The sequence below is a fragment of the Rutidosis leptorrhynchoides genome, chromosome 3 (assembly GCF_046630445.1).
Source record: "Rutidosis leptorrhynchoides isolate AG116_Rl617_1_P2 chromosome 3, CSIRO_AGI_Rlap_v1, whole genome shotgun sequence".
In the NCBI taxonomy this organism is placed as follows: Eukaryota; Viridiplantae; Streptophyta; class Magnoliopsida; order Asterales; family Asteraceae; genus Rutidosis; species Rutidosis leptorrhynchoides.
Genome location: NC_092335.1, coordinates 63,659,802 through 63,731,890, shown reverse-complemented (window position 1 = coordinate 63,731,890; position 72,089 = coordinate 63,659,802). Strand labels below are relative to the sequence as shown.

The 72,089-nt window shown below is 32.5% G+C and overlaps 1 protein-coding gene across 1 annotated transcript; it reads left to right on the top strand.

Moving 5' to 3' along the window:
- Positions 1 to 43,369: 43,369 nt before the first annotated feature.
- LOC139896216 (probable nucleolar protein 5-2) lies at positions 43,370 to 47,075 on the top strand. Its single transcript, XM_071878811.1, has 9 exons — positions 43,370 to 43,490; positions 43,586 to 43,690; positions 43,779 to 43,820; positions 44,144 to 44,323; positions 44,408 to 44,572; positions 44,667 to 44,867; positions 44,950 to 45,447; positions 45,543 to 45,677; positions 46,483 to 47,075. The coding sequence occupies exons 2-9, from the start codon at positions 43,613 to 43,615 to the stop codon at positions 46,843 to 46,845; spliced, it is 1,662 nt and encodes a 553-aa protein (XP_071734912.1). The 5' UTR covers positions 43,370 to 43,490; positions 43,586 to 43,612; the 3' UTR covers positions 46,846 to 47,075.
- Positions 47,076 to 72,089: the final 25,014 nt, after the last annotated feature.

Sequence of the window (72,089 nt, the reverse complement as noted above, 5' to 3'; positions counted from 1 at the left end):
CGGGAGGATTGCAGTTTGTGAAGTCCTTGTATGAATAGGGTTTCGGTTGAGGATTAACATTATTAGCTTGAGCGTTGCCTTGTGCGGCAGTGAGTAGTTGTTGGAATTGCTCGGTAGTCAATACGATATTGTTAACAGTATGTGCAGCTGGACGAACCATGATGTTGCTACATAAGTGAACATGAGTCGGATAAGTTAACAAGTTATAGGGTTGAGCAATTTCAAGTATGAATAAGATAAAGTATTGATATCACATGATATAAATAAAACACTTTATATTATTAAGGAACGAGGCGTTAAATAAGTCTTTTAATACACGATTCAGAAATAGAAATAGTTTAAGACATAGCCTTTACATATTTAGGAAATTAAAGAATCAAAACAAAACAAGAACAAATGGCGGTTTATTTCCTTTTCTCCGCCTCCTTCATAAACTTCTCATATCTCTCGTTCTTTTCTTTTTGCTTTTTGTAGAGATACTCGAGGTTGTCGTAGAGATTAGTGACACGGCTGTCGATGGTATTGGTGTCGTATTCCCTTAGAGCAAGCTGTTTGTCGACTCGACTTCTCTCCATTTTCATTCGGAAGTCAACATCCTCTTTGAGATAAGCAAGGGACTGCTTCCCCCAACGGGTGTTGCGTTCTTCCTCGCACCTTAGCATCATTAACTCCTTTCTTAGCTTGACGTTCTCTTCCATAAGTTTCTCCATTCGAAGTTCCTCTCTCGCCACGTGGCGAAGCAAACCTCCAATGTTCCTCTCGGTATCATTTCGCAGGCTCATGATTTCATACTTAGTACCATCATAAAAAGGAGATCGGGCTCTCTTCCTTGATGGAACAACTTCTTCATGACGTTTTCCCTTATCTTGGGTTCTTGGAGTTGGGTAGTATTGAGGAGACCCATGTGAATCAAGATTAGTATTTGGGCTGAAATTCAGCGGTGGTGAGGCAGGGCTATAGAGAGCGCTTCGAACAGGTCTCGAAGTTGAAAAGTATCTAACACCTACTTCGGTGGTAGGGAGGAAACGAGCCATTTATTTTGAGGGCTTGTAGAGAGTTGCTTTGTTCGGTTTGTTAAAGCTTGAGCTTTGACATCCTAACATTAGGAAAGAGACTTTGATTAGAATCTTTAAGTCAAGTTTATTAAAGCATAATTGTTAAGATTATAGGACAATCCTAAGTGCTTTAAGTCTAAGGCAGGAAAGGTTATAGTTTCCTAGATTGCTAAGGCACCCTAGCTAGCAAGTAAGGCACACATAAAGATGCAATACTGTTTCTTTATAACAGCCTGGTTTGCTCTGACACCAATCTAACACACCCCCAGTTAGGGCCTGGGCGAAATGTGACTTAATACCAAACAAACCAACATATTATAATAAACGAGAATAATACTAAATGCTAAAATTATCTTTATTGAGAGTACGAAGCAGAAAATGAAATGTCGTTATAATGATGGAAGTAACAATAATGTAAGTGTTCAAATGCAGAAGTAAATAATGTGATATCTCTTGATCCTATGTCCAAGTAGCATCACATAAGCAGTAAGAAAGAAAGCTTGAATCAAACAGTACCTGAGACAAAACATGCTAAAGTGTCAACCAAAAAGGTTGAGTGAAATCATAGGTTTAACAAATAAGTTTGACCGTTGCTTTAGACCACAAGATTTAGTTATAAAGTTGATCTTCCAGATCAAAAAGTTATGCCAATGCGTGATATTTAGACTAAACGTTCAAGTTTATCCAAAGACAAGTTGTAGTTTATACTTGTCGGTTTAATTTCATTATTAAGTAATACAAAGACTTAGTCAAATGTATCGGGGACGTTACTCCCGATAGGCCTACCCCCAATAATTAAGCATGCATTCAATGAGCAATTAAAAATATCACTGTAGGGACTTAGTCGGACATAGCCGGGTATAGCATAGTTTAGTAGTTTGGTACTTGTGTCTAAGTTGTAAAATGTAAAAACAGCATGTGTCTCACCCCAATAAAAGTAAGTAAGTTTGCTAGCAATAAAGAGTGGGGCTATGAATTCACCTTAGTAAGTAGAGAGAGAGAGTTATTCCTCGGAATAGAAAGTTGGATGAGTGAGCAAAAAAGTCAACCTATTGACATTTAAGAGTAGTAAGTGTTTTTGCCCAAGTTTAAGTAGATGTTTAAGTCTAATAGTGTTGTAAGTATAGTTCATTTTACTAATTTCCTTTCCTAGTAAGTTTCTATTTTTAGAAAGTTTCCACTTTTAGTAGATTTCTTATCTTAGTAAGTTTCTATAACTAGAAAGTTTCTACTTTAAGAGTGTTTTCCATTTTAGGATACTTGTCGTATTAGATAAGCTTCCAATCACCCCTTTCCCTTCGAATGGCCATTTCAGGTCTAGGGGCTTGAGCTATAGGATCCTTTAAATCGGAAATCCAAACCCTTCCACCTAGAGTTTCGTAGAAACCATTCGTCAAGAAAGTTCGAAGATCTATACATCTCTAATACATATCCCAAAATGTTTTTATGTGTTATAATATAAGTAGTAGGTTATAGGTGTTAGTAATAGTAATAGTGTATACATGTTAATTAATAGTATAAGTAGTATTAGGGTTTCATTAATTAGGGTTAGTTAATTAAAGTAGTATTTTAATGATTAGGGTTTAGGGTTTTGAGGATCTAAATAATATGAATGTTAAGATCATGCACGAATATGATTATGAATATAAACATGAATTGAAAGAAATATTTAAAAGTTTTAAGATTTTGGATCATACCTTGTTAATGATGATGAAGATTAACAAGAAACAAGAAGAAAACTTGGTGATGAAGATCAAATAACCCAAATAATGAAGAACACGCTTGAAAATCTTGATGAACACGAAGAACAAGCTTGAAGATCCGAATACCACAAGAGAGGGAGAGGGAGAGATTGTTTTTGAGAGAGGATTTTGGTGTGATTTGTGAATGAGAAACTAGGAGTCTAGGGGTGTTTATATAGTGCAAGTATTAGAGTGTTAGTCAACATAAGGATGTTCTAATTAATGATTTTATTTTATTTTATAATTTTTAGTCAACAATAGGTGGTACTAGTTTATATATATATATATATATATATATATATATATATATATATATATATATATATATATATATATATATATATATATATATATATATATATATATATATATATATATATTATATATTATATATATATATATATATATATATATATATATATATATATTATATATTATATATTATATATTATATATTATATATTTTATTTTATTTTATTTTTTAGTCAACATAAGGATGTAATTGTTTAAGATTCTTTAGTCTCATTATTATTATTATTATTATTATTATTATTATTATTATTATTATTATTATTATTATTATTATTTTTGCATTTACTACATGATAAGTATTATTTTCTTTTTACTAATTCCTGACTTGTATATATATATATATTTTTTTTTTATTTAGTTCCCAATTGTTTTATTATTTATATAAATGTCACTTTTTATTTATTACTTATAGGTTATTAGTTATAATATTACATAAATGCATAAATTTTAATTAGCAGTGAGTGTCGACTAACAGTTTATTATTTTCATCTTTTATCAACTTGTCAATTATTGCACAAAGTTAATTAATATGTTTTATAACTCTTAACACTTAACAATTGTTGATTAAAGTTTAATCATTAAGTTTTAATTATATTGTTTGGGCATTTAATATTGGAAAAATATAGAATAGAAAAATGAGGGTCGTTATAATAAACATGTCTAAAGGATAAAATCTATTGTTTGAGAAAGGTACTAAAATGGATTAGGACGAGAGTGTTTAATGTTAACAATCCCGGACCCAACAAACATTGGGTACCAAGCCTTGTATCAACAAGTTGTAGGTTTTCTAACAAGTGTGGTGGAAGACGAAATAATCACAAGTGCAAAAAGCTCATGTCCTTGATAAATATGTCACACGAAGTACAAAGAACATGATGACGGTGACGTAATATTGGATGGACATATTTAATGAATATTCACCGGTCGAGGTAACTTTAATTACAAATGAATTACTCTTAAAATATGCTACATGAGTTTCAACATGCTAAGTATTTAACATGCAAATATATTAATATGCTAAGTTAGGTCAAAATTCATTTGAAAGTAGAAATCATGTTATGCTTACAATTAGGTGGAATGTCTTTTATGCTTGCAAATGAAATTAGTAAAATGATAAAAACATGTCAATATATGAATTGCGTCAATACATGTTTCAAGTTGATGGCATAAAAGATTAAATCACACGAACATGAGACTAATTGATAGAAATCCACCTAAAAGTAAAATACGATGGTCACCAAGTGAATACATAAATGAGTTAAAAGTGTTAACAAGATTAATCTCATTATTTAATTCAACAATGTAATTACTTAAGAAACGGTGCTAGCATTAAGAGAGGATAAATGACAAGATCACAAAAAGAATCAGAACAAACAAATCTTAGGAGACATCAATAGGAGATAAATTAGATCTTAAGTGTGTAGTCTAAGTTCTCCGTTTCCTAAGTGTAGCGTAGATTTCCAAAGTTCTACTTTGTAGTCTTACTAAAGGGGTTGTATATGATTCTTATCATCTATGCTTAATAAGATACATTTGTGATGATAGAACTTATGCTAGGCTTATACTTAAATGATATTATTTTTGTCTAAAATTGCTAGAGTAATAGTCATTAGAAGTTTACGTAATTTATGCTAAATATCAAAATAATTCAAAAGAATGTAAAAAAGTAAACTCTTAAAGAAAAAGCCTAGGATACTCTAACAAATTGGTGTAAGAACTAGATTATCACTAAAAGAGGTCATTGCTAGTTAAACGCATAAGCGTTTGTTAAGTTGCTGAAATGTCTGATAATGCTAAAAACGAACATATATTTCATAGCATTATCCCTCAAGAAAGACAAGCTTTTAGTTGCAATTGTTCTATTTACAAGTGATATTCGTTTAAATAATAAAAGGTGAAGACAAAAGACAGATTCGACGAATTGAAGACGCAAACGACCAAAAAGCTCAAAAGTACAAAGTACAATCAAAGTGGTTCAAATTATTGATGAGAAACATCTCAAAATTACAAGAGTACAAGACGCAAAACGCAAAATACAAGATATTAAATTATACGCAAGGACGTTCGAAAATCCGGAACTGGAACCAGAGTCAACTCTCAACGCTCGACACAACGGACTAAAAATTACAAGTCAACTATGCACATAAATATAATATAATATTTAAATAATTCTTAAAATTATTTATATATTATATTTATTTATTAATCCGTCGGCAAGCTAGGAAACAAAGTCACATGAGCTGGAAAAAGTGGCCATGCGATCCCATGGCCTGGAAGAGTAAATTCCATGCGATCGCATGGCAGTAGGTACCAGGCCACATCTATAAATTTCGCAGTTTTTGGTCGAACATTATCATCTTTTTCTTTCCTTTCTCTCAACGTAAACATATATATATATATATATATATATATATATATATATATATATATATATATATATATATATATATATATATATTATAATTTTAATTTTAATTTTAAATTCTAATAATAAGGGTATGTTAGCGAATGTTGTAAGGGTGTAAGTCGAAATTAAGTCCGTGTAACGCTACGCTATTTTTAATCATTGTAAGTTATGTTCAACCTTTTTAAATTAATGTCTCGTAGCTAAGTTATTATTATGCTTATTTAATACCGAAGTAATCGTGATGTTGGGCTAAATATTAAAATTGGGTAATTGGGCTTTGTACCATAATTGGGGTTTGGATAAAAGAACGACACTTGTAGAAATTAGACTATGGGCTATTAATGGGTTTTATATTAACTAAATGATACCTCGTTGATTTAATATATAGACTTATAATTTCACGTATTTATATATAACCACATACGCTTGACTGGTACGGTGGGCGGGATATCTATAAATACCAATAATTGTTCATTTTACTGGACACGGAACTGGATTAATAGTTAATAGACTTGTTGAAACAAGGGTGGATTACATTCAAGGGTAATTGGTGTAATTGTTAACAAAGTAGTAAAACCTTGGTTTACACGCAGTCGATAACCTGGTGTATTCATTAAATAAAGTGTTAAGACCTTGTTACAATTCGAATCCCCAATTAGTTGGAATATTTGACTTCGAGAATAAGAATAATTTGACGAAGACTCTCGCACTTTATGATTAAGACTGATGGACTATTATGGACAAATTTGTATGGACATATTGAATAATCCAGGACAAAGGACAATTAACCCATGGGAATAAACTAAAGTCAACACGTCAAACATCATGATTACGGAAGTTTAAATAAGCATAATTCCTTTATTTCATATTTAATTTCCTTTATTTCATATTTAATTGCACTTTTAATTATCGCACTTTTATTTATTGTCATTTTATTTATCGCAATTTTATTTATCGCAATTTCATTATTGTTATTTACTTTACGCTTTAAATTAAGTCTTTTATATATTTAATATTTTACATTAGGTTTTAACTGCGACTAAAGTTTTAAAATCGACAAACCGGTCATTAAACGGTAAAAACCCCTCTTTATAATAATAATATTACTTATATATTTTTGTATTTTTACAAATATAGTTTTTAAAAATATAGCATTAAGCTTGTTTAAAAGATCCCTGTGGAACGAACCGGACTTACTAAAAACTACACTACTGTACGATTAGGTACATGCCTATAAGTGTTGTAGCAAGGTTTAGGTATATCCACTCTATAAATAAATAAATCACTTGTGTAAAATTGTATCGTATTTAATAGTATTTCCTTGTAAAAATTAATAGTATTTTATACCCCTTCGCTTTAACATCAAATATTTTTGGCGCCGCTGCCGGGGAACTTCTTGCTTAAACGTCGGAAGCGCAACGCTATATTAAAAAAAAAGATTTTATTAGAACTTTATTAAGTTTTTATTAAAAATATACGTTTTTAAAAAAATAAAAAATAAAAATACAAAAATATAAAAATAAAATATAAAAAAATCTATATATTTGTTTTTAAGAGTTATTAAATATATATAAAGTTAAAAAGTATTTTTATTTTAGTTTTTAAAATTAAATTTGTATTTAAGTTATATATATATTTTATATAATCTAAAACAGAAAATTTAAAAAAAATATAAAAACACTCGGGCTGGTTACTGTAGCAGCCCAGCATTTGGCCCGAAACCCTAGCCCATGCGATCGCATGAGCCCGAAGGCAAAAATCCATGCGACCGCATGAACCCATCTGACACTTCACAGTTTGACATCCAACTGCAATAATTACGTAATTATTATTATTATTAAAACCCTAATTAGGGTTTAGTTATTTATTATTTAGTTTTAGTTTTTATTATTATTAATTTGTATTTTTGGTTTAATTAGTTTTATTAATATATAAAATTAATAGTTTTATAAAATAAATAATATAAAAATAATATTTTTATAAAAATTGTACTTTTTACAACTTTAAGTATATTTTTATATTTTGTATCTTTTTATTTATTTTAGCGTAATTTTTGTATTTTTCGCTCGTAATTAGTTTTAAGTCATAGTTTTTGCCATAGTTATTTTTATTTCTAGATTTTTAGGCTTTACCGTAAAATCCTTTAAGTGCTTTTTCTTTAGACTAAGATTTAAGTGCTTTAGAATTTTGCGACGCCGTTTTAAATTTTTAGTACCTTTTTAAGTTATTGCCATTTGGGATATAGTTTTTCTTTTAAGCTTTAATATCTTTAGACGCAACTTTTAATTCTTAGTTTTTAGTTCCTTTCTAAGTTCGATGCGCTACTTTCTTATTTTTATTTTTCGACGCTTATTATTTTTTTTCGACCTTTTATTTTTCGACGTTTTTCGACGCGCTATTTTTCTTTCTTATTTTTTTCCGCTCTAGTTTTTAGGACATAGAATTTTCTATTTCTTCTCTCTAAATTTCTTTAAATTTCAACGAAAAATTATTTTAAGCGGTTAAATTGATAGACATCCAAATTTTCTGGTTCGTAGTAATAGTTAGATTTGTTAGTGGCGAGTTGTGGGCTTCCGATTTAAAGGGTCCTGGCTACCTGCTGCATCTATTGGCTATTCGAAATGTGGGCAAAAGCAGAAAAGTCTATTAATTTGATAACTTTAATAATTTTTATCTTTTATATCTAATAGGATATTCAGTGAATGCACCGAGCAAAACGTTCACCACCTTTCGTACGTTCACCACCTGTAACTCGATCAAGACATCTAGCAAATATTGTCGCCGTTGATTTTTCTTTAGAATCGTCATCTAGTCGGCCAAGTACTCCAATTCAAATTTTCGATAATCCATTTTTTGAACCCGACCTCACAATTGAGAATCCGGAGGATACTCAGGGACAATTCAGAGATCCTGAACCACTAATCTTTCCTCCGGATCCACAAATCATTCAAACAGAGATTGTTGAGGAACCTACCATTTAATCAGAATCCTCTAGTGATTCAGATTCAACAAATTTAATCATGGAGAATCTGGAACCTCTAAGTATGGAAGACCGAATGAGGGCTAAACGCACTGGCCAAGGTCACGCAATTACTCAACCAGACATTAATACGCCAGATTATGAAATCAAAGGACAAATCCTACACATGGTAACTAATCAATATCAATTTAGTGGTGCGCCGAAGGAAGATCCAAATGAACATCTTCGTACTTTTAATAGGATCTGTACTTTATTTAAAATTCGAGAAGTTGGGGATGAACAGATATATCTCATGTTATTTCCCTGGACTTTAAAGGGAGAAGCCAAAGATTGGTTAGAATCGTTACCTGAAGGGGCGATTGATACATGGGATGTTTTAGTTGACAAATTTCTTAAACAATTCTTTCCGGCATCTAAAGCCGTGAGACTTCAAGGAGAAATTGTTACGTTCACACAAAAGCCAAATGAAACTTTATATAAAGCATGGACCAGATTTGGAAAGTTATTGAGAAGATGTCCGCAACATGGTTTAAATACTTATCAAATAGTACAAATATTCTACCAAGGATGCGACATCACTACAAGGAAAGACATAGATATAGCAGCTGGTGGTTCCATTATGAAGAAAACCGCAACTAACGCTTACAAAATTATTGATAACACTGCTTTCCACTCACATGAGTGGCACCAAGAAAAAGATATCATTAGATCATCTAAAGTAGCTAGAGCCGATTCTAGCCATGACTTCGATTCCATTTCTGCAAAGATAGATGCTGTCGAGAGACGAATGGAAAAGATGACTAAGGATATACACTCAATACGAATTAGTTGTGAGCAGTGTGGAGGACCACATTTGACAAAAGATTGTCTCAGTATTGAACTAACAATGGAACAAAGAGAGAATGTTTCATACATAAACCAAAGGCCTGGAAATAATTATTAGAATAATTATCAACCGCCAAGACCAATCTACAATCAAAACTAGAATTATAACCGAAATGTTCCATACAACAACCAACAAGGTCCTAGGAATCAACAAGTATCCAATAATACTTATAATCAGCAAAGACCTATTTTTCAAAATAAACAACCACAAACCAATGATAAAAAGCCAAATTTAGAAGATATGATGTCGAAGCTAGTTGAATCTCAAACTCAATTTTTCACATCTCAGAAACAAACCAATGAACAAAATACTCAAGCATTTAGAAATCAACAAGCTTCTATTCAAAATCTGGAACAAAAAGTAAGTAACCTAGCAAGGTTGATAGGTGAAAGAAAACCGGGAAGTCTACCTAGTGATACAAATGCGAACCCCCGGAATGAAACAGCTAAAGCCATTACCACAAGAAGTGGTATTACACTTAAACCACCTGAAATGCCTGTAATTTCCGATGAAGGTATTCCTACTCCACAAGAACCACAACCTGAACAACATAAGGAAAAAGAACCGGTAGTTGAAAAGGTTAATGAAGATAACACAATTAAGGCTAAACCTTATGTTAAACCATACCAACCACCACTTCCTTACCCGAGTAAAATGAGAAAAGAGAGACTTGAAGCCGAGCAATCCAAATTCTTGGATATGTTTAAACAGATAAATGTTAATCTTTCTTTTATTGATGTAATTTCAGGAATGCCTAGATATGCCAAATTCTTGAAAGATCTAATCACAAATATAAAGAAAATGGAAGAACTCTCGACTGTTACTATGAATGCTAATTGTTCTGCAGTGCTTTTGAATAAGATACCAGAAAAATTATCAGATACAGGAAGTTTCACAATTCCATATTTTTTGGGTAGTCTTAGTTCAATAGAAGCATTAGCAGACTTAGGTGCTAGTATAAATCTAATGCCATATTCGCTATACGCTAAACTAGACCTTAGAGAATTGAAACCAACATGAATAAGTATAGAACTATCCGATCGATCAGTAAAATATCCTAGAGGGATAACGGAGAACATGCTAGTTAAAGTTGGTACCTTAGTATTTCCAGTAGATTTTGTTATTCTGGACATGGAAGAAGATTCTCGAGTTCCTCTCATATTAGGAAGACCATTCTTAAACACGGCTAAAGCAATAATAGACGTGTTTGGTAAGAAACTGACCCTAAGTATAGAGGAAGAGAGTGTCACCTTTTCAGTTGATAGAGCCATGCAACAACCGCAATCTGCAGATGATACATGTTATTATATTCAAACTATAGATTCACATGCAGAATTGTTAGAAGAATTTCCAGAATTACAAGGAACAGGAGAATGTTCTTTAGGAGAAGGAACTGAACCAATTGATGAAACTGAAATGTTAGCTACACTTATGGCTAATGGATATGAACCAACAACAGAAGAAATTCGAATGCTAAAAGAGGAAGACAGATACCGATATAAATCATCGATAGAAGAACCACCGATATTAGAATTAAAGCCACTTCAAAACCATTTGGAATATGCTTATTTACATGGTGAATCTGAATTACCTGTAATAATATCGTCTTCTATTAATGAAAATAAAAAATCTCAACTCATTTCTGTGCTAAAAGCTCATAAACCAGCTATTGCATGGAAAATTCATGATATTAAAGGAATAAGTCCTTCATATTGCACATATAAAATCCTTATGGAAGAAGGGCATAAAACGTATGTACAACGCCAACGAAGACTAAATCCTAATATGCAAGATGTTGTTAAGAAATAAATTATTAAACTGCTAGATGCAGGTTTAATTTATCCAATCTCTGATAGTCCATGGGTAAGCCCAGTTCAATGCGTACCTAAGAAGGGTGGCATGACTGTCATCACAAATGAGAAAAATGAGCTTATTCCTACTAGGACTGTAACGGGATGGCGTGTTTGTATTGATTATAGAAAATTAAATGACGCCACCAGAAAAGATCACTTTCCCTTACATTTCATTGATCAAATGTTGGAAAGATTAGCCGAAAATAGTTACTATTGTTTTCTTGATGGTTTTTCCGGATACTTTCAAATTCCAATAGCACCCTAGGATCAAGAGAAAACCACGTTCACATGCCCTTATGGTACTTTTGCTTATAAACGCATGTCATTTAGACTTTGCAACGCCCCTACAACCTTTCAAAGGTGCATGATGGCGATTTTTCACGACATGATAGAAGAATGCATGGAAGTTTTCATGGATGACTTTTCAGTCTTCGGTGATACATTTGAATCATGTCTAGTTAATCTTGAACGGATGCTTATTAGATGCGAACAATCAAATCTAGTTCTTAATTGGGAGAAATGCCATTTCATGGTTAAAGAAGGCATCGTTCTTGGACATAAAATTTCAAAGGAAGGAATTGAAGTAGATAGAGCTAAAGTAGATTTAATTACTAAACTTCCACATCCCACCAATGTTAGAGGAGTTAGGAGTTTTCTAGGGCATGCCGGTTTTTACCGACGTTTCATAAAAGATTTTTCTAAAATCGCCACTCCTATGAATAAACTCCTAGAAAAGGATGCTCCATTCATCTTTTCAGATGAATGCATCAAATCTTTTAATATTCTTAAAGAGAAACTCACTAATGCGCCGATCATGATAACTCCAAATTGGAATCTACCATTTGAACTTATGTGCGATGCAAGTGATTTTGCAATGGGAGCCGTTTTAGGACAAAGGATTGAAAAACGATTTCAACCTATTTATTATGCTAGTAAGACATTGCAAGGAGCACAAATGAACTACATAACTACTGAAAAAGAACTCCTTGCCATTGTCTTTGCTTTTGACAAATTTCGTTCATATCTCGTTCTAGCTAAAACGGTGGTCTATACCGACCATTCTGCTCTTAGATACCTATTTTCGAAACAAGATGCCAAACCACGATTAATCCGTTGGATCTTACTCTTACAAGAGTTCGATATTGAAATCCGAGATAAAAAGGGAGCAGAAAATCTCGCCGCTGATCATCTTTCTCGTCTTGAAAATCCCGAATTAGAAGTTCTGAATGAATCGGCCATACAAGACAACTTTCCTGATGAATATCTATTGAAGATAGATTATAATGAAATTCCATGGTTTGCAGACTATGCAAACTACTTAGTATGTGGATTCCTTGAAAAAGGATTATCGTACCAAAAACGAAAGAAATTCTTTAGTGATATAAAACACTATTTCTGGGAAGATCCACATTTGTTTAAAAGTTGTCCCGATGGAATAATACGCCGATGTGTATTCGGAGATGAAGCCAGTCAAATCTTAAACCATTGTCACACAGGACCAACAGGAGGGCATTATGGGCCTCAACTCATAGCAAGAAAAGTTTACGATGCTGGATTCTATTGACCTACAATTTTCAAAGACGCACACCTTTTTTGCAAATCCTGTGATGCTTGTCAAAGGGCCGGAAAAATAAGTCAACGTGATGAAATGCCACAAAATGTCATTCAAGTATGTGAAGTATTTGACATTTGGGGTATTGACTTTATGGGTCCATTTCCAAAATCTCATTATAATCTCTACATTCTCGTTGCCATTGATTATGTATCTAAATGGGCGGAAGCACAAGCTCTCCCAACTAACGATGCACGAGTTGTAGTCAACTTCTTAAAACGTCTTTTTGCTAGGTTTGGAACACCGAAAGCTTTAATAAGTGATCGGGGAACTCATTTTTGTAATAATCAACTTGAGAAAGTTCTCAAAAGATATGGAGTAACTCATAAAATCTCCACTGCTTATCATCCACAAACAAGTGGACAAGTTGAAAATACCAACCGAGCTTTAAAACGTATTCTAGAAAAAATCGTAGGATCAAATCCGAAGGAATGGTCCATGAAATTGGAGGATGCACTCTGGGCTTTTAGAACAGCCTACAAAACTCCAATTGGAACCACACCTTTTAGACTCGTTTACGGAAAAGCATGTCATCTTTCAGTAGAAATTGAACATAAAGCATTTTGGGCTTTGAAGACATGTAATCTTGATTTACATGAAGCCGGACGTCTACGGTTAAGTCAATTAAACGAATTAGAAGAATTAGGACATGAAGCATACGAAAATTCGTTAATCTATAAAGAAAGAACGAAGAAATGGCATGATAAAAGCATCAGAAGTTCAAAAGAATTTAAGGAAGGAGACAGAGTTCTTCTTTTCAATTCACGATTCAAACTATTTCCTGGAAAATTGAAATCAAGATGGTCTGGACCATTCATAGTCAAAAGAGTTTTCCCATATGGAACAATAGAGTTAATAAATTCAAATGGGATTGAATTTAAAGTTAATGGTCACAGAGTTAAACATTACGTACATGATCCGGTGGAAGTTGACAACAATGTTAATCACAATTTCAACACCACATCTAACTAAGTGTGGGGAGGTTCGAATCTTTTTAGGGTAATATGTATTTCTGTTAGAGTTAAATTTTCTGTTTTCGTGTAGTTCTCGAGAATGGAATCTGAATGGTCTTTCCCTAGCAGACCCTAAAGAACTAGTCTTCTCCCCCATTCTAAATTTTTATTTTTTTTAGGTTTTACGTGATGAAGAATTCCTTTGATCTGAACCATGGTCTAATGCTACACGCTTTGATCACTAAATGTAATAATGACACACTCCCGAGTGACCTGGTATCAGTAATAAGAGCCAAATTGGACGGAGTAAGAAAAGAACTCAGGAACGATCATAATAAGATACATTTTGGTAAAGGAAAATCAAAATCCGCAGCGAAAAGAAGAGCACGACACCTTGAAAGATGTCGCAAATGCGAAAAATGGTCACACGAAGGAAAATGCTCGACGAATCAGACATATTCCAATACCGAGTTCGTTACTTTATACAGAGAAGGGCCATTCATATGTTTCAAAGAAAAATCGTTGAATGCTCGAGGTTATGAGTGGGCTAAAGCAGGTCACTGAGAATTCTATCTCACAGGTAAGTATGTACAGTTTTTATTTTTATTTTATTGCTTTTAACCTTTTGATAATAAACGCTAAATCGTTCGCTATAAAGTATTAAATTGGTACTCAATAAAATTAGGTTTTGCGGCCGAAATTATTGATATCATACAAAAATTTATTACATCACTGCGAAATTTACCGTTTATTCTTAAGGTATAAATATCTTTAATCAATCAACCCAAAATATTTCAGAAATTCGTCAGGAGTAAAACTAGGTAATATAGCCGAAATTACTTTACCGAAAAGAGGGGCGTATATTTATGATAATATTTGATTGATTAAAGTGGGATAAAAGACCAAAAATATTTTTAATTTTATTTTTACTTTGTTTTTAAAATTAATATTAAAATAATATTGTAAACTTTTTAAAATCAATATATTTAAGTTTGTAAATATTTAAAAAAATTTATGTTTTTAATATAAGTTTGTATGTATAAAAACAAAATTATAATATAAATTTGGTGTGAATTTTTAAAATTTTAATAATATGAATTTTTTATTTTATGCATTTTAAATTTAAGTTTGGTGTGAATTTAAAAAACAAAAATTTACTTTATTTCGCTAAGTTAAAAATATGAATTTTAAAATTCGTCGTGAGTTGAAAACTAGGTCGTTGAACCGAAATTGCTCTACCCAAGGGAGGGACGAGAACTTTTATTATCATTATTTTTAATCTTATTAAATTAAAGTATGCAAAAAACATTAAAAAACCCAAAAAACTTTACTTTTAAAACCGCGCTTTAAATTGACAAATTTTAAAATTTTGTCGAGGGCCGGACTAGGACATCGTTCCGAAACGCCCTCATTCTAAAAAGAAACAAAATTTTAATTTTTTTTTTAATTATATGTTTTATTAAGTATAAGGTTTTTATTAAAAAAAAAAAAAAAAAAAACTAAAAGTACTGTACCCGGACTCCATGCGATCGCATGGAGTTTGGCCTATGAATCCATGCGATCGCATGGAGCTGAAAATCATGCCAGGATAAAAAGATCCAGCGAGCTGCTTCTGTCCACTCCAACACACACATAAACACACGAACATACACCCCAAAACCTCTCAAATTTCATCATTTTTTTTACCAAAATTCACCAAATTTCTTGCTACAATCCGCTCTAAACATGAATTTGATAAGGAGTTTATCAAAAAGGGTAACAATTTCATCCCTAAACCTCTTTAAATTTGATTTTTAGTATTCTTGAGCTATATTTCAACTAATTTGATTTTGTTAGTTTCTAGTGTAATTAGAGTTAAATTGTTAGTATTTTATGCATGTATAACCTAGATTGATGCTATTTAACATGATTTGAAGCCAAAAACTTCAAAAATTTTAGGAATCTAGGGTTTGTGTTCTTGAGCAATTTGGGGCTTTTTGATATAAACAGGTTATGGCCGATTTTTGTTATGAATTGTTGCTAAATTAAGTAGTGTAACATGTTTAGGTAGCTAGATGATCCAAACTTTGATCCTAAACATGATTTTTGAAGATTAAAGTGGACTTTTTAAGTCTAAAATTCATGAACTTGATTAAATTGATGTAAATGCCATTTGAGACTTGTTTAATTGCTAGTAATGACTAGTTTGACATGTTATTTGAGTTAAATGCTTATGAACTTTGTATACATTTTCATATATGCTTATTTGAAAAAGTGTAGAATTGATAAAATTGTGAAAATGAGCATAAGTTTAATTTTGATTAAACATGTCATTGTGATTGTTTTAAGTTGTTATTTTGCTAACACTAATGCATATTTGGATGCATAAATTTTGTGTTTAATGTGTTTTGCAGAGATTTACTAATACTGAAACTGGAGGTTCATCATCATCATCTAGACGACCTGCTCTAGAACCTGAACCAGAAATGCAATATGAACCTGAACTGGAGCAACAACAGGAACCACAACAACAACCTGATCAACACGTACCTTATTATGATTCGCTACAATTTATTGATGCCTTTATAGTATTTCCAATACATCCACCAGTAGAATACCCAACGATTCCTGAACACACGTTGCATCCTAATCTGAGATTCGATAGAAGCTGGAGAGATTACCCATCATATCAAAGTAACAAATTCAAACTGCTACCGAAAAATGTAGAAGTGCCAAGGGTAATCGATTGGGATCCTTTGGAAAGGGTCCAACTAGCTAACTCAGTTAGGGAGCATCTGATCCAAAGGTATGGCAGTTCTTCTTTTACCGATTGGGAATGTCTATTCACCATTCGTAGACCTGTATATAAGGAATGGTGTGTTGAGCTGATGAGTACTATAGCATTAAATGTAGATGTAGATAGATTAGATGATAGAAGTTTTCTTAGATTTATACTTGGCCGTAGGATGTACAGAATGCCCATGCTGGACATGGCCAGGGCTTTACAGATATATACTCCCGGTGAATTACTACTACCCGATTGTATGAATTTGATTTATCGTGGTGAAAGGGTAGATAGGAATTTTGACCCGAACGCCGTCTGGAGGCGTATATCAAACTATAATGTTTTTACTCTGGGAGGAAAACACTCCTGCTTACATATTAACAAAGCTGAACTTCGTATAATTCATAGATTTATGGCTAACTCGATTGCACAGAGAGGTCACAATAAAGAGAAAATGACCTTACATGATTTATTTTACCTAAAGTGTATTCGAGACCCAAGAAGCTTTGTTAATATCCACTACTGTGTTGGTTTTTATTTATCAAAAATGGTGGAAGGAATACACGAAGGGGGGATAATAGGAGGATGTATTTTTGTTACTCTCATTGGAGAGTATTTGGGTGTAGATAGGGACCAAAGGGGTCCACTATTGGAATGTAGGGAACAGGTTGAGCCTTTAGGATTGAAGGTCTATCAGGGTGCTAAGGTATTAAAGAGCAGACGCAACCAGCCAGTACCCTATGAAGGTAGTCATCCTCAGGTAGAGAGAGTTTCAGATGAGGAAATGGAGGAAGCATATGACATTAGGGATGTCATTAGGGAGGCTATGACTGACGTCTACCAGTGTGTAGACGAGGTAGATATGACAAACGGGGAGAGATTTTGTCGGATGGAGCAGTGGCAAGCCCGGAATGATTACGAGCATTCCAGGCAATGACAACATGATAGATGGGACTATCATCAGCGTCAGATTATGAGCCGACTGTCACCTCAGGATCACTACGTCCCAACCCGACCCGCTTACTATCCTCCACACCAGCCCGAGATGAGACCACCATATACTCTCTACAACCCTAACCAGGCCTACCAATACACCTATCACCAACCATGGAACCCGGACGATGATATGAACTGGAACCCCTATCCAGATTGATATAGTTTCGTTGGTGATTTCTATGATTTTTATTATTTATTATTTTTATTTATTTATGTTTAAACATATGATATTGTGATACATTAATGTATTGTTTAATATTTTTATTATTTTGTACTAATATTTCATATTTGATTTGAAAGTGGGATTTTAAGTCCCATTTCAAATTACCATGCATGTTTATATTTGTATGTATGTATATTGTCAATTGTACACAACAGGGTACAACAGCGCATTTTCAAAGACTGACATTAAGTTCAGCAAAAGCTAGTACTTTTGACGACAAAACGAAAAACAAATGTGATGTAACAACAAGACGGAATGAACAAATGATGTGCATCATTTATCATTCAACAAACAAACGCCAATATGTTTGGAAACTTTGGTAAAATTTAATCATTTTTCTACGCTAATCACCCTCAATAATTTAAATTGTTACTAATTTCTTGCAAATGAGGGCATTGCAAGATCTTAAGTGTGGGAAAGGGTTAAATTCTTTCGGATTTTTAATTTCAAATTTAAACACTTGATTACCATTAAAAATACTAGTAAAGTAGTAGTTGTATTAGAATCTAGTGCTCTCTGATAATAAAGAACAGCCCTAGTCTTATATACTGACTACCCAATTCTAGTAAAATTTTCAAAAATTTCAATTAAATGAACTCAAAATCATGTTTATACATATTTATGAACGATAAAACTAGGTGTTAATACCGAAATTATTGTTACCTCGGAAAGGACATAAATTGAGAAACAACCCAAAATGTTAGAATTCATTTAAAATAGAATAGAGGATAATAAAAAGGCAAAGAAAGGAAAATAAAAGCCAAGTGTGGGAAAAATTTACCAAGTTATTTAAAACATATATCATATATTTTTGTACAAATAACTGAAGAAACTTTTGTTTTGGACAATTTTATCAGTTTTACCCAATTTCTTGTAATATATTTTAAAGAAAGATGGATCTACACGATGAATCAATTCCATCATTAAAAGGAAGTAAAGTCTTCCAAAAAAGACACGCGCTTCTTGATTTAGGTCAGGAAGTTGTCGTCCAGACCAGCTGTAGGTTGACAAAAAATCTAGAAAAGTCATCTCTAAAATCAGCAGGAAATCCACGGACCTCGGATCAAACAGGGTTGCCAAGTGGTCAGACTTATCCTAACCATGAGAGGATCTGTCTCGTAAAATGGGGAGGACGCCGTGCAAATTAGCTTGATAAGACTAATGAATCAGACCCCCAGAAAAGGATAATCTCCTTAAAGATTAAAAATCAGCTTTTAAGCCTGATATTACTCAATCCTAGAGATTGACCTTAAAGAATGAGAATTACAAACTCATGGAATTCGATGATATCTAAACTCGAGCTTGAACGAGAAAATATTTTGATCAAAATTACAAACCTATTTGTTTTCTGAAAACCCATTTTCAATGCGTTCATTACCATTGAACGTAAAATCCTAGGAATTCAACTAGAATTCATTAGGTCACCTGAACCAAATCGGGTGTCAACCGTAAGAACGGTGGTTGCATAGCATGGTCGAAGACAGGACCTTGTGCCAGACCGAAAAAACATAAGGGTGAGCTTTACTATTGCTCCTACAAAGGATAGTAATTGCATCCGACACGTTATAGACCATAATTAAAAGCATGTCAGGAGACATTGCCTTAACAGTTGCTTGTTCAACGCTTTCCTTTACAACCGGACGGTAGTTTATCGAGAGGTAATATACGGAGCAAGTATACTGGACGTGTTGCTTTCCTAATACAAGGTTAGCAAGTGGGTGACACAAAGCCGCAAGTTTTGAGCTAAAATTTTAAAATCTGAAACCCACAAAAATAATTTGCAAACACCAGTGAAGGGTTATTCCGGAAAACTTATCTAGGGTAAAAGCTAGATCGTATTTTCAAAAGATCAAATGTTTTCATAAAGATATAATTTCCTTAAGGATCTAAATTTTTATAGTCATGTGGAACTGTAAACCACATCGTTACTACCATTGTTCATACCGCCGTATAGAAATCACTGATGTACAAAGTGTGAAGAATAAAGAAATGATTCTAGTATGTTTTTATTTCAAGACTATATTGCTTGAGGACAAGCAACGCTCAAGTGTGGGAATATTTGATAATGCTAAAAACGAACATATATTTCATAGCATTATCCCTCAAGAAAGACAAGCTTTTAGTTGCAATTGTTCTATTTACAAGTGATATTCGTTTAAATAATAAAAGGTGAAGACAAAAGACAGATTCGACGAATTGAAGACACAAACGACCAAAAAGCTCAAAAGTACAAAGTACAATCAAAGTGGTTCAAATTATTGATGAGAAACGTCTCAAAATTATAAGAGTACAAGACGCAAAACGCAAAATATAATATATTAAATTATACGCAAGGACGTTCGAAAATTCGGAACCGGGACCAGAGTCAACTCTCAACGCTCGACGCAACGGACTAAAAATTACAAGTCAACTATGCACATAAATATAATATAATATTTAAATAATTCTTAAAATTATTTATATATTATATTTATTTATTAATCCGTCGGCAAGCTAGGAAACAAAGTCACATGAGCTGGAAAAAGTGGCCATGCGATCGCATGGCCTGGAAGAGCAAATTCCATGCGTTCGCATGGCAGTAGCTACCAGGCCACATCTATAAATTTCGCAGTTTTTGGTCGAATATTATCATCTTTTTCTTTCCTTTCTCTCAACATAAACATATATATATATATATATATATATATATATATATATATATATATATATTATAATTTTAATTTTAATTTTAAATTCTAATAATAAGGGTATGTTAGCGAATGTTGTAAGGGTGTAAGTCGAAATTCTGTCCGTGTAACGCTACGCTATTTTTAATCATTGTAAGTTATGTTCAACCTTTTTAAATTAATGTCTCGTAGCTAAGTTATTATTATGCTTATTTAATGCCGAAGTAATCGTGATGTTGGGCTAAATATTAAAATTGGGTAATTGGGCTTTGTACCATAATTGGGGTTTGGATAAAAGAACGACACTTGTAGAAATTAGACTATGGGCTATTAATGGGTTTTATATTAACTAAATGATACCTCGTTGATTTAATATATAGACTTATAATTTGACGTATTTATATATAACCACATACGCTTGACTGGGTACGGTGGGTGGGATATCTATAAATACCAATAATTGTTCATTTTACCGGACACAGAACTGGATTAATAGTTAATAGACTTTTTGAAACAAGGGTGGATTACATTCAAGGGTAATTGGTGTAATTGTTAACAAAGTAGTAAAACCTTGGTTTACACGCAGTCGATAACCTGGTGTATTCATTAAATAAAGTATTAAGACCTTGTTACAATTCGAATCCCTAATTAGTTGAAATATTTGACTTCGGGAATAAGAATAATTTGATGAAGACTCTCGCACTTTATGATTATGACTGATGGACTATTATGGACAAATCCGTATGGACATATTGAATAATCCAGGACAAAGGACAATTAACCTATGGGAATAAACTAAAGTCAACACGTCAAACATCATGATTACGGAAGTTTAAATAAGCATAATTCCTTTATTTCATATTTAATTTCCTTTATTTCATATTTAATTGCACTTTTAATTATCGCACTTTTATTTATTGTCATTTTATTTATCGCAATTTTATTTATCACAATTTCATTATCGTTATTTACTTTACGCTTTAAATTAAGTCTTTTATATATTTAATATTTTACATTAGGTTTTAACTGCGACTAAAGTTTTAAAATCGACAAACCAGTCATTAAACGGTAAAAACCTCCTTTTTATAATAATAATATTACTTATATATTTTTGTATTTTTACAAATATAGTTTTTAAAAATATAGCGTTAAGCTTGTTTAAAAGATCCCTGTGGAACGAACCGGAATTACTAAAAACTACACTACTGTACGATTAGGTACACTGCCTATAAGTGTTGTAGCAAGGTTTAGGTATATCCACTCTATAAATAAATAAATCACTTGTGTAAAATTGTATCGTATTTAATAGTATTTCCTTGTAAAAATTAATAGTATTTTATACCCCTTCGCTTTAACATCAATGTCTAAAACACACTTGGACATATTAGAACAAACAATTATTAATCTTTGAATAATTCATGCTCTTAATTTCCAAACTAGGATTAGGTTTACGTCAAACGAACACCTAGAACAAACGAATGAAATGAAAAGTTTCACTAATCCATTATACGTCAAAGAGTTAGATAATTTTAAACCACACAAATGTTTATTCAAACTCTTTGTCTTGAGTCCTATACTTACACGTAATGAGATTAACGAGTGTTCTCAAAATCTTACTTAACTCATGAATCAAAGTGACTCTAAGATAGTACTCTTAAATCAACCTAAAAGATTACACTTGATACTTTGGTATGATAAGTGCTGGACATACCTATGGAAATTAATGATAAATAATCACTTAAAGGTGAATGTGTTACTCTAAGATGTAGGTACGTCTCTAGGACACTAATTAGAAAACAAAACCTAACTAGGTTTAATTAGACATCCAAGTAGCCTTAAGGAATAATCGAACATACATAAAAAGGCTATGTCTTTGTACCTTGAATGTCTTGATAGAATTAGGACATACTTTCTTAATCATGCATGATAAATGGCAAAAGTTGGCAATACATTATTAGAATAAAATGGTTGTTGATAGAATTAACCATTTTCCTTGTAATGGGTTATTTGAACTCATGAATGATAAGTTTGAAATATACATGATAGAAAACTAGAATGGTTGCTTGATAAAATGCCTTATTGTATGCTTTACACTCTAGGATTCACTCTAGGCTTCCGCTCATTATGTAAATTGCATAAACTTTGTTTTATCTCTCACATATGCCATATATATTTTCATTGCTTGCATGAATATGTGTGAAATATCTACTTGTCATACTTGTATGATTAATATGTGCAAATATACTTGTCATACTCTCGCATGCTCATATGATCTTCATACTTGACAACTTGAGTTCGCTCTTCATAACCAATGTTGGTTGTAATCACCTTGCTAAATGATATACTTCACACCTAAGGATTATTAACTTGCTAATTGAATCTTATTTGTGAGAGCATTGTGCTTAATATTTTTTACATCCAACATGCCATATATTTTTCATCATGCTTATGTGCTTACATGCTTATGATCTATTAACATGTTGAAAAATTAAGTTTAGATGTTTCTATGTTCATGATATTTTAGAACACTCCAAATGCTTACTATGATACATGAAAATTGTTAACTAGTTAACATTACACGTTGTCAAGTTAATATATGTTAACATGATAATAATTGTCCTAGATCATAATTGTTGAGTTCCTAATAAGTAATTTGATATTAGCTTGCTTGCCATGATTTATGTGATTGCTTGTTGCGCTATATCTTTTAAGTACATTACTTGGGCTATATTTGAAAAGATAAATAAATAAGTAGTGGTTCAATATATATCATGTTGATCGTAATTTATGAGTCAATCGCCTACTTGTTCGAGTTACTTAGGTTATGCATTTGCTGATCAATATTCATACTATAGAACATGCCTTTATTTGACTACCATGATTACGTGCTTACTATGCATGATTGTTACTTGTAGTGTGAGTTCTAATTGAGCTTATTATGCATGATTGCTTGTTTTGATGTGATATATGCTTACTATAATTATTCTTGAGTTCTATGTATGCATATATTTCTAACAATGTTTGTGAGACTTCAAACGCACTATTATGCTCATCACCCAAGCAAAGGAAAGTCCAAATATGTCACACTTTCGAGCCATTAAAAGGATCTTTAGAAAAATCTAAAGGGTTATATGCATCATGAATATCATGTGCCATGGAGATTCGGATAATGATGGTGGATCGCTACTGTTGAGAAAAGTGGTGTATGTGCATTAGTTGGTTTATGCATAACATTTTGGTTCTTAAAGGAACAAACACATGTAGCTCTCTCTACTACCAAAGCCGAGTATATAGCAATTGAAAGATCATGTGCTCAAGGCTTATGGATGAAACAAATTTTCCTCGATTAAGGTACCACTTCTTCTGAGATCGTATATGTGTACATCATCTTGCTTAGATTGGACTAGTCAACCTAATAAGTGATTATTTGAACACTGATTTAGCTTTGATCATTACATGATAAGTGAAATATTAACATGCTCTATATGTTTAGGTTATACATATGTTCATCACTAAGTATACAAAGAGATGTGCTCTTAGTTGAATAACCTGAAACTTAGCAAATGATTTCTCAATGATAACTTATCATGTGGATAACGTTTTGCCTTTTCATATCGACCTTATTAATCACTATTACTTGACATGCTTCGACTGATGTGCTCATAATGTTGAATAGATGTGCCTCATGCGTGTTTTAAGCTTATACAAAAATTAGATCGTTATGCATAATTACGTATATTAGCTTTAGCATGCTACTTGTGCTCTTACAATATGTATTCAACATGCTATGCTAATGATACGTGCCATATGTATGCCATGCTTGTCTCTTTACATGATTATTGAAACTACTATGATAGTATCTATAGTGTTGCATGATATGATTACGTGTGATGCTCTTACTTGTTTGCCATGCTATGTTATGCTTGTGTTTTAACATGCTTGTTTGAACTTACTTTCATGCTCTAGCATCTAAGCTTATAAATATGATTGTTATGCATGATTGTTTGCTTGACAATTGATCTAATGTATATTAGCTTTTGCATGCTACTCTCACTTATGTTTTCACATTGTGCTATGTGCAAAATGTATACCATGCTATGCTATATGGTTCTACATTCTTGCTTAAACCTACTTGCTTTTATACATGCCTGAAATTGGTAGAACTAGTGGAGTAATGTTGGTACTTAATGATAATGTTGCATGATATACTAAGGCTTCTGCTCACTACATGTTATATCACACATTCATACTATACTATTCATTAACTCTTATATGTGGTGGTTCATACGCATCTTTGATCTTACATGCTCTCTAACGATCACATATATTGGTCAAAGTGCTCACTCCACTATCTTAGTTATGCATGATGCACAATGATTCTTATGCTTGCTATATACTATTATGTGTGTGCACTAACCCTTGATTGAAGGTTTATCCAGCTCGTTGAGTTCATATCACTCCTTACTTGACATTATGTCTTATGTGCGGACTAATCCTCTTTTCTATGAGTCTTATATTGCACATTTCAAGGGGAGCTATATCATCTACCGCTATGTAAGATTTAAGGGGGAGCATTACTCTAAGGCGCGCTTAGTTTTAGGGGGAGCTAACCTTTTTGCTTCGACAAAAGGGGGAGAAAGTGTATGGTAAGTGATGTTAACACTTATGTCGGCTTACATAACTAAACACTTAATCATATGTTTGTCATCATAAAAAAAGGGGAGAATGTTGGTTAAGATTCCAATCATAATATTCATAAGTTAATCACTTTGTTTTGATGATGACACAAAAGAGATAAATGCTTAATCATATGTAAGACGACATGAGTTTATAAGCCTACACTATCTCTAGCAAAAGACCAATGCATAAATAATTAACTTGGTAAAAGTGGCATGCGGCTGCACCACGGTCGACCGTGAACCTGACCGTGAGTGTCCTGTACCAACGAATTTAAATTTTTCCAAAACTGTCAATCTACGGCTAACTTCACGGTCAACCGCAGTTTTCTCTGTAACAAAATTCATCCACTTTAAGTTAGACCACTTTGAGGCATCTATAATTTACAAAACCTTTTTAAACATACTTATAATAGTTGCCTTCTTTTATTTCAAAAGAGTTTTGAACCAAAAGATGGTAATCTTGATTAATCACACATAATGACACCTTAATGACAATTTAACTTGAAATAAGATTAAACACACAAGTGTTATATCTTATTATCCTATTACATAATGTCATTTAAACATACTAATAATGGTCATTAAAGTCCCAATTAAAGAGGTGCTCTCCAATTACTTTTAAGTACCATTTGTATGTATGTAAGTGTAATTAATGCAAGCTAGTCAAGGTTGTAACAAGAATCAATTAAGTTTCAACTAGATTCAAACTAGTTCATTTGAGATGTAACAATGTTCCAAAGAGCAAGATACTCCCATCAAAGAAAAGACAAGTTGGTGAAGACATGGGTATGAGGTTTGGAATATAGTGATGTATCTTTGTGATTAGTGCAACTAGTCAAAGTGTTCTCAAACTAGTTCAATGAAGTTGTAACAAGGTTCCAATGGGCAAGATACTTCCATCAAAGATGAAGATAAGAGTTTAAAGATTTGGGTAATGAAGTTTGGATGCTAGTGGTTTGTCAAGTGACAAAAATCTGCATTTACCTTATTAGGAAATCAATGACAATGGTCAAGGACATTGGACTTTCCTCTTTGGCTAGCGTATGTCAACCTCCATACATATGTCCAAGATCAAAGGGGTAATGGAGTTAACTTCTAGGTGTATTAAGCATATTTTGAAGGCTCTATATTGGGTAAAGAAGCCAAAAATTCAAAGAAAAAGGAGCTCCAATGGATATGTTGAAATGCTGACAGAAGATGTAAGGCTGAGTACACGGACGACCGTACTTCGACCGCAGTTTTGTCTGTCAATATTTTCTTGGAATATAAATACACCACTTTGCCAAACTAGAAGACCACCTCTTTCCAACATTCTTTCAAAGTCATATCTACTGATCTCCCAAGCCTTAAGCACATATCAATGGATAGATTATAAGAAAGAAAGATAGATTCTACTTACACTAAGTAGAATTGAAATGTAAACTTTGTACTTATCATTTGTATCTTTAAGTTTACTTTGTAAGACACTTCCTTAGGGGGTCAAGGAAGCTAGATAGTTTTTATGATAGGAAACACCATCTTGCTTAGTGATTCAACTTCCTTAAAGGGATCTAGGAAGTTGATCAATTCCATTGGGAATTAAGTTGGTGTGACCTATTGAAGAACTATGAGTGATTGTAAGCTTAGCTATAAGTTTACTTGTGAGCTATCTTCTTAAAGGGATCTAGAAGGTAGTTGTGATTTCACTAGGCTAGAGCATTAAGATCTTGTGGTAAGAGCATTTGGTGTTTGTGAATTCTTCAAAGGGACGTAAGGGTTCATAAGTAGCGGCTTATCGAGGAGCTAGTGTTGTATCCGGACACTCCACCGGGTTTGGGGTATCATAGTGAAGAAAAGTCTCAATTCGTATAATTGGGGAGTGGATTAAGGTGGATTAGTTAACATCCACCTGAACCACTATAAATCCTTGTGTTTGTGCACTTACATACTTTACATACTTTCATTAACAAACACAAACGCTTCCACACTTAAAACTTATGTTTTGATCGTTAAAGATTTCAAAAAAGTTTTAAGAAACCACAAAGTAACTATTCACCCCCCTCTAGTTACTTACAATTGGTATCAGAGTGGTTGCTCGAATCTTTGCTAAAAAAAACATTTTTGTGACTAAAACTACTTTGTGCAAAAACCCGAGTCAAAGATCTTGGAACTAAGCTCTACTTGGTTGAAGAACGCAAAAGAGTTTGGAAGAGTTAGTCTTAAATCACGATGAAAGTTTTCATATAAGAAGCAACTTCAAGACACTCAAGGGATGTGGAAGTCAAGGATCGAACTCGAATGCTCAAACTTACATCCACTATACTGAGGAAAAATACCACCATTTATATGGTGAGGTAAGTTTGCTTCCTTCTAACAAAAATATATAAATTAATAGGTTTATTTAATATTATAAAACTTGTGTACTCTAAATGTTGTGATAATTAACAAAACCTTGGTTAAAATGAAAAACTTAAACAAAGAAACATTCTTTGAATAAACAAAGTTAATTTTTGAAAAATAAAAGGATGTAAAGAAAAATGTGGGGTTGGGTCAAAATCACAACTATAGTGTACATAATAGGAGCACCTTGAAACTTGCCATGAAACTTAGGAAAATCCTTGCATGAAAAATGACACGAGTTATTGTTTAATGAGTGCTTGATTAATTGATCTTACATGCTAGAATACATAAGTTGTCACACATCTTAGAGCCTTAAATGATAGACATAATATCTAAGAGTAGACTCTAAGCATCTTATTAAATATTCTTGAAAATCAAACAAAAGATTACTTAGTGGTAATAATAATTTGTAAATAAGGTCACTAACTTGTGATTATTTTTAGACAAGAAAAAGAAGTATTTTTAAAAGTCAAAGATATCAAATGATAAAGTAAACACTTGGCTTTAAAATACACATTGAGTAGACCTACAACTAGATTTTCAAGAAACACACTTTATAAGACTCAATATAATGCCAAATCGGACGGCGATCGAGTCTACAGTTGACCGTGGATCGACCGCATAGGCCCTGATCAAAAATTGCTTTCGCAATTTTAAGATCGGCCATGGTGTGACACTTTTAGACGTTAAATCTTTTTAAAAATGGTTAAAACAATAGTTTTACATCGTTTATTGGAAATAATTAAACATTTACCATAAAACGGACCACCAAAATTAATTATTTAATACAATGTACTACTTTTAATGGGTAATGTACAACAAAAAAATGCCAAATGCTCCGTCTTTGAATATGCCCAACAATGACATGTTGAAGCACGATCTTTAAATGGCGCTACACACGCTTGGTATTATTGGCTCCATTTAATGGCGATGGCAACCACGCTAGCAACGGCGCACCATTGCTAGCAGCCTTAAAACATTCCAATTAAATAAAACAACTGACAACTTCTAACAAAAAATTTCAAAGAAAAATTAACAATACTACAATAGTAAAAAACATGGCGTAGAAACATAAAACCCGACACACACCTTCGAGCTGAGCTACACCAGGAAATTTACACAACGGGGTGTATGACAGCAGCAAGATGCAGGGACTACCACTGACTTTCCAGGTGATTCATAAGTTTCCATGTCGAAACTTGTTGCTTGTTCATAACAAATGTTGAACCATAAACTGCGAATACAACCACATATAGTATTTAACCATTGGATTTAAGATGTTGATTTACCTTTAATAGTAATGAAAGGACCCGTTCATATACATTATAAACGATTCACAATAGTTGATTACATTGCGAGGTATTTGACCTCTATATGATACATTTTACAAACATTGCATTCGTTTTTAAAAGACAAACTTTCTTTACATCGAAAATTGACAGGCATGCATACCATTTCATAATATCCACTATCCAACTATAAATTGATTTAATAATAATCTTTGATGAACTCAATGACTCGAATGCAACGTTCTTCGAAATATGCTATGAAAGACTCCAAGTAATATCTTTAAAATGAGCAAATGCACAGCGGAAGATTTCTTTAACACCTGAGAATAAACATGCTTTAAAGTGTCAACCAAAAAGTTGGTGAGTTCATTAGTTTATCATAATCATTTATTTCCATCATTTTAATAGACCACAAGAATTTCATTTCCAGTTCTCATAAATATACGTCCCATGCATAGAGACAAAAATAATCATTCATATGGTGAACACCTGGTAACCGACATTAACTAGATACATATAAGAATATCCCCTATCATTCCGGGATCCTCCTTCGGACATGATATAAATTTTGAAGTACTAAAGCATCCGGTACTTTGGATGGGGTTTGTTAGGCCCAATAGATCTATCTTTAAGATTCGCGTCAATTAGGGTGTCTGTTCCCTAATTCTTAGATTACCAGACTTTAATAAAAAGGGGCATATTCGATTTCGATAATTCAACCATAGAATGTAGTTTCAATTACTTGTGTCTATTTCGTCAAACACTTATAAAAGCGCATGTATTCTCAGTCCCAAAAATATAAAGGGTAAAAATGCAAATGAAACTCACCATACTGTATTTTGTAGTAAAAATACATATAACGTCATTGAACAAGTGCAAGGTTGGCCTCGGATTCACGAACCTAAATTAATTATATATATTTATGTGTTGGTCAATATTTGTCTAACAAATTAGGTCAAGTCATAGTGTACCACAATCCTAATGCTCGAGACTAATATGCAAAAGTCAACAAAAGTAAATTTGACTCAAAATAATTTCCAAAAATCTATACATGATTAATATATAGTTTAAATATCGTCATTTTATATTTTTAAATATTTTTAAAAGATTTATTAGAGTAAATAATATAATTTATTTATTAATAAATAAAATTTTATATTAAATTTATATAATAAAATATACTTTTATATATATTAAGTAATAAAATTTATAGAGTTCATTTAATATCATAAAGATAATATGATAGGTATTATTAAAGTAAGTTATTACACGTAGTAAAATAAGTTTGTATCACATATTTATTTGATAAAATAATATCTATAATGATAGTAAGTAAAAGTTGTATTATTTTGTAATAATAATTATTATTATAAAAATATCAATATTTATAATTACTAAGATGACATTATGATAAAACGATAATTCTAATTATGATAACTTTAATATTTACGATAATTTTTAATATTATCTTTAAAATAATAATTCTATTTAAAATAATAATAATAATGATATTTTATAGTAACAATGACATTTCTATTAAAATGATAATTTTTGTTAAAATGATAGTTTTAATACTAACGATACTTTTAATAATAATAGTAATGATAAAAATAATAAGAACGATAATTTTATCTAAATCAATATCTTATAATATTTTAATTTCATCATGATACTCTTATTCATTATTTCCTAATCGTTTCATTTAATAGCTTTTAATCGTCTGTTATATCGTGTTCATAATAATGATAATAATAGTAATCAAAATAATTAGGTGTTACAAATATTTGTTTTAATTATACTAATATTAATAATGATAGTTACTATAACATTATTAACGATAATACTAATAATTATCTTAATGATAATATAGTAATAATAATAACAATAACAATAACAATAACCATTTTTAAATAATGATATATATATTAATAATGATAATGATAATAATACTAATAATAATAATAATAATAATTGGATAATAATAATAATAATAATAATAATAATTATAACTTTAACGATAATAACGATAGTAATAATAAAAAAAAATTAACAATTTTTAATGATAAATCCCTTTTATTGATAAAGATAATAATAATGATAATAATAAGATAAAACTAGAACGACGATAAAAACGACGATAATAATAATCATTTTTAATAAAAATATCGAAAATTCAATTGATTATAATTTCTAATCCGTTCATCGAAACCATTCAATATCTAAAGGAAAAGTTCTTCATTTTTCGCTAGCTTTCCAAGGACATGCATATCTTATACCTTATCTCAACCGCAAGTGTAACTAATTCAAGATTCAACCTAACCTGTATAAGGGCAATATCAAAAGTACAAGCATGCATAATCCTAAATACTCGAGCACTAGTCAGGGATACACTATTAGTATGTAAAAGTTAAATTATGAGTACTCACGTATCAATATTGAGATTCAATATTGCAGGAAAGGTACGTAGACGCAACGGAAATGATAAACACTATATTGACCTCACGAGCATACCCATGAACCATACTCAATCACCTCCATAGTTATAACCCATAATTTCCTTAATCCTATCCTACTCGAAAAACAATTTCGAAATCACTCGGACAGCACTCCGTCGTAATATTTTATGTATACTAATAATATCTTGAAATAATAAGGAGTAAATATATATATGTAAATCGATTGAGAGAGTTTAGAGAAAAATATTTTCAAGTTTCTATGAAATTATGAAACCTATTGAATTCTATTTATAATAGATTTTTGAATTATTAAAGTGAATTATTAAAGTATGAATTATTAAAGTGAATTATTAAAGTGAATTATTAAAGTATGAATTATTAAAGTGAATTATTAAAGTATGAATTATTAAAGTGAATTATTAAAGTTAAAGTAAAGTAAAAATAAATTAAAGGTAAAGTTTAAGTATAGTAAAAGTATAAAATTATGTACGTATAATATGCGTATAAATATATATAATATTAATTTAAATCGTTATATATATTTAATAAAATAAAATATATATATCGTTATCTTTATCATACTAGTTAAGTAATGAGTTGTCAAAAGTGGTTCTAGATATTTATAAAAGTTATATACGTTTTAATAATAAAGTTCTTTTTAAACTGAAAACGTTTTTGTACGTTAGAAACTAAATAGATCAATCGAGTCTTTATGAGATTCAATCTTCCACTATCCTTTGTCTAGTTCTCAATGATTGATAATTTGTTCTTATTTATAAATCACTTTACCATTTTCCGAATATTGTTAAAATGGAAAGATTTATTAAATCAACGTGGGCCTTTCAACAGAGACTTGTAATCATAATTCAATATATCTGATAATTCAATCATTTGATCTTATCTTCTAATTCTATTGATAAACATTTTGAAACAGATACAATCATATAAAGTATTTAATCTAATATTTTGTTTACGTTTCAAGTTGTAATATATATACACATATACATATATAATCATATTCATTTAATGGTTCGTGAATCGTTGGAACTTGGTCGAGGAAGAATGAATGTATGAACATAGTTTAAAATTCTTGAAATTTAACTTAACAAATATTGCTTATCGTGTCGGAAACATATAAAGATTAAAGTTTAAATTTGGTTGGAAATTTCCGGGTTGTCACAGTACCTACCCGTTAAAGAAATTTCGTCCCGAAATTTGAGTGGAAAGGTCGTAAATGATAATAAGTATGTTTTCATGATGCATACGGGCTGAAAATTAGAGTTTTATCATCAGCGAATAATTTGGATAAACAATCCATTTATATGAAGAGTACGAATGAAGCTAACATAGAAGAATGAAATGAGTAAGTGTAGATTCATTTTATCATTTGACGTAGATATGATTGATTCCCAGATTTCAAGGGATTTGAAGAAAATCTTCTTAATAAGATTTGAATCTCCAGTAATCAAGGGAATTAGGATCCGCTTTAAATGCGATCGTCCATTTTAATTGTTCTGTCGGAGATTTTCTTATAAATTCACCTCCTTCGTTTCCTTACAACTCACACCTTCTGTTGATGCATTTTATGCAAGTCCCTAGACATCTACCCACGTCCATTGCAGGTACAACAGTTTACAGGCCACCATGATTGCTCGTTATTATCCTATCCGTGTTTGTATGTGGTTACAGGAACTGCAGGAACGAGATTTAGATGTTTGACTATGTTAGACTTAGTCAGATGTACGAGTGAAGCCTCACTAGTACGGCTGACAGGCTCATACGCACGGTTGATGCTGAGCTAAGTCATAATTACAACCTAAATGAGAAGACACGAGTGAGTGATCACCTGTACGGCTGATGAAGCCAACTCGTACGTGTGATGAATGAATTGTATGGGTGAGTCAACAGTAGGGGTATATAAAGTCTTATGTTCTTCATTTTAGGTTAAGCCTCTCATTTGTTACACACACTCAGATCTAGTGAGCTCCTCCGATTCTCTCTCAGTCCAAATCACCCAGGTGGTGAATAATAGCTCTAGGTGTTGATCTAATCACACTTGATTTAGTTGTGGTTTGACTAAATTAATCAAAAAAAAAAAACTTAACCTATTCACTAGAGGGTTTGATTCACTTATTCCGCCATTGTGTGAGTTAAATCTATTGATTTCTAAGTTCCTAGTCATGTTTCATCACCTTCTATTCTTTCCCCCTCAACTCATATTTTAAAGTATTTATCAATATGCTCCATCCAGTTTTGATTCTCGATATACTTCTAACTTTCATATCGGTCATTCTTCTTTTTCATCTACCGCCGGAAGAATCTATTTACTTCTACTATACTCTTGGGTTTATAGTGTTTCTAGTTCTCCCGTGTCTTTATATTGCTATATGCATCGATATATATGGTTTATAATTTCTGGTTTGTCGTTGGGCTTTATATGTTCCCTTATATTTCAAAGTCTCTGCTTCTATCTTCTATAATCATTATCATTCACAGTTAATGCTCTCTTTTATTTGCTGCAATTTATACCCCAATTTCTATTTCGGAGTTTTGTCCTTTCGTTTTTTCTTCTTGCGATTAAGCACCGCTTGTAATGGTCCAGAATTCACAGATATGAATTTCGGAATGAACATTGTTAATGTTCTAGGAAGGAAATTGTGATGGCACGATCTTGACTTTTCAAATTACTAAAATACCTTGGAAAAGGCCGAATCATCAAGAAATATTTTCTTGATATTTTAGAGGTTAAATAGAATACAAGAGTCGTATAACATGGCACATGATGATGATGTTATGATCTGTGAATCATCACATTCCATTTAGAAACTCAGCATAACTTACTGTAATATAATCACATTGATCAAGTGTCATTATATTATACTAATTCATGTTTCAGTTCCCAACACTACTTCAAAATATTCCTATTTTAAACTTGAATGTTTCAGAATTTAGAAACTAAAATAGTTTCTTTTATGATGTAATACAGATAGCGCGAAGAGGTAAATGATTTTAAATAAGAAAAATTAAGAAAATATCTTCAGAAATATGGAGGATATTTATAATGAAAGATATGATGATATTTTAGAATTTCTAATATCAGAGGATGATGAAGAATATTGTCCGCAGGGGTTTAGAGTCAGGAGCAAGGTATTCGTTAATGACTTCAGCACGTACTGAATCATTTGGATCCTTTGAAGTCAGGTTCAGTCTTTGTAATTTGTCCACAGCCTCCTTCCTACTTTGCTCAATCCGTTTTCCAGTTCCAAAACTTCTCTTTTTCTGCGCTTGACCAGCACACTTCATCATTATCATCCAGCTTTTACCGTTTAAAGTCGTTTATAGTTTTTGCTGCTTCATCAGCATTTTTTCCATTTTCGGAGAATCAATTCGTAGTTCGGAGTGTTTTTCAGAAACTTTCATTCAAATTAAGTCCAGAAGATAGACGTTATATATACACATATAACTGTTGGCGTAGACATGCTGCGAGATTTCAAAATACTGATTGCTAATTCCAAATGATTCGTATGGCAATTCTCATTACAAGATGCGAATGAGTAAATGATGGGGTTTCAATGAATAATTATAATGACTTTTTTTGAGAGGCTAAAGTCAAAGGGTAATGAAGTTATTGGTACATCTGCTAATAATGTGGTGGAATGTAAAAGGTTCCCTGGTAACGATGGTGTATATCTCAAGGTTATAATAAGGTTAGTCTGACTGAAAAGTCGAAGTTGACTTGCTGGAGCTGTGACAAAACTGGCTACTTTAAATAGGAGTCGCAAAGTTATTTTTGCTAATAAATGCCAAAGAATCTGACGCGGATACGTTGTTTAAACATTTACTTTGGTTTCAAGAGTTTTTCGGGTACATAATTGTGGGTAACATGTGGTTGGATCATCATCTCGATTGCTCATCATTCGAAGTGTCTTCAGAAATTTTCGAAGGGTTTGAACACAGATTGTAATCGTTAACATACATTTGATATTCTAACACAGTTTTGAAGTCAAAATATAGCTTGTGAAAGATGTAAGGATCTAAGAGTGATGATTTTGGTCATATCTCAAGTTGAATTTTGAGATTTCAAAATCAGAATATGTAATTAAATTTTGAACGAGTATGGTTGTTTTGATTTCTATAAAAGAATGTATATTGTTGTGAAAGTAGGGAGTATAATGGATGATTTGCTAAATCAGATTCGAAGAATGTAACATATTAATTGTGAATTTATATATCTCTCGGGTATTACCTACCCGTTAAAAAAATTTCACAATTAATATTTTGTACAAAAGAATTTTATTACAGTCTTTATGAAAATATATATATGTATATTTTCTTCAGATGTAACATAGATTTAATGAGTTAATGCTAAATTAAACTCATTTGATTTACGGTTGAAACTAGAATTGAATATTCCCTAAAGGCTTTAAAAAGTACATAACTTTTAAGCAGTATTTCTTTAATGACATTGAAATTATGAATCAATACTTCGTTATTTGTTGATGTATGATGTTCCGTTCGTGGAATTCTTGTGAATTTCGCAAAGTACGAATGATGTTATCTGAAAAGTTTCGGGTACATCGATGATGAAAGTGTAAAATCAAATATATACTTGATTTATTATGAATTGGAATTTGTTGAATTGCGACAGAGATTGTAGTTAACGCTGGTTAAGTTGCGGCCGAAGGACGTACATTATTGCATATTTGTAATATGAATTAACCGAGTAGTTAAGATTCACACACAATAGCTTAGCACGGAAAGATTTATTTCAATATATATATATATATATATATATATATATATATATATATATATATATATATATATATATATATATATATATATATATATATATATATATATATATGTATATGTATATATATATAATATACATATAATTTCTTCAGAGGGAATGAGTTAATTCTTCATAACTCGTTGATACAATATACACGTTATTGATTCGTAATGATGTCCACAGTGATTCTTGAACTGACGGAGTTTGTGATGTTATCGGTGTTGTTGATTCGGATGTTGACTGTACTGACGATGCTGGTAACGCTGACGGTACTGTTGATGTTGTTGGTAAAGCAAGTTTAGCTTGTTAATCATACACCATTTTTGTCAGGGTTTCTACTCTTCCTTCTATCATTTTGGTTCGCTTAACTGATTTATGGTTAGGGCTAGATTAGATAATCTCTAAGACTTTAGAGATTACATAATCGCCGCGGAATGTTTCTCCAATGAAGTTATGAATTAATACTTCGTCAGTTATTGTTGTTGGTACTCCTTGGTATCTATGATGTGTATGACGTTGATGCTCGTGGGACAGATTGTGAAGTTGAGGTTTACGACGCGATTGTGGTTGGAGGTGGTAATGGTACTGTTGGCGTTGATGATGGTGGTACTGGTTATGCTGCTGATGCTGTTGCTGGTGTTTGTAATCTCTGCACCATATTCTCCAAAGCCACTACCCAAGCGTGAAGCTCGTTGACTTCTTCTATTACACCGGGGTGATTGTCGGTTCAGACGAGCGGATAAATAAAATCTAAAATTTGATGTAATATATAATCGTGACGAGATACTCTGGAAATGAGCGAGAAAATGGTGTTTCGGACAGGTTCGCCGGTAAGTGCTTCAGGTTCTTCGTCAAGAGGGTAATGTGGTGGATAGAAGGGATCACCTTCTTCTTGTCTCCAATGATTGAGGAGGCTACGAACCCATCCCCAATTCATCCAGAATAGGTGATGACTGATTGGTTGATCTATTCCGGTTACACTGCTTTTGGAGTTTGAATGGGATTCCATTTCGGAATCTGAGTGACTTGAACTGATGACGAATTCCATTTCGTACGATTGGATATGGGATTTTTTTTTTCGATATGAAATTATTTTGGCTAACGGAGGGTATTCTAATTACATAGAATATATATATATATATATATATATATATATATATATATATATATATATATATATATATATATATATATATATATATATATATATATATATAGATCAAAAGATTTCGTAGATTATGGAGGACTTTGCGGGATATGTCAGGCAAAGTTTAAAGTAACAGATACGATAAGATATGATTTAGCAGATATGCTAAGATATGAATTTTTGTCTATACACTATTCATGCAATCAATGCAGCAAGACGTGTCTTAGACTAAAAATGATAAGCAGGTAATTTCCTGAGGATGATAAGTAGTTAATTTTCGACACAAAATGATAAGCAAAACTTTTGACATGCAGACACGGTCGAAGTCCAGACTCACTAATGCATCCTATCGACTTATCAGTTAGACACACTAATGCAGACCTGGTTCGCTAAGACCACCGCTCTGATACCAATTGAAAGGACCCGTTCATATACATTATAAACGATTCACAATAGTTGATTACATTGCGAGGTATTTGACCTCTATATGATACATTTTACAAACATTGCATTCGTTTTTAAAAGACAAACTTTCTTTACATCGAAAATTGACAGGCATGCATACCATTTCATAATATCCACTATCCAACTATAAATTGATTTAATAATAATCTTTGATGAACTCAATGACTCGAATGCAACGTTCTTCGAAATATGCTATGAAAGACTCCAAGTAATATCTTTAAAATGAGCAAATGCACAGCGGAAGATTTCTTTAACACATGAGAATAAACATGCTTTAAAGTGTCAACTAAAAAGTTGGTGAGTTCATTAGTTTATCATAATCATTTATTTCCATCATTTTAATAGACCACAAGAATTTCATTTACAGTTCTCATAAATATACGTCCACAAAAATAATCATTCATATGGTGAACACCTGGTAACCGACATTAACTAGATACATATAAGAATATCCCCTATCATTTCGGGATCCTCCTTCGGACATGATATAAATTTCGAAGTACTAAAGCATCCGGTACTTTGGATGGGGTTTGTTAGGCCCAATAGATCTATCTTTAGGATTCACGTCAATTAGGGTGTCTGTTCCCTAATTCTTAGATTACCAGACTTTAATAAAAAGGGGCATATTCGATTTCGATAATTCAACCATAGAATGTAGTTTCAATTACTTGTGTCTATTTCGTCAAACATTTATAAAAGCGCATGTATTCTCAGTCCCAAAAATATAAAGGGTAAAAAGGCAAATGAAACTCACCATACTGTATTTTGTAGTAAAAATACATATAACGTCATTGAACAAGTGCAAGGTTGGCCTCGGATTCACGAACCTAAATTAATTATATATATTTTTGTGTTGGTCAATATTTGTCTAACAAATTAGGTCAAGTCATAGTCTACCACAATCCTAATGCTCGAGACTAATATGTAAAAGTCAACAAAAGTAAATTTGACTCAAAATAATTTCCAAAAATCTATACATGATTAATATATAGTTTAAATATCGTCGTTTTATATTTTTAAATATTTTTAAAAGATTTATTAGAGTAAATAATATAATTTATTTATTAATAAATAAAATTTTATATTAAATTTATATAATAAAATATACTTTTATATATATTAATTAATAAAATTTATAGGGTTCATTTAATATCATAAAGATAATATGAAAGGTATTATTAAAGTAAGTTATTACACGTAGTAAAATATGTGTGTATCACATATTTATTTGATAAAATAATATCTATAATGATAGTAAGTAAAAGTTGTATTATTTTGTAATAATAATTATTATTATAAAAATATCAATATTTATAATTACTAAGATGACATTGTGATAAAACGATAATTCTAATTATGATAACTTTAATATTTACGATAATTTTTAATATTATCTTTAAAATAATAATTCTATTTAAAATAATAATAATAATGATATTTTATAGTAACAATGACATTTCTATTAAAATGATAATTTTTGTTAAAATGATAGTTTTAATACTAACGTTACTTTTAATAATAATAGTAATGATAAAAATAATAAGAACGATAATTTTATCTAAATCAATATCTTATAATATTTTAATTTCATCATGATACTCTTACTCATTATTTCCTAATCGTTTCATTTAATAGCTTTTAATCGTCTTTTATATCGTGTTCATAATAATGATAATAATAGTAATCAAAATAATTAGGTGTGACAAATATTTATTTTAATTATACTAATATTAATAATGATAGTTACTATAACATTATTAACGATAATACTAATAATTATCTTAATGATAATATAGTAATAATAATAACAATAACAATAACCATTTTTAAATAATGATATATATATTAATAATGATAATAACTAGAAAAAATCCGACCGCGCGTTGCTGGGGTTGTATTCGACGTGCGGTCCAATTTGGATATACGATGTCCGTTTCGCGTATAGTTAGTCGTGTTGTATATGTATATATATGTATGTAATATAACCCGAAATATTTACTTTTTTAACGATGTCCGTTTCGCGTATAGTTAGTCGCGTTGTGTTCGTAAAATTATTTCGAGTTGAACGGTGGTATCGGAAAAATTTAACTCGCACCGAGCGTGAATATAGGGCTCGTTATTTAGTGTTTTTTTTAACGATGTCCGTTTTGCATATAGTTAGTCCCGTTGGGTTCGTGAGATTTTTTCGAGTTGAACGGTGGCCTCGGAAAAATTTAACTCGCACCGAGCGAGAAGATAGGACCCGTTATAAATTCGGGTGGAGTAAGGTTTTTTTATTTTAATTAAATTATAAATTTACGTTTTTTACCCCTGAAAAAGTGTAAAGTTGAGGGGTTGTTGTGTAATTTGTGCGAAAGTTGGAGGACCATTTGTAGTGTGAACGCAAACTCAAAACGACAACTCGTTAAAACTGAAACGACCAAATTTGGGAGGAGGTTTAGTATATAAGTATAATATAATATAATAATAATAATACTAATAATAATAATAATAATAATAATTGGATAATAATAATAATAATAATAATAATTATAACTTTAACGATAATAACGATAGTAATAATAAAAAAAATAACAATTTTTAATGATAAATCCCTTTTATTGATAAAGATAATAATAATGATAATAATAAGATAAAACTAGAACGACGATAAAAACGACGATAATAATAATCATTTTTAATAAAAATATCGAAAATTCAATTGATTATAACTTCTAATCCGTTCATCGAAACCATTCAATATCTAAAGGAAAAGTTCTTAATTTTTCGCTAGCTTTCCAAGGACATGCATATCTTATACCTTATCTCAACCGCAAGTGTAACTAATTCAAGATTCAACCTAACCTGTATAAGGGCAATATCAAAAGTACAAGCATGCATAATCCTAAATACTCGAGCACTAGTCAGGGATACACTATTAGTATGTAAAAGTTAAATTATGAGTATTCACGTATCAATATTGAGATTTAATATTGCAGGAAAGGTACGTAGACGCAACGGAAATGATAAACACTATATTGACCTCACGAGCATACCCATGAACCATACTCAATCACCTCCATAGTTATAACCCATAATTTCCTTAATCCTATCCTACTCGAAAAACAATTTCGAAATCACTCGGACAGCACTCCGTCGTAATATTTTATGTATACTAATAATATCTTGAAATAATAAGGAGTAAATATATATATGTAAATCGATTGAGAGAGTTTAGAGAAAAATATTTTCAAGTTTCTATGAAATAATAAAACCTATTGAATTCTATTTATAATAGATTTTTGAATTATTAAAGTGAATTATTAAAGTATGAATTATTAAAGTGAATTATTAAAGTATGAATTATTAAAGTGAATTATTAAAGTATGAATTATTAAAGTGAATTATTAAAGTATGAATTATTAAAGTGAATTATTAAAGTTAAAGTAAAGTAAAAATAAAGTAAAGGTAAAGTTTAAGTATAGTAAAAGTATAAAACTATGTACGTATAATACGCGTATAAATATATATAATATTAATTTAAATCGTTATATATATTTAATAAAATAAAATATATATATCGTTATCTTTATCATACTAGTTAAGTAATGAGTTGTCAAAAGTGGTTCTAGATATTTATAAAAGTTATATACGTTTTAATAATAAAGTTCTTTTTAAACTGAAAACGTTTTTGTACGTTTGAAACTAAATAGATCAATCGAGTCTTTATGAGATTCAATCTTCCACTATCCCTTGTCTAGTTCTCAATGATTGACAATTTGTTCTTATTTATAAATCACTTTACCATTTTCCGAATATTGTTAAAATGGAAAGATTTATCAAATCAACGTGGGCCTTTCAACAGAGACTTGTAATCATAATTCAATATATATGATAATTCAATCATTTGATCTTATCTTCTAATTCCATTGATAAACATTTTGAAATAGATACAATCATATAAAGTATTTAATCTAATATTTTGTTTACGTTTCAAGTTGTAATATATATACACATATACATATATAATCATATTCGTTTAATGGTTCGTGAATCGTTGGAACTTGGTCGAGGATGAATGAATGTATGAACATAGTTTAAAATTCTTGAAATTTAACTTAACAAATATTGCTTATCGTGTCGGAAACATATAAAGATTAAAGTTTAAATTTGGTTGGAAATTTTCGGGTTGTCACAAGTAACGGCTAAAGTAAGAAACGATACATGAGAACAATGAACACGAAAAAAATTGCAGTAACATACATGCGCATAACAATCTTTAAAATTAAAAAAGGTAAGCAATAAAAAGTAAAACTATGTAAAAAATGATGAAAGTAAGAGAAGGTAGTAGAAACCTGCATATGGCAGGGATTGCGGTGCGAAGAAGATGGGGATGGCGAGCCTTCGAACCTCATAATCGATCTATGAAGTCAACCGATTAAAGCTGTTAAACGATGATATGAACCAATTAAAATCAAAAATATCATAATCGTTCGACAAAATCAACCGATTAAAGCTGTTAAGCGATGATATCAACCGATTAAAATCAAAAACCTCATAAACCCCAAAAACAAAAACAAAAACAAAAAATCAAAAACCCTAGCCTGAAATCGCGATGACATAAATCGAATAAAACCTAAGTTTACAGTCGAAAAGAATTCTAGCAGATGGAAGACGATGGAACTAACTTATTAAGTTGGTGGTTTCGCCAACGCCGATGGCGGCGTGGGTGACGTCGTGGGTTAGTTGTTGATGGCGACGAGGGTGGTGTTGGTGGTTACGCCGGCAACGATGGTTGCGAGAGTGAGGGTGAGAAGAAGATGGGATGCAGGGTAGAATGGGATGGGGAGTAAGACATATGCAGGGTAGAATGGGATGGGGAAAACTCTGAAAGCAACATCTAGCATGGTAAAAGACGAAAATACCCTTTTAAATAAAATATTGTTGTGAATAGTAAAAATACATATTCTATTGATATAATTGTAATGTAATGTAATGTAATTGTTATTACATGATCCGAGTGGATTCATCAAAAATCTAAGTGGAAATATATAATAGCCATTTAAGTTAGAAAATTTGAATTTAATTTTATATACGGAGTAATAATCTATCTATAGTTTTTATTAAAATCCTATAATGATGATGTAATTATTAGGCTAATTATTTTCTTAAAAAAAATTAAAAAAAAAAAAATATAAGCATGGCGGGTGATGTCATTAATCTAAATAAATTCGAATTAAAATTTAATCTTATCAATTAATTATTATTACTAAATCCTATTAATAATTATTTTAATTATTAAAATTAAATAATTTTGCATGATTTTAATTAATTATTTTGAATCGAGTACGAGAAGGTATAAAAGTTAGGCAGAAGGAAACAAATTCTAAATTTATATTTTAATTTATACTTTTAAATTAAAATAACAACCAATATTATCTCTTATGATTAGATGTAGATTGTTTAATATGCATTTTAGGTGTTTGATGAAATGTTCAACTGACGAGTTTCTTAGTCGGACTCTGTGGGTCCATGAATCATTAAACTAAATGACTTTAAGATTTACGTTCACTTAATACCTAAAATATATAATTTAACTGTCTTGTTTAAACAAACCCGTAATTTTACGTATCATTTCACTAGTATTTATTTATTATTTATATATAAAAAAATAAAAAAACCCTAAATAAAGTAAAATTGTAAATGATAATCGTCACATATATAGGTTGCACCATACGCTGCCTCCATCCAGCTTGTTAAAACCCTAGACCCTAATTCTTTTCATAACCCCCTTTCTCCTCTTCTTCCTCCTCCACAAAAACAAGCGGCAGTAACAGTTATACTATTTGGAGGTACAAATCAATTTCTAGGGTTTAATAATTTCCACCATCCTTTTCTAATATTACTTGTACTTACTATTTCTGTATACATTTCTTATTTTTCTCAGGAGTAATTAATTTGATAATTACGAAAAATGTTAGTTCTTTTTGAAACGCCAGCTGGTTTCGCCCTTTTTAAAGTTTTGGATGAAGGAAAGCTTTCCAAAGTTGATGTAAGTATATACACATATACATATAGTATATGATATCTGTTTGTTTGTGTTTATATTGCTTATGATTGTATTGATTTTGTGTTTTCAGGATTTATGGAAGGAGTTCTCATCTGCTGATACTGCCAGACAGGTTGATTTTTTGTAAATATTTTTGCTTTTTTTATTTGTTTAAATTATTTAGTTTTATTTATATTTATTTATGTTAAACTAAGAACAAATGTTAAACTTGCTAATGAGAGAAAGTTAAGTGATTTACTGATATTTCAAGCAGTGGTTGTTTATTTTTTAAAACTGCACAGTATGTGTTTGAATCTCACTCTGTATTCTAAACTACACACTGTTATTTTGTTGATCTTGACTTGTCTGTGTGTGTTATTGGTTCTAGTAGACACTGTATGATACATATATAAATCTTAATTAAAACGTGTACTTACAAGCTCATTTTAATAATAGGTGGTTAAGCTAAAAGCTTTTTCTAAATTTGAGAACACATCAGAAGCACTATCAGCAGCTACTCTGTTAATTGATAGTAAGCCCAGTAAAGGTTTGCGCAAATTCTTACGTTCTCATTGCGATGGTGAGACATTGGCTGTTGCAGACTCCAAACTTGGTAATGCAATTAAGGAAAAACTGGTAAGCCTTAATTTAATCTTGGAAATTTATAGTTTGGTTTCAGTATATTTGGATTAAATTTCAAATTTTTAACTATTCTTGCAGAAAATCGACTGTGTTCATAACCAAGGTGTTATGGAACTTATGAGAGGTGTCAGAAGTCAACTAACCGAACTCATAACTGGTTTGGGTGCACAAGATTTAGCCCCAATGAGTTTAGGTTTATCTCATAGTCTGTCTAGATACAAACTTAAGTTTAGTCCAGATAAGGTAATCATATTCTTATTTAGTACTCAAAGTATTGTACTTTTTTTGTTAAAACATGATTTGAACAGTTTGTTTTGTTAATATGATTGTGTACTAGGTGGATACCATGATTATTCAAGCTATTGGGTTGTTAGATGATCTTGATAAAGAACTCAACACGTATGCAATGAGGGTTCGAGAATGGTACGGTTGGCATTTTCCGGAGCTTGCTAAAATCGTGTCCGACAACATTCTTTATGCCAAAGCAGTAAAGCTCATGGGTTACCGCACGAACGCTGCAAAACTTGATTTTTCCGAGGTTTTTACATACTTATTGTGGGTAAAAAACATACAACATTGTTAACTTTTTATTAAAGAATTGTGATTTTAATTGTTAACAGATACTGAGTGAAGAGATTGAAGCTGAACTAAAAGAGGCTGCAGTGGTTTCTATGGGAACCGAAGTTAGCGAACTTGACTTGGTCAATATTAAGGATCTTTGTGATCAAGTTTTGTCTTTATCTGAATACAGAGCACAACTGTATGATTATTTAAAGACCAGGATGAATACAATTGCGCCAAATTTAACTGCTATTGTTGGAGAACTTGTTGGTGCTCGTCTAATTGCACACGGGGGTAGTTTGATTAATCTTGCGAAACAGCCCGGTAGTACGGTTCAAATTCTTGGTGCAGAAAAGGCACTTTTTAGGGCTTTGAAGACAAAACATTCAACACCTAAATACGGGCTTATTTATCATGCGAGTTTGATTGGTCAAGCAGCACCAAAACACAAGGGGAAGATTTCGCGTTCGCTTGCTGCGAAAACGGCGTTAGCGATTCGGTATGATGCGCTTGGTGATACTCAAGATAATACTATGGGAATGGAGAATCGTCTCAAGGTATTATTGTGTTTGAGGATATATGGATTATGGGTTTTATTTTTTTTGCAAAAAGTTGTTAACTTTTTAATTTTTTTTTTTGGTGTTGTGTTAAGCTTGAAGCGAGATTAAGGAGTCTTGAAGGACGAGAACTTGGTCGTTCAGCGGGGTCTACTAAAGGCAAACCTAAGATTGAAGCTTATAACAAGGATCTCAAGAAAGGAGATGGTGCAATGATTACTCCCGCTAAGGTGTTATTTTACTTTCGTTATCTTTATAGTTTGCTATCTTGAATCGTAGAGTTGTTTAATTTAAATGGGCAGGTTCGGGTTGAAACAGGCTTGGTTGGTTGGTTGGGTCGACCATAAATTCTTTTTTCCATCTTTTTAGTTTGATTATTATTTCAATAAACTAGTGTTTTGAAGTGCTATGTATATGATTATAAACACAAAAAATTACACTAACAGTCTAAATCTTTGATTAAAACAGAGGTCCTGTTAATTTTCAAGTAGTAAGTTTCACCAATCGTTTTTTTTCTTTCGAATTTGACTCTTAGCGATGTTCGAATGAGGCTAGTAAGAAACATCCGTTTTTTGAAAAAAAAAGTTCATTTTAGAAATTAATTCTATTTGCTACTTTAACATAATAATTTCTTTCTTAAAAATGAAACTGCTTAATTCCACAAAAGAAAAATTCTTTCATTACGAGGTATAACTAAAAATTAGTAATTTATATAGAAGACAGGTGGCTATAAAGGAATAAACTTCAAGTCTCCTTTGTTATAGTTGATTGTGGTTTTGTTGTTAGTGTTGTAGGCGTTATTGATCTTCTTTGTTTAGGTTGGTTAGTTTTGAATCTTTCTCATTGATAAAAGATCCTCTTATATTTATTTATTTATTTATTTTTTGCCAAAAAGAAGGAAACTTTAAATCAATTTCAGACATTTTGACCCATATAACGCTACCATTTTAAATAATTTTATATAAACTTGACATGATTCACAATCCAAAGTAACACATTTACAAGTTGTTCTAATTCAATTAATACATGGTGCAGACATACAATGTAGCAGCAGATTCGGTACTTGGGAGGATAGAAGCAGAAGCTGAGAAAGATGTAGAGATGGTGGCCCCACCATCTACTACTGATGAAGGAAAGAAGAAAGATAAAAAGAAGAAGAAAAAGAAGGATGACGAAGAAGAAGCAGTTGCAGATGAAGATACTGGTGCTGGAAAAAAGAAAGACAAAAAGAAAAAGAAAAAGGCAGTTGAAGAAGAAGTTGTTGAAGTAGAGAAAGAAGAGGAGAAAAAGAAGAAAAAGAAGAGAAAACATGCTGATGAAGATGAAGATGAAGAAGCTGAGAGTGAAAAGCCAAGTAAGAAGAAGAAAGACAAGAAAAAGAAGAAGACTGAAGAGTAATAATGTATGTTTAGTAATTTTAAATAGATGTTGACAATTTTGGTCATGAAAAACAGGGTTTTAATGTTATTTACCCCTTATTGTATTAAGAGGAGTGTTTGGTTTTGATATTATTAATTATTATGGACACATATTTTATGTTTTAGGTATTTAGCTTTCGGGTCTCTAATTAAAATCTGTATCTTTCTCTTCAGTGTTTGGGATCAAACTCTTCTATTCATCCTCGTTTATTACACCCTATATCACTTCACTCACTTATTACATAAATGAATTTAAATTTGTTATTCTATATCATGTATTTATTATATAAATCAATATAGTTGATTTTGTTTTGAATATATTAACCCTTTATGTAACAAAGGGTTATGAATAGTACCCACTTCGCGCTTAATACGTTTGTACACTAAGAGTCAATTGTTGTACACACAAGGACTCCACACTAAAAATGACAATTATCGAAAAATTCAAGGGGGTGAAACGTAAATTACTTTAGGGATAAATTGAAACTCCATTGGAGTGCAAAGGTAAACTTTAGGGGTCAAACGATAACTTCTCTATTTTTCATAAAACCCTCCACTAAATCCATCTAAATTTTTGTCTGACTTTTTCTCTTCGTTGGAGTCGAGTTATGTTTCACCGACATAATCGTTACACACGAAATAATTTTACGAATTAAACGCAATAAGTTATATTCGAAATGTAAACGAGTACTCTTCAACTAGTTATAGTCACTAATCAATGAACCCGTTTTCATGTGTGAAAGGATTTCAGCGTACTCAAAAAAGCCCAATTCGTTTAAAATCCAATCATAACTCAACTTTTCATACTGGTGTTTTATTTCATCAAGAACCCGTTTATAAGTCTATCATGAAAGCCCAATTCGTTTAAAATCCATTCCTTGTACAACACGACAATATCATCGAGTATATTAGTTCCCAGTTCGGCGGTTGTGTCATTCATTATTGTCACCTTCTGTTTGATCATCCAATTAATTTGTTAAAAATCGTGGGTGAAATTGTTACAGGTGCAGGAACCATGTTAAAGTCTGTTGGTAGTTCGCGTGCTCTAAAACATGTTGTGACCTGCAGATCTGTAATCCCGTTCTGTCCAGCATCATCGGTGACGTCTGATCAGTTTATAACACAAGAAGTTTTAACCCTTTATTATAGTGGTGCCAATGAACCACGTAAAACTATTCATGATGATAATTCAGGACCCCTGTTTGGTCTGAGGCCCTGTTTATTATTATTTCAATCGATTCATGATTGATGCTAAATAAATTGTGTAACAAAGACCTAGTTTCATGATTCATCAGGTTTGTTTGATCGATTATCATTAATTCGGTATCTAAAGCGGCGGGTATCGACTGATCTGATACTTCCGTCCAATGTATATGTGGTTAGACAAATCAGTGAAACGGAAGATGCTCACAACATCGAATTGATGATACGTTTTGATGGAGTGAAGCCGGAGGACTTTAACGTGTCAATTGATAACGACACCGTGTTCATCGAAGGCAAAATAGTGGATCAGATAGGAAGAATATTTCCTGTTTTTTTCTGCCAGATATTGATTCACCAGATAAGATGTACAAAACTAGTGATATGAAGGCTGTGTACTATACGAACCTTGAACTGTTGAAGTTAACTATTCGCAAGCTGCAAAAAAAGGAAATCACTAACATCGGGCCTGCCTTCAACCGACCGATCCATGATGGAGAAGATACCCCGAATTCGACCGTCGGTGGTGATCCGAGTCAGTTTAAGTCTCTATTTCGGGAGGATATCATTGGCCATCCACCAGTTTGTGCAAGCGGCAAGAGTCAAAGGAGTTTGGGGTCGTCAGGTGAGGGACCATGTTTATCGTCGGAGGAAGCCAGGCAAGCGGTTGTTGATTCCGCTAATGCTATAAAGTGTACTATGGATAAATTATACAAAGAAGCCGAGACACGTATGATGTTGGATAGTTTAAACTTTCTCACCAAACCAGTTGCCACCAGCTTGACTCCGACGATTGTAACGTTTTAGTTTTATGTAATCGTATTTTAGTTGTTAAAAGTGTTCTATTAAAAATTAGTGTATAATACAAATGATATAACTAACACACACACACACACACACATATAGGGTCATAATCAAGAGAAAAGCACTTTTTGGAGGGAAGAGGGAAGTAAAATTTATTTTTTTGTTTTTTTGAGTTTTTTTTTCCAACATTTAGAGCACACGAAAATATGAACATTTAAAAAAAACACTTTATGATAAATGTTATTATTTTGGCGAGAAACGCTCGAAGAAAAAACTGATAACATGTAGCATGCGTAATGTTTTTCCTTAATGTTATTCTTCGAGCGTTCTTTTTCCATCATATGTGAAGTTTTTTCAAGATCTAGCCTGATTTAGAGTTTAGGGTTTAGGACTTTGGGTTTATGGTTTTGGGTTCGTGTTAAAAATTCAATCTAAACCCTAATTTCTAAACCCTAATTTCCAAACCCAAAACTCCAATTTCTAAACCCTCATAGCTAAACCCTATATTTTAACCCCTAATTTCTAAACCCTATTTTCTAAACCCTAATTTTTAAACCCTAAAAAACAAACTCAGCAGCAAAACATTCATTTCTCCGAGTATTTTCCCGCCAAAATAATAACATTCATCACGAAATGTCTTTTTTAAATCTTCATATTTTCATGTGATCTTGATGCCCGAATTTTTTTTTCTTTTCAAAACAAACGAAAAAAATTTACTTCCCCCAAAAAGTGTTTCATATATATATATATATATATATATTATATATATATATATATATATATATATATATATATATATATATATATATATATATATATATATATATATATATGGGCAGGATCAATGGGGTAGTAACTAATCAGGGGAAGCAAATTTTTTATTTTTCTCTTTTTTTTGGATTTTTTTTTCAGGCATCAAGATCACACGAAAATATGAACATTTAAAAAAGACACTTCGTGATAAATGTTATTATTTAGGCGGGAAAATGATCGACAAAAATAACATTCAAGATAATATTGATCGTGAAGAACGTTAACGTTTTTTTTTTCCACGTTTTGTGTAACAACCCGGAATTTTCCAACGTTTATTATTAATATTTATTATTAATTCTTGTGCTTTAATAAATGTATTTATATACATTTACTTGTTATCGTATTTGAATCTCCATGGCCCGACTCGTCTTTGTGACGTGCGTACTTTTCACGAATAATATTTTTGAATATTATTTACATTCATGATTATTTATTATTAATCATTTTAATTAACTAAGGTTAGTAGTTAATTACTTGAGCTTTATTTATTTAAATTGCATACTTACTTGGGCTTGGACCTTTTATTAATGGATTTGAACTAGTAAGCCCACCCTACACTTTTAAATGGACTTGTAAGCCCATGGACTATGTTAGTATTACATTAAGGATAATCATGGTTAATTAAGTTAATTAGGAGACCAAGTTGTCTCAAACATGCAAGAGTTATTTTAACTTGTTACTCATTCTAGCTAACACCATATTCCCACATTAGAAAGTTGCCATTTGACTTCCCATATATGCTTGTAAACCGTCGGCACTAGGGAGGGATGAGGAGTTCATTTTTCACTTCCTTTTGTTACTTATTCATTTGCAATTCATTTCCTTTACACACACTTACATACAACACTTCAAACTCTCTCAACTTTTCTCTCTTTTCTTGTAAGTAAAATGTTTAATTTTCTTTCTTTTCTCTTCTAAAACCGTAGCACAAATTCATCATCATCATTGTTAGTTTGTAGTTTGTTACTTGTTTGTTGTAAAGATCAAGTTTCTTAGCTTGAATCTTCATGGATCTTGGTTACTTCTTTTGTTGATGAAGAACCAAGAACAAGAACTCAAACTTGTTAGTTTGTAGTTCTACATTTAAGTGTTTTCAAGACTAAAAGTTCATAAGTTTTATAATCTTCTTTATGTTTATGTTTTGTAGACTTGAATTCTTAAGATCTAAACTTTAGTTTGAATCTTCTCAAGTATGAAGCAAATATAAACATAATACTTGTAGATCTAGTTTATTTCTTCATTTCATTTATTTAAAGTTGTAATGTTGTTAATTTGGTCAAGCTTTACTAGTTAATCTTGATCTCATATTTCTTGAAACTACCTTGTAAGTTCAAGAACATGTAAGTAAACTTTTTGATTATAACTTTGTACACTTATGTTAGATCTAGACTTTTGGGTTTAGGATCTTCAAGATCTAACTAAGAAATATGTTCTACAACTTAAGATCTTGATTATATAAGTTTACTTTCAAGTTTTTAGCTTAATATTACTTTTAGAGTTCATGTATGTGTCGGATCTAAGATCTTGATGTAACTTTGGTTCATCAAACTACTTGCAACACTTAAATGAGTGGTACTACATGTCTTAGACTTACACTTGTGTTATGATGGTCAAAACTTGGTAAAGATGATGCAAACACATCAACGAGTTGTACACTTGAAGCTATATGCATCAAGGATGAGAACCGTGATGAGCATCGAGCACCAAGAACCCACCGGAACACTAAACCTACTGTTTTTCGGGTCTGATCAGAATACCTGGGCTACTGTAAAGTTGATTTTCAGTTATCTCTGTTCGAGTAGATAATTTTTCGTTTAAGACTCGTCTTAATCCGAGTTACGGTTTAAGATCTATGACCCTCCGAACGTCACTATGTCCTTTTAACGTTGTGCTGAAAATTCTGACCTACTCCCACTTAAACCGTCGCCACGGTCAACCGAAGACGAGTTTGGTTCTGGAATTTTTACAGTAACTAAAGACTCATATACGGAGCCATAGCCACTGGTCTCACCCCATTTCAGTTTGTATAGAGGTCGTGGCGACTGAACGAAGTCAGCCTTTGTTTTAAACCCTAGTCTTTACTTGAAACTTACTTTACACTTTTTGTTTGATGATGAATGATGATGATACTTAAGACCTAATTTACATACATTTAAACCTAATGGGACGATTTACTGACTTAGTAACTTTTGACTTAGGTTGAGGACTTTCCGGACCTACATACTTGCTTACTTTTCCCGAGTCAACTTTACTACTACTTTTCCACTGTGAGTTATAGCATCCCTTTTTACTTTAACTATTTTGGGAACTGAGAATACATGCGCATTTTACGTTTTACATACTAGGCACGAGTACTTAAACTTTATATATGTGTGGGTTATACAACGGCATAAACTTTCCCCTTAGCTCGGTAACGTTTAGTCATTGGTCTTTGATTCGGTGAACGCGAATCTTAGATATGGATCCATAGGGTTTGACATCCCCACTCGGGCAAGTAGCGCTAGCATTTAACGGGTGTTTAATACTTCGTAAACATACGCACTTGCCAAGTGTACTTTTAGGGGGTTATAAACCTTAAGTTAGTTACCAAGTGCCCACGGTTAAACATATACTTTACATATTGTTTTGAAACGCTCTTTGTAGCACTGAAATCTCGTGGCCTACCTTACATTACTGTTATACTTAAACTATAGCTCACCAACATTCGTGTTGATGTTTTAAGCATGTTTTTCTCAGGTGCTTAAGGTTGCTTGCTTCCGCTGTTGTACTAGTCTTGCTGATTAGCCACCCGCTGCCTTATTAGAGATGTTACCGCATGAAACATTTTATCTTGCATTCAAACTTTATTACTCTTGAACAATGATTTGTAACGACCTAAGGGTCATGTACTATTATTACTTGCTTCCAATTATAGAAGCATACTTTTGGTTGTAAAACGTTTGACGTTGGTTATGATATGACCTTTAATCATGAATGCAAACTTGTTTTAAAAACGCATATAGTGTTTGACCTTGTAATGATCCTGTTGTTGATGGTCCGTACATGTTGATTTAGTACGGGGCGTCACATTTGGTATCAGAGCATTGGTTGTAGGGAATTAGGTTGTATTAGTGATAGTTAAAGCTAAGGGGTTTAAAATACTATTAATTTTTAGCAGGAAATACTATTAAATACGATACAATTTTACACAAGATATTTATTTATTTAGAGAATGGATATACTTAAACCTTGCTACAACACTTATAGGCAGTGTACCTAATCGTACAGTAGTGTAGTTTTTAGTAAGTCCGGTTCGTTCCACAGGGAAAATCTTTAAACAAAGCTTAACGCTATATTAGTTTACTTTTATAAAAATACAAATATATATATAAGTAATATTATTGTTATAAAGGGGGGTTTTTACCGTTTAATGACCGGTTTGTCGATTTTAAAACTTTAGTCGCAGTTAAAACCAAATGTAAAATAATAAATAAATACAAGACTTAATTTAAAGCGTAAAGTAAATAACGATAATGAAATTACGAATAATAAAAGTGCGATAAAATAAACTTGCGATAATTAAAAATTACGATAATTAAAAGTGCAATTAAATACAATAACAATAAAAATGCGATAATTAGAAGTGCAATTAAATATAAAATAAAGGAAATTAAATATGAAATAAAAGAATTATGCTTATTTAAACTTCCGTAATCACGATGTTTGACGTGTTGATTTTAGTTTTATGCCCATGGGTTAATTGTCCTTTATCCTGGATTATTTAATATGTCCATACGGATTTTGTCCATAATAGTCCATCAGTCATAAATATAAAGAGCGAAAGCCTTCGTCAAATTATTCTTATTCCCGAAGTCAAATATTCCAACTAATTGGGGATTCGAATTGTAACAAGGTTTTAATACTTTGTTTAATGAATACACCAGGTTATCGACTGCGTGTAAACCAAGGTTTTACTACTTTGTTAACAATTACACCAATTACCCTTGAATGTAATTCACCCCTGTTTCAACAAGTCTATTAACTATTAATCCAGTTCCGTATCCTGTAAAATGAATAATTATTGGTATTTATAGATATCTCGCCCACCGTACCCAGTCAAGCGTATGTGGTTATATATAAATACGTCGAATTATAAGTTTGTATATTAAATTAACAAGGTATTGTTTAGTTAATATAAAACCCATTAATAACCCATAGTCTAATTTCCACAAGTGTCGTTCTTTTATCCAAACCCCAATTATGGTACAAAGCCCAATTACCCAATTTTAGTAATTAGCCCAACATCATGATTACTTCAGATTTAAATAAGCATAATAATAACTTAGCTACGAGACATTAAATTAAAAAGGTTGAACATAACTTACAATGATTAAAAATAGCGTAGCGTTACACGGACAGAATTTTGACTTACACCCTTACAACATTTGCTAACATACCCTTATTATTAGGATTAAAATTAAAATTAAAATTAAAATATAAATTATAAATATAAATATTACGTATATAGATAGAGAGATTGATGGATATTGGATGAAAAAATGATCAGAATTTGTTGGGCTTTATAGGGAGTTTCAGTTTTTGGGGCTCCGCGACTCGCAGCCCATTCCTTCTTCAAACTCCGCGAGTCGCGGAGTTTGTAATTACAGCTCACTCCATTTTGGCTCTTTGTTTACCGACAGTTTATTATATAAATATAATATATATATAATTTATATAATTAATTATATATTATATTATATTTATATACATAGTTAACTTGTAATTTTTAGTCCGTTGCGTCGAGCGTTGAGAGTTGACTCTGGTCCCGGTTCCGGATTTTCGAACGTCCTTGTGTACAATTTAATATCTTGTACCTTGCGTTTTGAATCTTGTACTCTTGTAATTTCGAGACGTTTCTTATCAATAATTGGAACCTCTTTGATTGTCTTTTGTACTTTTGAGCTTTTTGGTCGTTTGTGTCTTCAATTCGTCGAATCTGTCTTTTGTCTTTACCTTTTATTATTTAAACGAATATCACTTGTAAATAGAACAATTGCAACTAAAAGCTTGTCTTTCTTGAGGAATAATGCTATGAAATATATGTTCGTTTTTAGCATTATCAAATATTCCCACACTTGAGCGTTGCTTGTCCTCAAGCAATATCATCTTGAAATACTAGAATCACTTCTTTATTCTTCACACTTTGTACATCAGTGATTTCTATACGGCGGTATAAACAATGGTAGTAACGACATGGTTTACAATCCCACATGACTATAAAAATTTAGATCCATTAAGGAAATTGGATCTTTATGAAAACATTTGATCTTTTGAAAATTAAATCTAGTTTTTACCCTAGATAAGTTTTCCGGAATAACCCTTCACCGGTGTTTGCAAAATATTTTTGTGGGTTTGGTGGGTTTCAGATTTGAAAATTTTAGCTCAAAACTTATGGTTTTGTGTCACCCACTTGCTAACCTTGTATTTGGAAAGCAACACGTCCAGTTTACTTGTCCCGTATATTACCTTTCGGCAATCTACCGTTCGGTTGTAAAGGAAAGCGTTGAACAAGCAACTGTTAAGGCAATGCCCCCTGACATGCTTTTAATTATGGTCTATAACGTGTCAGACGCAATTACTATCCTTGGTAGGAGCAATAGTAAAGCTTACCCTTATAATTTTCCGGTGTGGCACAAGGTCCTGTCTTTGACCACTATGCAACCACCGTTCTTACGGTTGACACCCGATTTGGTTCAGGTGACCTAATGAATTCCAGGTGAATTCCTAGGATTTTACGTTCAATGGTAATGAACGCATTGAAAATAGGGTTTTCAGAAAACAAATCGGTTTGTAATTTTATCAAAATATTTTCTCGTTCAAGCTCGAGTTTAGATATCATTGAATTCCATGAGTTTGAATTCTCAATCTTTAAGGTCAATCTCTAGGATTGAGTAATATCAGGCTTAAAGCTGATTTTTGATCTTTTAAGGAGATTATCCTTTCTGGGGATCTGATTCATTAGTCTTATCCAGCTAATTTGTATGGCGCCCTCCCCATTTTACAAGACAGATCCTCTCATGGTTAGGATAAGTCTGACCACATGGCGACCCTGTTTGATGCTGAGGTCCGTGGATTTCCTGCTGATTTTAAAGATGACTTTTCTAGATTTTTCGTCAATCTACAGCTGGTCTGGACGACAACTTTCTGACCTAAATCAAGAAGCGCGTTTCTTTTTCGGAAGACTTTACTTCCTTTTAATGATGGAATTGATTCATCGTGTAGATCCATCTTTCTTACAGTAAATCAGGTAAAATTTTTTAGTTTAGTCCAAAGCAAAAGTATTTTCAGTTATTTGTACAAAAATATGTGACATATGTTTTGAATAACTTGGAGAATTTTCCCACACTTGGCTTTTATTTTCCTTTTTATTGTCCTCTATTCCATTTTAAATGAATTTTAACATTTTGGTTTGTTTCTCAATTTATGTCCTTTTCGAGGTAACAATAATTTCGGTGTTAACACCTAGTTTTATCGTTCATAAATATGTATAAACATGATTTTGAGTTCATTTAGTTGAAAATTTTGAAAATTTTTACTAGAATTGGGTAGTCAGTATATGTAACATCCCGCGTTTTTCCGTTAAATTTATTTTAACACCGTCTTTTTTTATATATATATATATAATATCTTTCGTCATTTAAATTTGTATCCTTCGTTAACTATCGTTCATAATATCCTCGTTATTTAATTATAACGTCACCCGTTTACTCGGGCGTTTCAAAATAATTCGTTTGGATAATCCACGCACCCGACTACAAACTTGAGGGACTAAACTTGCCAAAAGACCAAACTTTTGACTAGGTCAAAGTGGTCAAACCACTCTCCACCATTCATTAATTCTATTTTCATTTTCCTTTTTCCTTCATACTTTCCATTTTCCTTTCAATTCTCCAATTTGAAGATTCATCATCCATTTCAATTCAAGCAATCAAACATCAAAACAAACTACATATTCTTGATCCTCTCACCATCGTCTTCGATTTGATGCTAACCACTTCGATTTTGGGTAACATTTCTAAAACACTAGATTTCTTTAAATTCGTGTTCTTGACTTATAAAGTTGTTAATTAGTGTCTATGGCTCATCGTGATGTCGTGTATGTAATTTGTATGCTCGATTCGTTGTTTTTGGTGTAACTAGTTCATTATGAAAATTTGCTTGCTAAATCTTTGATTTTGAATGATCAAATGTTGTTAGATTGTTAAAGTGCATGTTTTAAAAGTGTTACTAGTATCATTAGCTTCGTTTTGATGTATAGGTTGATTAAGGAAACTCCAAGAACATGATTAGTGATTTTGTGAACTTGGATTAGGGTTTGATAAGCTTTAGATGAACTTTTGATGCACCAAATGCTATGAAATATTGTAGATAAGAATTTTGTTGCAATGTGTGTATGATTACCTTCGAAACGGCATATCATACATGTAAATTGGTTGCCCGAATCATAAAATGCGTTTTAGAACTTGAAACTTTGATTATGAACGTTTAATGCGGTTTTTGGTTGTTGTTAGTGATGAATTGCTTGATGAAATGTGCTTAGTTGTTTTCCTTGTCAAATTACCTTTCTAATGATATAGGTTATGCGTTTTAAGTGTTTTCGGTGCATGAAATGTGTTATATTGTATTTTGGTTCGTGACTTGGACCATTTTTCTGCAAACTGCATGATTCCCAGGTATTGCGCGCCGCGCATTTACCCGCGCGCCGTGCAGAATCAGAGATCCCAGATGTTTGCCTTCTTGGTTGAGTTCTGACCAGAAATTGCACTTGGGTGCGCGCCGCGCAAAAGCCCCAGGCCACTCTCTTTTGTTTTTAAATGTCACAAAAATGTTTCCGCTTAACTAAAACTCCGTTTAACATGAAACTTGACTATTAGGCTCTTATATGACTTCTCGTCTTGGGAAAATTGTCGGATACCCGACCCGACCCCGTTGACTTTGACTTTGACTTTGACCAAGTTTGACTTTTAGTCAAACTTAACCAAACGATTATACAATCGTTCTAACATACTTAACTACTTGTATCGTGCATGAAACTTGACAAATTGATTCACATGCTATATTAATCGAGTCGTAATGAGCCATAGGACTAATTGAACATCTTTGACCGTTTGTGTTTACCGTTATTGATACAACCTATATGTTTAAGTCAAGACTAGCTTTGTCTTTGCACGCGTCTACTTGTTGAAGTACTTTATTAACTCTTGCACTCAAGGTGAGATCATAGTCCCACTTTTTACTCTTTTGAACTTACTTTTGGGATGAGAAAACATAAACGATTCTTTTGAACTAAGTGAACACAAGAACGGGAAAACAAACATTCTACATACGAGTTTAGAACAAAAATCCTCAATCCGATTATCATTAGTTACATCAGATGGTGTAAGCGAGAACTTATGTTATATGGCCATATGGGTTTGACAACCCTCATCTTTGACGGTTCGCTACCGTCTACGGATGAAATATATTTTCGGGAAACAGTGTTGTTCTAGAACTAATTGATGGGGTATTCAACGGACGGAATGTTAAGTTTTGATAATTGGGTGCTCGTGAATATTAACTTTTAGAATGTGTTACTATTATTTCAACTTTGCAAACCTTGTGGTTCGACTTACTTACTTTTACTCACTTACTTACTTAAACCTATGATTTCACCAACGTTTTCGTTGACAGATTTCTATGTTTTTCTCAGGTCTTGCACGATATGTGATACATGCTTCCGCTCACTATTTGATACTTGCATTGGATGTCGAGTATACATGCATTACTTGGAGCGTCTTTTGACTTTACTTTAAACCGTGTCGCCTAGATTTCAAATGTACTTATAACCTTGTAACTTAACTTTTGGTTGAACAATTCTTGTAAACTTTGAAAACAATCTTTATTTTGAAATGAGGGTGACATATTTTGGTCAAACATTGTCATAAAGACTTATGACCAGGTAATGGGACCCACGTAGTCGACGCCGTCACTTGACGATTTGTCGGGGTCGCTACAAGTGGTATCAGAGCCTTGGTTGTAGGGATTTAGAGTTCATTTGTGTCCACCCCGAGTCATAGGGTACATAGGTGAATCTAGACTACAACCGGCATATAGACTGAAGTAGGAATTACTTGACTAATTGTGCATTTATACTCGAACTCTTCTATCATATCTAACTCGTATTCGATCTTGATCTTACGTTGATAAATTTTGTTGATGCGCCACCTTGACTTTATGAAGTAATGTTAAATGCACATGAGAATCAGGGTAATATAATTTCCGGGATTATATTACGGTGATTCACATGGACGTTCCGACATTATGACATAGAGAATTTAAGGCGAGTCAAGGAAAATTTTCTCTCTATCCTTATTCCATGCCACGGTTAGTATTGTTGAAAATACTAACCAACGATATTCTTGTCTCATGAAGGAACAATGGCTCACCAAGGTCAACACAATACTCCTCTCGAAACTCTAGAACAAGCTCTTCAACGAATGATAACCACCGCCGTGGGTACGGCCAAGGCCGATCACTTTTCTAACAACAACAATCATGGAGCCGGTAATTCAATCGAAGGTTGCTCCTACAAGAACTTCATGAAGTACAATCCTCCCACTTTCGATGGAACCGGGGGACCGGTTACTCTCACCCGATGGTTTGAACAAATGGAGACCGTTTTTAACACAAGCGGTTGTCGAGACCAAGATAAGGTCAAGTTTTCCACCCTCACTTTCACCGGTATTGCTCTCTCATGGTGGAACACGTATGTACAATTAGTGGGAAGCGATGAAGCCCACACACTCTCTTGGACCGAATTAAGAGAAAGAATGATCACCGAATACTTCTCGCGCGACGAGACTCGAAGGCTCGAGCAGGGTCTAAGGAATTTAAAAACGGTCGGGAACGACCTCGAAGCTTATAATCAACGGTTTACTGAACTAGTCTCGATGTGTCCAAATCTCATGACTCCCGAATCCCTAAGAGTCGAACTTTACATGGATGGCCTCCCTAAGAGCATTCAACACGGGGTAATGACATCCCAACCCACTAACCTACAAGAGGCTTTAGCAAAGGCCCACCAAACTTTGGAAACGGTGAATGAAATGGAAGCACCGGCACCAATGGTCGAGAACCACCCGAGTAACAACAAAAGAACATGGGGAGCCTCTCAATTTAGCAACCACAACAATAACAACAACCCCGCCAAGAAGCCTTTCACCTCCAACGACAAGAAAGGCTATGCCGGAAAACTACCTTCTTGTAACGAATGCCACAAGCATCACTTTGAAGGATGTGGCAGGTTTCGCCACCGGCGCCAAGGAAGTGGTCACGTCGCCAAACGTTGTGGAAGTACCACCCCCGTCGCTCGAATGATGCCCAACGCACACAGGACGGGTGCTTGCTTCGAATGTGGTCAAACGGGTCATTTTAGGAATGAATGCCCAAATAAGAAAATCAACCCCAACGCACGCCGTTGAACTTTCAACATCAACGCCTAGGATGCCCTAGACGACGATGGACTAGTCACGGGTACGTTTCTTCACAACAAACCGTATGTTTCATACTTATTCGATTCAATTACAGCTAGACGTTTTACAACCAAGACTTTGACTTGTACTCATTACATTCCACCTTTTTCCCTTAGATACTACTTAGGCAATTTAAGCGACCAACGGAAAGATATTGTGTGTCTATAAATTCTATCGGAGGATATACGTTAAGAATATTGACTTGACACCTATAGAACTAGGGAGCTCAGAACCTATTCGTTAAGGAGAAATTGTTTCCCTACAACTAGGTATAGATTATTGTGAACTAAATAATTTTCGGTTGAAAACCGATACCCTCTTCCTCGTATCCATGACCACCTGATTACTTGCATGAATCCCGTGTGCATTCCAAAACGACCTCCGTTCCGGTTATCATCAATTGGGGGTTAAGGGAGACGATGTCTCCTAAGCCATTTCCGAACTCGCAACGTTAGTTGTAAATCTCTCTTAGTACCGTTTGATTTATTTAGGACTCCGTCCGTATTCATGAACCTCCTAAACCATGTATGCAACTTATCTAGACAAATCTGTTGTCGTATTTATAGATGACATCTTAACTTATTTAAGTAAAGAAGGAAAACGAACAACATCACCATCTTACGCTCGAACTTTTGAGAAAAGAGCAACTTTATACCAAATTCTCCGAGTGAGAATTTCTGTTGAACGAAGTCCAATTTTCTAGACCATGATGTTAATGGTCAAGGCATTACAATCAATCTCGAAATCAAGCCACATGTAATCAGGAAACTCTCCCAACTCAGACTTGTATTCGTAAAATCTTAGATCTCGTCTATTTTTACCGAAGATTCATTTCTGACTTTTCTCGTGTTACACGACTTTTAAACTCGTTAACTCACTAAGGAAAACTTTAAACCTCTCCGTGTTCGAACCTTGAGCGTGATTCTTCACACCAACAATTCTAGTTAAAATCGTATAGCAACAGATGGAACTCAAACATGGAAATATTTCTACTTGAACGCCGAAAGGCATACTCTCTCGTCTCAAAAATCAACATAACTAAAATTCGTTATTTTGCACGAAGAATTCGAATCCTAAATTGTGGATCCGATCAATTTTCTCGTCATCCCGTACCACACTACCTACCTCTGTTATTTCACCATCACCGTCTAATATTACTGGAATTTAAGATAACACACAATCCAACGATACTTCACTCTTCTTTGACTTAACGCCCTTGTGTTTCTGATAATCGGTCAACTATTATTCAACCCCGAACTATACAACTACGTGTACTACCTCGTTTCTCTTTCAGACTTCAACTTTTGACAACTAGAGGCACGTTATGGCAACCCCGAGATGTAAGCTCATCCTATTCTAAGTCCTCATTTCACTCCTATCTTTATCGCTCGCATTTCCGTTTAAGGAAACTCCTTGTAACATTTCTCCATGGATAGAGAAACTCTTCATATTACAATAGTATTCGCCACGAGGGTGAATAGTTCTAACGAACATTTTCGAACCCTAACTAACTTGTTCAAACGTATATTAAGAGATTCTATTCCAACACGGTGCATCTTTGTCAATTATCACGTATCGAAATACTCGTTTCACTTCTAGTTTTGCAAGAAACCTTGGAGACCCGCTTAGACATGAGTACCACGTACCACCCACAAACCGACGAACCGAGCAAACGAACGATTTACGTCTTGGAAAGACATGTCACAAACTCGTATTGTCACCTTTAGTAGATCACTCTTACAACAGTAGATACCACTCGTGTGTTCACACGCACTTTCCGAAACCCTATATGACCGCTAATGTCATACCCCTGTTGTAACGACCCGGAAATTTCCGACCAAATTTAAACTCTAATCTCTATATGGTTCCGACACGATAAGCAAAAACCTTAAAGTTGACCCGCACTTTTTCGATCATTCTATACTTATAAGATTAATATTTACATAAATTAAACCTTACCAACATGATAAGCAATCCAAATTGTTGAGATTTATGTTTCCGAAAAGAGTTTTACACAACGTTTGACCGTCTAGTTTGACCGATGATATCACGAACTATACAATATATGATAATTATACGTTTGTGTATATATATGTATATATACATATTTAACATGATTAATGAATGTTTTAATATCTCATTTTGTATTAATAACAATAAGTTATAAGTATATTTTGAAACTACTAACTTAAGTTTTCAAAACGATAACTATACGTAACGTTATTTGACATAAATACTTAAGACTTATAATGTTTATACATATATCGTATAAGTAATGTATTTAATCACTTTTAAAGACTTAAATACATAAAATCATATAAGTGTATTCACAAAAGATAGCTATATTTGAATCCTCATTCCATTTTTCACAAAATTTCTATACGTATATCTAGAGTATTTGTACTCGTATCATACCTAGCTTCTATACGTATTTACTATTGATATATACACATCAAATCACCACCTAACCAGCCCTTGTTCATGCCTTATGTATAAGGTAATTACTTTTGAATGATTGTAAGACTAATTACAAAAATACAAACTAAAAATTTGTCCATGTCTACTACATAAACATTTTTTTAGGAGTATATATGTATCCTCATTTTGTTTCATTTTTACTTCCATTCTCTAGCTAAAAACACCCACACTCTCAAGAACATTAAACTCCATAAACATTCAGCAAAGTTCCATGAAGATCTAGCTTCAAAAACCTTACTTAAACACCATAAGAAAACCATACAAAAACACTTCAAGAAATCCTTCCAAGAACACAAACTTACTTCCAATCTTTCATCCACTTCCATCACCCTTTTGATTCTAGCTTCTTACTCCTCTTTTACAGCAAACTTATCCAAGGAACTTGAGGTAGAATCTATGTTCATAACCTTATTCAATTCATATATATATATAGCTATCTTATTTTGTGGTATAAAAGTTTAACAACAAGAACATAGTTTGAATGTTTTCAAACTTGTTTGCAAACTAAATAGATCCTTCTAACTTAACTTTTAAAATACTTCAAGACCTGTAATATAACTTAAATATATGCTAATTTAACAAGGTATAATTTAGTTTTTCAAAGAATATCTTAAAAACTGTTTTTACGACGTCGGAGTGCCACCGGGGACTGTTTTGGGTTGGATAATTAAAAACTATCTTAAACTTTGAGTTGGAGGTTTATGTTCTGGAAAAATGATTTTTACTATGAATATGATAACACATAAAAATTTCATGATTTAATTCAAAGTATAAGTATTTTTAGAAAAATAATCATTTAAGGTTGTTTAAATAAAGGAAAATGTTTAACTTCATAAGTTTCACTAAAGTTTCACCTATGCCGTGTGATTTTGAATACAAACCAAGGTATTTTCAGTTCATAGTCTTAAAGAGGGACTCGATCCAAGGAGATGGCAAGTTGAATCAACAAAAACGGATTTGTAACGAAGAAACTATGACCGAAACAAAATTGGTTATCCAAGACTTGTTAAACTTCGGGATTAATTGGGAAAAATTAAATAAAATCACATCTTTCTAAAATAACATGATATTTTATATATATGTACTCATAATTCAATTTTATATGGTTCAGGATCACCCGTAAACAATACGAGAAGATTAATCATAAGATCCCATGATTGTACGCAACACGTCATTTGACAACACCGGTACTTTATGTACGCAACACGTCATTTGACAACACCGGTACCGTGGGTCAAGATTAATCTAGACCAATACATATACGATGAGGGTTTTATTTATTTCATTGGGGGTTTATTAAACATCTAAATATGAACCATTAAAATTGAATTACTAACAACGAACTGCTAACTACGGACTAAGGAATTATTCAAAGTATTAAAAGTATAACAAGTATATATATGTGACGTTTGTTTAAAAAAGAAAAGGTATTGATATATTATATATGGATAGGTTCGTGATATCAACCGGAGACCAAGTCAAATTATATATATATCTTCAAGACGAAAGTGAGTATATAGTCCCACTTTTAAACTCTAAATATTTCGGGATGAGAATACATGTATTTTATGTTTTACATTATGGACACAAGTAACTGAAAAATATATTCTACGTTGAGTTGTACCACTGGCATACTTCCCTGTAGCTTGGTAACTAATATTTACAGCGGTATTGTAAACGCGAATCCTGTTGATAGATCTATCGGGCCTGACAACCCCAACCGGACTGGACGACCAGTATTCAACGGTTGCACAGTACTTCGTTTCGTGACTACACTTGGTACAGTGTAGTAAGATTTCATATTAAAGGGAATATGCGACGTGATTAATTGTTAAGTATGGTTACCAAGTGCTCAACCACTTAGAATATTTTTATTAAAATGTTTATATATGAAATCTTGTGGTCCATCGTTATATCGCTGCTAGCATCAAACCTATATATCTCACCAACTTTATGTTGACGTTTTAAAGCATGTTATTCTCAGGTATGAATTAAGACTTCCGCTGTGCGTTAGCTCATATTAACGATACTAGTTGGGACCATTTAAGCCATGATACAAGAACGTTGCATTCGAGTCATTGAAGATCATTAAAGACATTTATTAAGTAAATGACAGTTTAGGTCATTTGGATATCGAGAAATGTTTGACGAGTTTATTAATTTTTTTATGTAAAGATAGATTGCCTTTTAAGAATAAATGCAACGTTTGTAAAATGTATCATATAGAGGTCAAGTACCTCGCGATGTTATCAACTGTTGTAATTCGTTTGTAATCAATATGGACATCGTCCGGATGATTAGTTTCGGATCCTTTCAGTTGGTATCAGAGCGTTGGTCTTAGCGAACCAGGCCTTGCATTAGTGTGTCTAACTGGTAGTTGTTAGGATACATTAGTGAGTCTGGACTTTGACCGTATCAACCTGCTAAAAAGTTTGGCTTATCATTTCTAGTCGGAAACCATCTGCTTATCATCCTTAGGGAGTTGCCTGCTTATCATTCTTTAGTCTAGACACGTCTTACTGCATCTAGTGCATCGATAGTGTATAGACAAAATTCATATCCTAGCGTATCTATTACTATAAACATTGCCCGACGAATTTCAAAGATTCTCCGTAATTCACGGGATTTCTGTATTATATATACATATGAAAATTATGTATTGAAGAGTACCAAACCCAACTCCTATAATCTATTCCAAACCAAAAAAAAAATTCATTTCTCCAACTATACAAGATGAATTCTTCATCCAGTTCGAATTCCTCCGACTTCGATAGCTACGCCGACATGGATTTCCATTCGAGCTCCGAGAACAGCGTCACCGGAATGGATCAACCAATTTCCCATCATCTATTCTGGATGAACTGAGGATGGGTTCGTAATATACTAAATTTCTGGAGGCAAGAAGAAGGTGATCCATTTCATCCACCAAATTGCCCTCTTAACGATGAACATGAAGCACTTACCAGCGAACCCATTCGAAACACCATTTTCTCGCTCATTTCTAGAGTATCTCGTCATGATTACATACTATCCCATATTTCAAATCTTGTTCATTCGCTCGTTCCAACCGTCAATCATCCCGGTATAATAGAAGAAGTCAACGAACTCCGTGCTCGGGTAGTGGTTTTGGAGAATATGGTGCGAAGGTTACAAACACCAACAGCAACACCAGCAGCATAATCCGTACTACCATCGTCAACGCCGAAAGTACCTTTATCACCCCAATCACAATCTCAACATCACAATCTGTATCTCGAATATCAACATCACACGACTCAATATCTGTACTTCGAGTATGATCTTCGTTCTATATATCGTTCTACATCGATTATCTTCGCTTTACGTATCGTATGACGATTATGTAATTTCTAAAGTCTTAGAGATTATGTAATCTAGAATTAACGATAAATCAAATGAGTTTAATATCTTATTGACTCATTAAATCTATGATTATCTCTTAAGAAAATATATATGCAAGTATATTTTCATAAAGATAGTAATTAAAAATTCCTTCGTACAAACTATTAATGATGAAAATATTTTAACGGGTGGGTAGTACCCGAGGAATATTTAGAATTCACATTAATAAGTTATATTGTACATTCTTGAATCTGATTCAACAGTTATCTATTATCTTATTTACAACCACCGATATTCGTATCCGCTCACCCCAGAATAACCATTTTCAATCAAATTTCATATTCGGATTTTGACCTACCAGAATCCAACAAGTGGCATAAAGAAGAAAACATTGGACAATTAAAATGAATTAAAATGTTGATTGTAACATATGAAACTAAACAATTCTTCAAGTTTGCCACTTGATTTTATCTTAAACCTCATTCGTAACTTGACGATTACAATTCGCATTCAAATCCTTTCATGATTTCTGAAAACACCCTGAACTATGAAGTAGCTCTTGAAATGCTGATGAAGCAGCAAAAACTGTAAACGACTTTAACAATCAAAAGATTGATGATAAAGAATGGTATGGTGGTAAAGCTGAGAAAAAGAGAAGGTTTGGAACTGGAAAACGGATTGAGCAAAGTATGAAGGAGGCCGTGAACAAATCATGAAAACAGAACCTGCCTTCAAAGGATCCAAATGATCCAGTGCCTGCTGAAACCGTTAGTAAGAACACTGCTCCTTATTCTAAACTTTTCAAGATGATATTCTTCACAATCATTTTATCTTAGATATTATAAGATATCTTCATTCGTTATACATATTTTTCATATTTCTGGAGATATTTTTACAACTATTCCTATCTGCGATCATTTAACTCTCCGTAACATCTGCGCTACAATATAAAAGAAACTGTGTTAGTTTCTAAATTCTGAAATCTCTAAGTTTAAAAATATGAATGTTTTGAAGTAGTGTTGGGAACTGATACATGAATTAGTATAATATAATGAAACTTGATCAACTTCATTATATTACAGTAAGTCATGTTAAGTTTCTAATGGAATGTGATGATTCACAGTACCGTCATCATGTGCCATGTTACACGGCTCTTACATTCTATCAAGTCTTCAAACATATTAGAACGTATCACCTTGATAGTTCTATTTTTTTTTTCGGAATATTCGAGTAATTTAACGAATCAAGATCGTGCCATTACAATTTCATTCTAAAACCAATAGCAAGGTTCATTCCAAATTTCCTACCTACGAATTTCGGACCATTGTTCGCTTGGCTCGAGGACGGGAGTAGGAACATCGAAATATAAGGGAAGGTATAAAACCTAACAACAACCCCGAAACTACAAACCGTGCATATCAATACGTATTGCAACGTAAAGGCACGGGAGAATTAAAAACATTATAATTCCAAGGAAAGGATAAAAGAGAATAGATTCTTCTGGTGATAGATGAAAAAGAAGAATGAAAGATATGAAAGTTAGAAATATAACAAGGGTTAGAATGGGATGGAGCATATTAGCGAATGTCTTAAAGTAGGAACTAAAGAGAAAGAATAGAAGATGTGGGAAGAAAGAAAGGGAAGGAGGTAAATTTATAGTGAAATATTCGACAAAGAAATCAAAACAGATTGCCGCGTTAAATCAAAGAAGATCCTGATCGCCGCAAAACTAAATCTTATTACATAAGATTTTCTTTAAAACCCTTAAATCCCGGAAATCGATCATAATCACGTCATCGGTTACAACAATTCTATATTTACTCATTTCACTCTTTTGTGATAGCTTCGCTCGTGCGTCTCACATAACCAAATCGTTTTATCTAAATCTTTCAATAATGATAAAATTTCATTATTACCTCATATTCGTCATGAAAACATTCCTATTGTTGTTTATGACAACCTCTACCAAATTTCGAGGACGAAATTTCTTTAACGGATGGGTACTGTAACGACCCGGAAATTTCCGACCAAATTTAAACTCTAATCTCTATATGGTTCCGACACGATAAGCAAAAACCTTAAAGTTGACCCGCACTTTTTCGATCATTCTATACTTATAAGATTAATATTTACATAAATTAAACCTTACCAACATGATAAGCAATCCAAATTGTTGAGATTTATGTTTCCGAAAAGAGTTTTACACAACGTTTGACCGTCTAGTTTGACCGATGATATCACGAACTATACAATATATGATAATTATACGTTTGTGTATATATATGTATATATACATATTTAACATGATTAATGAATGTTTTAATATCTCATTTTGTATTAATAACAATAAGTTATAAGTATATTTTGAAACTACTAACTTAAGTTTTCAAAACGATAACTATACGTAACGTTATTTGACATAAATACTTAAGACTTATAATGTTTATACATATATCGTATAAGTAATGTATTTAATCACTTTTAAAGACTTAAATACATAAAATCATATAAGTGTATTCACAAAAGATAGCTATATTTGAATCCTCATTCCATTTTTCACAAAATTTCTATACGTATATCTAGAGTATTTGTACTCGTATCATACCTAGCTTCTATACGTATTTACTATTGATATATACACATCAAATCACCACCTAACCAGCCCTTGTTCATGCCTTATGTATAAGGTAATTACTTTTGAATGATTGTAAGACTAATTACAAAAATACAAACTAAAAATTTGTCCATGTCTACTACATAAACATTTTTTTAGGAGTATATATGTATCCTCATTTTGTTTCATTTTTACTTCCATTCTCTAGCTAAAAACACCCACACTCTCAAGAACATTAAACTCCATAAACATTCAGCAAAGTTCCATGAAGATCTAGCTTCAAAAACCTTACTTAAACACCATAAGAAAACCATACAAAAACACTTCAAGAAATCCTTCCAAGAACACAAACTTACTTCCAATCTTTCATCCACTTCCATCACCCTTTTGATTCTAGCTTCTTACTCCTCTTTTACAGCAAACTTATCCAAGGAACTTGAGGTAGAATCTATGTTCATAACCTTATTCAATTCATATATATATAGCTATCTTATTTTGTGGTATAAAAGTTTAACAACAAGAACATAGTTTGAATGTTTTCAAACTTGTTTGCAAACTAAATAGATCCTTCTAACTTAACTTTTAAAATACTTCAAGACCTGTAATATAACTTAAATATATGCTAATTTAACAAGGTATAATTTGGTTTTTCAAAGAATATCTTAAAAACTGTTTTTACGACGTCGGAGTGCCACCGGGGACTGTTTTGGGTTGGATAATTAAAAACTATCTTAAACTTTGAGTTGGAGGTTTATGTTCTGGAAAAATGATTTTTACTATGAATATGATAACACATAAAAATTTCATGATTTAATTCAAAGTATAAGTATTTTTAGAAAAATAATCATTTAAGGTTGTTTAAATAAAGGAAAATGTTTAACTTCATAAGTTTCACTAAAGTTTCACCTATGCCGTGTGATTTTGAATACAAACCAAGGTATTTTCAGTTCATAGTCTTAAAGAGGGACTCGATCCAAGGAGATGGCAAGTTGAATCAACAAAAACGGATTTGTAACGAAGAAACTATGACCGAAACAAAATTGGTTATCCAAGACTTGTTTAACTTCGGGATTAATTGGGAAAAATTAAATAAAATCACATCTTTCTAAAATAACATGATATTTTATATATATGTACTCATAATTCAATTTTATATGGTTCAGGATCACCCGTAAACAATACGAGAAGATTAATCATAAGATCCCATGATTGTACGCAACACGTCATTTGACAACACCGGTACTTTATGTACGCAACACGTCATTTGACAACACCGGTACCGTGGGTCAAGATTAATCTAGACCAATACATATACGATGAGGGTTTTATTTATTTCATTGGGGGTTTATTAAACATCTAAATATGAACCATTAAAATTGAATTACTAACAACGAACTGCTAACTACGGACTAAGGAATTATTCAAAGTATTAAAAGTATAACAAGTATATATATGTGACGTTTGTTTAAAAAAGAAAAGGTATTGATATATTATATATGGATAGGTTCGTGATATCAACCGGAGACCAAGTCAAATTATATATATATCTTCAAGACGAAAGTGAGTATATAGTCCCACTTTTAAACTCTAAATATTTCGGGATGAGAATACATGTATTTTATGTTTTACATTATGGACACAAGTAACTGAAAAATATATTCTACGTTGAGTTGTACCACTGGCATACTTCCCTGTAGCTTGGTAACTAATATTTACAGCGGTATTGTAAACGCGAATCCTGTTGATAGATCTATCGGGCCTGACAACCCCAACCGGACTGGACGACCAGTATTCAACGGTTGCACAGTACTTCGTTTCGTGACTACACTTGGTACAGTGTAGTAAGATTTCATATTAAAGGGAATATGCGACGTGATTAATTGTTAAGTATGGTTACCAAGTGCTCAACCACTTAGAATATTTTTATTAAAATGTTTATATATGAAATCTTGTGGTCCATCGTTATATCGCTGCTAGCATCAAACCTATATATCTCACCAACTTTATGTTGACGTTTTAAAGCATGTTATTCTCAGGTATGAATTAAGACTTCCGCTGTGCGTTAGCTTATATTAACGATACTAGTTGGGACCATTTAAGCCATGATACAAGAACGTTGCATTCGAGTCATTGAAGATCATTAAAGACATTTATTAAGTAAATGACAGTTTAGGTCATTTGGATATCGAGAAATGTTTGACGAGTTTATTAATTTTTTTATGTAAAGATAGATTGCCTTTTAAGAATAAATGCAACGTTTGTAAAATGTATCATATAGAGGTCAAGTACCTCGCGATGTTATCAACTGTTGTAATTCGTTTGTAATCAATATGGACATCGTCCGGATGATTAGTTTCGGATCCTTTCACCTGTTCATTTAACCAAAGCATCAACCACCGAAATCTGAACTCCATCAAGAAACAACAATTGAGATCGTTCAAGTCCGAGAAGGGCTCGAGACAACCCATTGTCGCCAGAAGAGTTATACCAAACTTAGATGAAAACCTCACCAAACCCAGTGTGTAACCGCGTAATATTGAGAAACCGCACCTTGGAAGGGTGTAATCCATTTTGGGAAATCGAGAAAGGCTATATCCGCAATATTGAACTTTTTGAAACCTTGGGGCGTATTGGAACCGCTTCCTACAGTTTAGAACTCCCGACTCAATTAAGTTTCCGTTTACCCTACATTTCGTGTAACAAACTTAGAAACGTGTCCTGCGGAACAGGAACGTGCAATCCTGCTAGATACATCAACTATCGATGACAAACTACTCTTCATAGGAAAACCAGTTGAAACCGGGGATCGTAAAAACAAAACCTTAATACAACGTGAAACCCTAACTATCCAAATTCATGAGAACACTCAAGGACGTACCTTCACTTATTCATAGCATTGACATCTCCGGTCTCGAGTGAGAGGCATCGATTATTACTTCCAACTAAATTTCGGGACGGAATTTCTTTTGAGGTGTGGATAATGTAACATCCCGCGTTTTTTCGTTAAATTTATTTTAACACCGTCTTTTTTTATATATATATATATAATATCTTTCGTCATTTAAATTTGTATCCTTCGTTAACTATCGTTCATAATATCCTCGTTATTTAATTATAACGTCACCCGTTTACTCGGGCATTTCAAAATAATTCGTTTGGATAATCCACGCACCCGACTACAAACTTGAGGGACTAAACTTGCCAAAAGACCAAACTTTTGACTAGGTCAAAGTGGTCAAACCACTCTCCACCATTCATTAATTCTATTTTCATTTTCCTTTTTCCTTCATACTTTCCATTTTCCTTTCAATTCTTCAATTTGAAGATTCATCATCCATTTCAATTCAAGCAATCAAACATCAAAACAAACTACATATTCTTGATCCTCTCACCATCCTCTTCGAT

Excerpts from the sequence above, each read along its gene's own strand:
- LOC139896216 (XM_071878811.1), top strand. The coding sequence starts at position 43,613 with ATGTTAGTTCTTTTTGAAACGCCAGCTGGTTTCGCCCTTTTTAAAGTT. Across the intron at positions 44,868-44,949 it reads CAAAACTTGATTTTTCCGAG|ATACTGAGTGAAGAGATTGA; the intron begins GTTTTTACATAC and ends AATTGTTAACAG. Across the intron at positions 45,678-46,482 it reads CAATGATTACTCCCGCTAAG|ACATACAATGTAGCAGCAGA; the intron begins GTGTTATTTTAC and ends TACATGGTGCAG.